Genomic DNA, 72,089 nt, shown 5'->3' on the forward strand with positions numbered 1-72,089 from the left:
TTCTTATGCTCATCCAGTCACAATTAACATGACTTGAGACTCTTACTTCTCTGGGTTGAGTACATCCAAAATTCATTGGATGTTCATTGGATTCATTGGAGATTATCCGCTCCCTGACTCTAGGTTGACCTTCCAAAGTGTCTGTGTGGATGAGTGGATGCCGAATCAAACTAGCCTGGGAACTGGCCCATGTCAGATTACACCAAGCAGTTCAGTGTCACATCCACATCTACAACTCAGACATCAAGCATCAAGAATTATATCTTGACCGTATAGTGTAGCAATATAGTATTGTTCACCAGTGGCCTCAGAGTGAAACTGCATTCTGGAAAGTTAATTCATCTTTATACTGTTGTCTTTCAAATACAGAAGCATACTAATCCAGTTTCCACAGTGGCCCATAAGTGCAAAACTCATGAACAATCCAAAAACGCAACAGCAAATTCCGAAAAACATCAACATGATCGCAAAACAGAAAAGGGTGCTCCTTATTGCGCAGCACACACTCACTTAGATTTACACTAACAATTACACTTTATCTCAAAAACAATTTAATGTGAAGTTAGTAATTCATTATTCTGAATAATGCAGCTTCCTTTAGGAGTGTTTTAAGCGTTCTCTTAGTGTTAGCATCCTCTGTGTGTTTTGCACTTACAGGCCAGCATAAGTCTTTATGTTATTATTATTGTTATGGATTGATGCTTTGGTTCTGCTCCAGTCCAGGTACTGAGTGTGATGTCTGTATTACTTGTAAAACAGATTCATGATTGTTTCTGATTATACCTCATGAGAGAACCCAGACTGCCTGACTCCTATATCCAGTGAGAAAACCTAATAGCCAGGTGGTTCAGAGTAACACAGTGTAATCCCTTACCTGTCCACCAGACGTCTCAGTCTCTTCTAATTACACACAGGTGTAGCTCATCAGAAACTATTCTCAATGCTAACAATCACATGCAGCGTCTTAAACCGTGTACTATGACAGTATCTATTGCATTCGATTCAGTACCTACTGCTTGTCCATTGATACAGTACGTACTGATCCGTATATGTGTGTAGTATGTACTATGTTGGTATTGTCATGTGACCTAAAGCTTAAAAAACGCTGACATGCTACTCCTTTGGCATTCTGCTTTTCACCTACTGTTCCTCTAAACCGTTTTATGTTTGTTTACTCTTGTTTGCATTTTATGATTCCTCTTCTATTGTTTTCTGTTTGTTTTTTGTTTATCATTAGCACTGGACGGAATTTTGCAGTCAGCATTCTGGGGTTTTGATATCGATCTTTATGTATTGAAATTCACCTTTGACTGTGTTTTGCTAATGGACCCTCACCCGATTGTTCAGCTGCACTTAAATATATTTATTCTTTCTGTCATGAGTACATTCCAACATGGAATCATAGCAGCACATGGCAGCAACTAAGATAAACAAAACTAAATAAGATGTTTATGCAGTCTTTGATTAATGAATACTAAGCAGCTTACTCATTTCAGTATCAGTATCAGTGAGTACAAAAAAAACTGTGTAGTCATACTCATTCACGTACAACGATGTGTCCCTCATCAGGAGACATGATTTTGAGCTGTAATGAAAGCCAGGCAGTAGTCAGTGTTTCGGAACTGAAATTATTTTACTTTTTTTTTTATATATATATATATATATGTGTGTACTGGTGTCAGCTATGGATTTAAACTGGAACACAGTAGATGCATTGGTTATTTTTAACAAAAAAATACCCAACAACAACAACAACATATAAACAAATAAGTTACGGAATATCCTGACTGATCTCTTTACAGGAACACTAAACAAAAGTGCCATGTTTGGCTTTTATTCAGTAAAAATCGAAGGTTTTCTGATGAAGAGATGTACATTTCTGCAGAGAAAAACCACAGAAACGATTCAGCCTCCGGGGCAGCACATGGTGAGATGTTTATCTCACAGAGTCAGCCTTGTACTGAAACGCACACGCACACACCCACCCATCTCATTTCACCTTCAACCTGTGAACTCTCAAACCTGTGCTAAGTTTCACGTCGGCGCACAGATGCTTTTTACAACAGAAGAAATGTGAAGCTGTGCGTCTCCTGAGGTCTCACTTTCCCGTCTGAGCCTCGGTTTCCTCTGTTAAACACACTAAACATTTCCTGAGTGTGAATCAAAGCCTTCATCGCTCCCTCTTTTTTCAGGTATGTTGTTCTCCGCTGTGATTAAATCAGCCAGAATTTAGTGACGTTTAGAACAAGCTAGGCCACAAACCTGCAGCTCAGAACCTAGTCTTGCAGAGGGAAAATATTAGTTAGATGAAATTTCAAGTGCTTTGATCTACCTTTGGAGAATAATCTACTGGAACGTACTGAATCACTTTGATCTATGAGAAACAAGATCAGGAGGTTCTTGATTTTGTGGACTAGACAAACAGATATCATATAAAAACCATAATGAACTTTCTTTTACTTTCACACTATCCGTTTTTACCTAGATGAGGATGGGTTACCTTCTGAGTCTGGTTCCTCTCAAGGTTTCTTCGTCATATCATCTTAGGGAGTTTTTCCTCGCCACCGTCGCCACCGGCTTGCTCAATAGGGATAAATTCACACACTTAAAATCTGTATCCTGTGTTTATATGTTTCTGTAAAGCTTCTTTGAGACAATGTCCATTGTTAAAAGCGCTATACAAATAAAATTTAATTTAACTGGAGGAGAGAGTAAACAGCAAACAGGAAGTAGACACGTGTTCTTTTGGTCAATTTTGACAGAGAAAAATCCTACAGTCGCAATCTAATAATTCCATCTCTTACCATTATAAACACCTTCTCTCAAACACCTCACCACAGCAGCAGTGCTGAAGCTGCCACCAACTGCTTGCCTTCATCCATAAGAATGAACACTATGACTCATACCAATGATTCACTGATTCAAAGGTATCAAATAATACTTTACTGTCTTTGATTCATTTGGCTCAATGACTGCAGAAGTCCTTTAGTGGAATTATTGTTAAAATGTTAAAAAAATTCAGACTGAGGGGTGGGGTTAGTGTGATACAGTAAGTGGGGTCAAGATCTGGGCAGGTTTGGGATTTGTCACTACTATCTGTCACAAATGGGAGAATAGACTTGGATGCAAATGCAGTTCAAAGCTTTAATGAAGATAGAGGCAGGGGTATCCAAAATGGCAAGTCAAAACACAAGCGTGGGTCAGGCGATGAGCAAACTACATGGACTAGGCAAAACAAACTCTTGAAACCAGAAACAATAATATAATTAAGAGCAATAATGCAAAATCCAGAATGACAATGAACACAGGCAAATAGGCTTGGTATTATCAGATGTTGAATAAACTGAGCATTTACTTCCAAGAGATCTTTTGAGTGAAAGTCTCTTTTATAGTGTGTTGTGTGTGATTAGAATCAGGTGTGCATGATTAGAACTCAGGTGAGAGTGAACGTGAGGTGGGGTATGCTGCTGGGTATTGTAGTCCGTGGCAGCCATGTCTATAGGCCGCGGTGTGTTCTGGGAAAGAGAGTTCGTGGCATGCATGAACCTGACACTATCATTGTTACTGCAAAGAAAGAACTGCATGATAAACTTGATATTTTTGCCTAGCATGAGCTAGGGACACTTATGAATAATTAACGAGTGCATGCAGTTTTCGTCCAATTACCGTGCAACTAAACACGTGACAATGCAGGCGCTGCATCTCAAACCACATACAATGCAGAAAAAAGGATCTTAAAAACGTAATGACGTCATTGATTGAATATTTAGCAAAGCTTTTAGCATTGTCAAGTTAAGTAGCTAGCAATCTATATTCACAACATTTTTGTAAAATAAACAACTGAGACTAAAATGGTCAGAATTGTTATTAATACACAGTCATGCTCAGATTATTCATTTAACGTCACGTAACATTCGCGCATATTACAGTAGCTAGAGATAACTTGTTCACTTTGTGTTTTGATAAAAATGTGTGAAAATTTAGGAATGACATTAGTTTAGAGAACTCAGAAGAGAGAGTAGCTCAACGTTGAGACCAAACTTCATATATTTGAACAATACTGATGGAAACATGTTCACAATCCCATTAGTGGCATGCTTATATTTACATTATGAAAGTCTGCTGTTAAAAGAATGCTGAAGAGGCAGACACTTGGTACTCTGTAAGATAAAGACATGCATGCTCATTAATTATTCATGAAATTCCTCTGATTTATGCACAGAAAAAATTGTCGCACCCCAGCTATGGGAACTTAAATACACAGAATAAATAGTTCCATCTTGACATCTGTGGTGTTCCGGAAAGACATGAAGACACACACACACACACACACACACCCTCAGTGGACTTGTTAACTAATGTTTCCACCTTCAAGGTCAATCTGTTGTTTACCCAGAATCCCCTGCTCACACCGGGCAAGGACACTTCCTGTTTCAGAACACTTCCTGTTTCCTGAAAGAAATTCTCACACACACTGATGAAGTGTTTTTACCTCATTACAGTTTAAATCACTTCTTTATTTCAATCAATTTTGTGAAACTCAGTCACTTCATATTAATGACCTAAAAGAAAGCAATTCCAAACCGAATCCATTAATAAACAGAAATAAGATTTAGCATACACCATGCTTTGTAGATGCTCTTTGGCTTTTATGGAGTTTTACGGGTGTCGCTAAATGTAAATCAGCTGTGTGCTTGGAAATTTATGTCTGATTGGCGTTTATCACTATGAAGAAAATCTGTAACTCTGGTGGGAATTTTTAACTAAACATAATCCCTAATTCCCAAATCCTTAACGCTAAGCATAAACCCTAATACCCAACTTCATAGTTTCCCTAACGCTAACGTCCACAGTGCTTCAGTACCCCAACAGAACACAGTGTTTGTAGCGTGTGAATGTTAAACTTGTATGTGGTGTAGTTTTTACACACATGTGCTCCTTTGAGACCTTGTGTATTTGTGATGTTGCTTTGCTTATGTGTTTTAAACATAACTGCATCTGTGTTAAATACGAAATAAATAAAATGTGCTAATAATCAAGCTAGTTTTACTGCAGAGCCTGCACACACACACACACACACACACACACACACACACACACGTCGCTCAAAGATGTTTATTTTCCTCTTTAATAAGGGCTTTATTAACGGCGGGTGAAAACAATTACGTGTGTGTATATGTAAGCGATTTGGCTTTAATAAGACTGAATAAGTGTGCTCAAATCCAGTTGGCTTCAAGAGTTAACTACAGACAAAACCAAAGTGTGTGTGTCTGTGTGTGTGTGTGTGTGTGTGTGTGTAACTGGGGTTTTCTGACTCATTTGATTAGCTCTAATACACTCTCACTCTCAGTGTTTCAAACAGAGCAGCAGTTATGGGCTGCATCCCAAACATACATACTGCAGCACCATGGTTACCATGGCAACACATGATGTGTGTGGCTACACATGTACAAAATGACATACTACTGTCAAGAAAGCAGGTTACTGTAGTACACATATAATATAATGTGTAGCACATATATAATGTGCATTTCATTGGTATACAATTTGGCACAATGCCTTTATTCACATCAACTTTTACCTCTCATACAAATGGTAAATGGTCTGCACTTATATAGCGCTTTACACTGTTTTTCATTCACCCATTCACACACACACCAATGCCAGCAGAGCAAGGTGCTAGCCTGCCATTGGGAGTAACTTTGAGTTCAGTGTCTTGCCCAAGGACACTTTGACATTTGGAGACATGTGGGCCGGGAATCAAACCACCAACTCTACGATTAGTGGACAACCCGCTCTACTACCTGAGCTACAGCCGCCCAATACAGTACCACAAGGGTCATATTATTATGTTCCATCTATCCATCCGTTTTCTCTACTGCTTATCCTTACAGAGTCATGGGGAGCCTGGAGCCTATTCCAGGGGGCATGGGGCACAAGACGGGTGGAATCCTGGACAGGATGTCAATCCATCACAGGGCACATTCATACATACACTACAGACACTTCTGGACATGCCAGCAGTGCATGTCTTTGGACTCGGGGAGGAAACCGGAGTACTCGGTGGAAACCCCCGAAACACAGGGAGCATGCAAACTCCGCACACACAGGACCATGGTGAGAATCAAACCCTCAACCCTGGAGGTGTGAGGCAAACACGCTAACCACATAACCCATATTATTATTTTGTAATTATATTTAGTTTAGTAGTATAGAGGTTTCGCAAATTAAACTACAGCACCATCCAATGATTTTCCCAAATTCATAATTTACATTGATCTTTTTTTTTTATCAACGTAGAAAGACTCACTAATTCAAAACACTAATAATTTCATCTCAGCACCATCCAGTGATGTTTGTGCACACAGCTGCATAGGGTAAATTGCATAAATAGTTCCAAATTATGCACAGTTACAGTAATTTATATTCTTTCTTATAGATCATGTTTGATTTAGTTTACCCCTATACAAAAATTAAATCATGAACTAACCAACATGTACTAACATGTACTTAAGGTGGCCTTTATTCACGCATGAATTCATAAGACTCACTTCATCAGTTCATGGGTAGTACATGCCTTAACTCATCATTAGTTCATGTTTAAGTAAGTATTAATTTGGGTGTTAGTGCATGATTATTCATGTACTGTTATTGTAAAGTGTTAGCATTCGCTGATGTCATTTCGGTCATATCACAGCAAACCAGTGACTACATTTCCCTTCCTGTACTGCGGCCTACAATCATGGCCGCCATGGACTGCAATTCCCAGAACACTCACATTCATTCTAATCACGCACACTTGCATCAAATTCACAGCACTCACAACCACAGTATAAAGAGACTGTTTGAACACAATGACTTAACGAAGTATTGAGTGATATCACCATACCAAGCATTTGTACCCTGTTCCTCATTTTGTTTCATGTTCGTTGATCTTGCTTCTTGTTTCTCGTTCTCGATTCTTGCCTTGCCTTGCCCTGTTTATGCCTATTTTCCAATCGCCTGACCCCTTGCCTGTTTCTTGACCTCGCTATTGTCTCATGTTTTGGATTTGTCTACCTATCTCTCTCTAAATAAACTCTTATCTGCATTTGCATCTTTCCTGACCTTCATTAAGTGGATCTCGTGACAATTCCTTAGCTGTCATCGAGTCTGAGAATACACAGCTTATAAACACTACAAATAATCTCCATCAAGGATAGTGTGTACACCGTAAAATTTAAAAGATGTAAAAGATTGCTGTAAATTTACAGTATTTTTTTTAGAGCAAAAATACTGTTTCATTATTTTATAGGCTTGTACTGTAAATAATTTGTGGCGTGCATTCGTTTACAGTAAAATACCAGAAAATGCCTTGCATAGTGGGATATCTAACATTTTTTGGCAGGGGTGAGCATGGTAAAAATGGCTAGTTATGCTAGTTGCAATGGCTCTAAGGCTTTGAGATACAGATCAGAAGATCATGTGTTCAAATCCCATCAATACCACGGTTGGGTACTTGAGCAAGACTTTGTACCCACTACTCAGGTGTATCTTGCCTCAGTTATAAGTCTCTTTTTTTTTTTTTTTTTTTTTTTTTTTTTTAATGCATCAGCCAAATGAGTGAATGTAGTGGATTATGCGTTATTTTACACTCTATAAGATATTACAGTACTTAAGTGTAAATATGTTTTGCAATTATTTATTGTACATTTTACATATGCATTGTAACTGATGTACTGTAAATTCTACAGTACTTTACTGGCTGCAGGTTTGGCAGTAAAGTACTGTAGCATGTGTGTTCAGTGTTCAGGACTGAAGCTGTAAAATGACCAGGGTCCCACTAAGGACCCTAACTAGTGCCGTAGTGAGGTTTGGGATTGAGCTGTTGATAAACAGAGCTTTGAGTGATGAAGACGATTCGCTTGACTTCCGATCTAATATTTCATGCTCCTGAGGCTCATTAGTAATAATGCGGTGTAAAACAATCCCCAGTGTGATGGTGGGAGGATGCGACAAGACAACACAAGAACCAAAAAACCAAAATCCCTCCACAACAGATCATTATGGGATATTTAAGGAGGAATAAAGCAGAAAAAGTATGTCTCTGGTTCGCATTAAAGGATTTGGGGAAGATTCTGTAAAATGGAAAATTTTATCCTGTGTGTATGTGTGTGTGTGTGTGTGTGTGTGTGTGTGTGTGTGAGAGAGAGAGAGAGAGAGAGAGAGAGAGAGAGAGAGAGAGAGAGAGAGAGAATTAAGCACATTAATCTGCAAGCATTTGTCCAGAATGTGGAAATCAAAAATTGTCGCTAGAGCTCTAAGCTCTATAAGAGCAGAATAAGTGTTTCAGTATGAGCGGATTTACATCAAATAACAGGAGAAAGGTTAAAATATAAGACAAATAAAATGTTCTGTCTAAAGATATTTATTAAACCTGAACTAGATTCCCCCATACCATAAAAGTAAAAATAAGCAAATAAATAAAATCTTTAAGAAGTGCAAACAAATAACTATATCAAATATGTAAACAAATATCTATCTATCTATCTATCTATCTATCTATCTATCTATCTATCTCTCAGCATGTCTATCTATCTATCTATCTATCTATCTATCTATCTATCTATCTATCTATCTATCTATCTATCTATCTATCTCTCAGCATATCTATCTATCTATCTATCTATCTATCTATCTATCTATCTATCTATCTATCTATTTCTCAGCATGTCTATCTATCTATCTATCCATCTATCCATCTATCTATCTATCTATCTATCTATTTCTCAGCATGTCTATCTATCTATCTATCTATCTATCTATCCATCTATCCATCTATCTATCTATCTATCTATCTATCTATTTCTCAGCATGTCTATCTACCTATCTATCTATCCATCTATCCATCTATCTATCTATCTATCTATCTATCTATCTATCTATCTATCTATCTATTTCTCAGCATGTCTATCTATCTATCTATCTATCTATCTCTCTCTCTATCTAATTTGGCACACTGGGCATGCTGGTGCATGTGGCTGCCAATCCTCTCACTGATTGTTTGTTTTTTATTGTCCTAAATAGCAGCGCGGGGATTTGTTGCCCTGCTGTTTATAGTTGAATCTTGTTTTTAAGTCTTGACTTTTGCTCCTATCGGTGTTCTCCTGGAGGACTTCATGGTGCTCTGACGGTTCATGTCTCTTTGGCCATGGCTTTAAGGTACACTTCACGCCAGCTTATATCTTTAAAATGGAATTACTGTCTGACAGAAGACTTACGATCTTTGTAGTAATGCTGGTATTTTGCAGCCTAAGTGGTACATTCACCGGCGCTCTGGATGCAGTCACGTCCTTTCTTCTCCCTCCTCCATCCCTGTCCATAACTGCCGGCGAAAGAAGAAAAGATTGTTTCATACTGGTTTTGTTTTTAGTAACGTTTCCTCGCTTGGAGTTGAAATCCTCTTCTGCGGTATGTAAGAGCCAGTTAATTTAATGGACGCTCCGTGAATAACAAGGGTCTTCTTTTATCACACATCGTCATGAACAAAAAACTGGATTTGTTGCTTCCAATTGAAACATGGCACAAACAAAATGATGGTCTCGTGTTTAGCCAGCTGATCCCAGCAGGCTATGGACTGTTTGATCTTCCTCGGCTTACTGTCAGAGGTGGTTTACATTCAGGTTCACAATCTGCGATACAACATATGCTCTGTGTCTGCACCACAGTTTACAACATTTGAATGCCTCGTTCTGAGTGTGTCTTCTCCTCAAGCGACTATCATCAGAGTTAGATGTAACGCATTACTGTAATCGAATGACTTTTTCTGATAACGCAGTAATGTAACGCAATACATTTTAAATGCATGTAATTTGATCACAGTTACTGATGTCAATAATATTACGTTACCTGCATTACAAATTTATTGTTAAGAAAACAATTTTAAGTAAAATGCATTTTTTAAATAAATCGCCTTTTGCCCCGAAGATTTTTTTTCTTTAGCCACGAATAATTCTCCACCTGGAGCGGTTCGTCATTACCTAACAGTAAAATCATTTTATATCTTTAGTGAACGGAGGCGAGAGCAATCAGACAGGGTTTACAGGAAAATACCTGGAAATACTCATGTCTTATTGGCTGACAGTCTCTCACTTCTGCCAAACACTCACTCCCAGTCAGCATGAGGAAAAATGGATAGAATGGATAGAACCAATAGTTCTGCCTTTTATGCCTTCTTTGAAATGAATAATAATTAATTCCACAATTTTCGGGGGAAAAAAATGCAAATAAAAACTTTACTTTCTCCATTTCAACAAGTTGTTTTTCACAGTAACTGGTCTCATAAACACAAAACACATTACTCACATTAACATTAACACACGAACTACATTCTGAAGATTAAAGTAAGATTTCTTAATTTATTGAACGTTATTAATTCATTATTAGTTCATATTAACAATGACTGAATTCTAAAAAACCTCCTGTTAGTCTCACATTCACTCTCCACAAACAAAAGTATTTCTTCTTCTTCATCATTAACATCAAACTGGTCATATATAATACAGTGTACTGGCGCTTTAATTCAGCGCGAGCAGCGCGGCGAAAACTTAGACTCGACGCCGAAACTCCCGCTTCACTGCTGCAGCGTAAAATTTTAGCAGTGCAGAGATTACAGAGATTACAAACTGCAGTTTAGTCATCATTCCACACAAGAGACAACATCTTTACACACAGCACGACATCCATGTGTTTTCCCGCCCTCTTTTGATTGACAGGATATAATCAGCCCTGATCATCAAATGTTTTTAAACTATCGGCCGATAGCGTGAAAAATCGCCTTTATTGGCCGACACTGATTATTGACCGATACATCGGTGCATCTCTATTTATTATCTCTCTCTCTCTCCCTATCTCTCTATCTATCTATCTACTTCTCAGCATATATATCTATCTATGTATCTATCATGATCACCACACAATCAGTGTGTATTAAAATGAGGTGTGTTTAGTACACATGGCGTTTTTAGTGTGATGATCTCTGTGAATTACTACAGATAGATGTAATAATATTAATAACAATATTAGAACACAGGGGAGTACTGTAATAAAACACAAAAAGAGAACAGTTTAATACCTCGCTCTGCACATTTCATACTGGAGAACAAGCAGAGAATCACAAACACCCCAAAAAAAATCCTTTCTCACTACCAACACACACACACACACACACACACACGCGCGCGCACACACACTAACTGCTCCTTTTCGCTGTCACTGCACACACTAAGTAAACGTTATAAAATAATGTGTCAAACACACAGCTCCCCGAACGCCATAAAAACCTGACCCGATCATCAAAACACAAACCAGCACAGCAACTGTGCTGAACTGATCCCAGCAGCATGACCTTTGACCCCAGTGCAGTCTCACATGGCTTGTGAATGAGGCCAGGTGTGTGTATCAGAGAGGACGAGTGTGTATCAGAGAGGACGAGTGTGTATCAGAGAGGACGAGTGTGTATCAGAGGACACGAGTGTGTATCAGAGAGGACGAGCGTGTATCAGAGAACACGAGTGTGTATCAGAGAGGACGAGTGTGTATCAGAGAGGACGAGTGTGTATCAGAGAGGACGAGTGTGTATCAGAGAACACGAGTGTGTATCAGAGAGGACGAGTGTGTATCAGAGAGGACGAGTGTGTATCAGAGAACACGAGTGTGTATCAGAGAGGACGAGTGTGTATCAGAGAGGACGAGCGCGTATCAGAGAGGACGAGTGCGTATCAGAGGACACGAGTGTGTATCAGAGGACACGAGTGTGTATCAGAGGACACGAGTGTGTATCAGAGAGGACGAGTGTGTATCAGAGAACACGAGTGTGTATCAGAGAGGACGAGTGTGTATAAGAGGACGAGTGTGTGTGTGTTAGATAGGACGAGTGTGAGTGTGTGTTAGAGAGGACGAGTGTGTGTGTGTTAGAGAGGACGAGTGTGTGTGTGTTAGAGAGGACGAGTGTGTGTGTGTTAGAGAGGACGAGTGTGTGTGTGTTAGAGAGGACGAGTGAGTGTGTGTTAGAGAGGACGAGTGTGTGTGTGTTAGAGAGGACGAGTGTGTGTGTGTTAGAGAGGACGAGTGTGTGCTTCTGGGCATTGGGGCAGTGTGAGGAAGTAGTGTGAGTATAAAAGAATGAAAGATTTGCTGGTGTCCGTTTCGCTGTAGAGAGCTGCAGAGCGTCCACACGTCCTGAATCCTGAATGAATTAGCAGACGAGAGGAAAAATTCCCCTGCTTTATTTTCACCCAAGGGTAAGCGGGGAACAATCCTCACAGCATACATTACAGGGTCAAAGGTCAACTATGCACATAGTTCTGTAGGGCTCAAGTGCTCATTAGCGTCATTCATGGTCTGAAGCAGGCTGACAGCAGCGTTAATACCTGTGAATATGTTTAACTGCTGAAAATTTAAACCGGCTTTAAACGGCAGCACGCACTTCAGCATGCTGTTCACAAGCCGAGCGGGCACACGGGCTACAAACCTAAAGATTTTAATCCAGTTCCTTCACAACTTCCTGTCCTGTCAGCTCACTGTTTCCTTCCTCGAATCACACAACCATGGATTCATGTAGATGTTTCTTGTTTTTCACTAACTACAGAAGCCAGACTTCATCTCATTCTCCAGTTCGTCCACGTGTACCCGCGGATTTTCAGCGTCGTTGAAATATTTTCAGCGTTCAGTCAGTAATATCGGTGCGTGTCAGCTCGGAGAAGATGTGGCTGATGATCAGGATTAACAGATTCATAGGATAAAATAATAAGTATTAACAAAAGAATAAGAATTACATCAGATGTATTGTTTTAAAGAGTACTTTTTAATTTCGCCAACAACTGAAGCATCTCAAATATTTTTAATTAAAATGATTTCACATAATGATTTTTATAGCTAGCAGCAGATCCTTTAAGTCCTGTAAGGGGACTCCGGGGATCGGACTTGTTTGTCCAGCACACCCCACAGACGCCCGATCAGACTGAGATCTGGGGAATTTGGAGGCCACGTCAATACCTTGAACTCTTTGTCATGTTCGTCAAACCATTCCTGAACTATTTTTGCAGTGTTGCAGGGTGTATTATCCTGCTGAAAGAGGCCACTGTCATTAAGGAATACTGTTGCTATGAAGAGGTGCACCTGGTCTGCAACAGTGACTACGTTTACATGGACAGCAGTAATCTAATTATTGACCTTATTCTGATTAAGATAATAATGTGATTAAGGTGTTTACATGAGTCACTTTTAGAATACTCCTTTCTTGTGCCCGTTTTACATGTTATAGTACATAATTAGATTAACAGCCTGCGTCATTACGTCACCGCGCCACGCCGTCCGACGTCCCTCCAGAATTTCACGTATCAACATACAGTTCGTCTTCGTTATGGTACCGTATACAGTTTTGGGTGTTTTTATTTAATTTTTTACGAACGCTTTAAGTGCAGTTAATTATTTGTCATGCTGTACGTGCTAATAGACAACTGCTTGAAGCGGTGGGTGTGTCCCAAACCGCGTACTTACCGTCTATATAGTAGCCGAGATACATGTATTTTTCCCCACTACAGGCCTATAGTAGGACAGTACGCGGTTTGGGACGCGGCCGAAGTCTCTTGTTCGCCGTAAAACGTAAAACTGCCGTGTGTGATCGTGTCCTGTCGCAAAATGCGGTGAAAACTCTCACACAACGTTCATAATGTGATTAAGGTGTTTACATGTCTGAAATACACGTCCATAATGCGACTAAAACAGGAGTACTCCACCTGTCTTAATTCGATTATTGCTTACTTCGATTATGACCTTAATTAGATTAAGGTAAGTAAAAATTGCTGTTTACATGGTAGTTTCTTAATTAGAGTACGGTCTTAATCGGATTAAGAGTGGATTACTGTTGTCCATGTAAACGCAGCTAATGTTTAGGTAGGTGGTAGGTGTCAAAGTAACATCCACATGAATGCCAGGACCCAAGGTTTACCAACAGAACATTCCCCAGAGCATCACACTTCCTCCACCAGCTTGTCTTCTTCCCATAGTGCATCCTGGTGCCATCTCTTCCCCATGTAAGTGACACACACACACACACACACACACACACACACACACACACACACACACACACACACACACACACCCTGCCGTCTACATGATGTAAAAGAAAATGTGATTTATCAGACCAGTCCACCTTCTTCCGTTGCTCCATGGTCCAGTTCTGATGCTCACATGCCTGTTGTAGGTGCTTTCGGAAGTGGACAGGGGTCAGCATGGGCACTCTGACCGGTCTGTGGCTACGCAGCCCCATACGCAGCAAGCTGTGATGCACTGTGTGTTCTGACACCTTTCCATCATTAATCTGTGATTGCTTTGAAATATTACTCCTATCTCTATACAGTCAGTGTACTCTGTACAGGATCTCATGGAGTTTTTTTTTTTTTGTGATCCTTGCAGTCGAAAATGTTTGATTTTGCTGCGGCTGTTTTCGAAATTTGTGATGCAATTTGCAGAAATTTTTGTGCGTTTTTTTTTTTTTTTTTGTGGAAAACTACTTGACTCGGTGAAATTGTTTTGCGTGGTCTTTCACAGTGATGTTTGTTGGTAAATGAGACCTTTTAGCTGTACTCATGATCGACGCACATGAATCGAAAAGGACTTTTAACTGAACGCAAGTTGTGATGACGTCACATGGCGCATCTTGGCCCAAATCCGTGGAAAATCTGCGGTAATTTTGAAAAACTGCAAACTCCTCTGAATATTGCAGTTTGCTTGATTTTGTGTTCATTTCTGAGTTCCTGGAGGGGCTGTACGGTGTACTGTATGTAGTAATATCATAATATACATATGATATATCTCTATCATATGTAATAACACAGTGAATGCCTACATTAGATTAGATTGGATTCAACTTTACTGTCATTGAGCAGAGTACAGAGCCAATGAAATGCAGTTAGCGTCTAACTAGAAGTGCAAAACAGTAAGTAGCATACATGACTATAAAAAATAGTCTGGCTCTAAAATCTAATGTTTTTTACTAAATAAACTCCGATTGGTGTCATAGAAACACTGTCATTTCCAGTGAGGCTGTATTCCAAACCTATAATCACCTTCTGATTTGTGGTGTTGAGTGAAAATTACACAAAGTGAAAGGCAGAAAATAATCAAACCAAAAAGACGACGTCAAAAAGCAAATCAGGATTAGAGAAGAGCTTCAGAGTTTATCTAACGTTCAGACGAGTGTGTAATAAAATACAGTTAAAACTCTGTTTTCTGAAACACAGTGCTGGAGGTCATATGGGTATAGTGTGTGTGTGTGTGTGTGTGTGTGTGTGTGTGTGTGTGTGTGTGTGTGTGTGTGTGTGTGTGTGTGTGTGTTATATGTTCATTAGCTGATCTGCAAAAACCACTAGTGTGTAATAGCATGAACAGTTCTAATAAGAGTGCTTTGTAATATACAGCACACTAGTGTTAGGAACACAGCTGATACTGCTGTACTGTAGTGAAATAAAAAATATTTTATAAAAATAAAACTGTGTGTGTGTGTTTAGGAACTTCACATTCTAAAGTCACATTTCAGGATGAGATTTGCTCAGCTTTGATTAATCTACGCTGTCACGGGAAGTTCCTCTGTTTTACTGATCCACATCTGGAACCTCTCTTCATATCTCTCACTCTCTCTCTCTCTCTCACACACACACACACACACACACACACACACACACACACACACACACACACACACACAAACACCAGTTCCCAGCATTGGACAGAAATTAACCACAGGAAGATGATGTAATAAATGTAAATACGTTGATTTTTACGTTTATTAAATTAAAGTGAATTCCAGCAGCGAAACTGTGAGAAGAACTGACATGAGATAAAAACTTTATTAGAAACAGAATCAGAATGGACTAAATGGACAGCTGAAGGCTTCAACACTTTTATATACATTATATATATATATATATATATATATAACCTATTAATATATTTTTATTGTTTGTTGTGTGATATATTACATTATTATTGATTATGTTATAATTTTATTATTGTATATCTTGTATTAATATACATATATTAACACACACACACACACACACACACACACACACACACACACACTATACAAATTATTATTATTTCAGCTGCACCCTTTAACACCCTTCAGCTGCTGTGTTTACAGATGTGATGGTGTTTAATGTGGGGTGTTTTTCTATTCTCTTTCATTTCTATAGTACCTTTAACAACACTCTCTCTCACAAAGCAGCTTTACACAAATTCTTTTCACAGCATGAACACAGAATACATTTTTCTTTTCTTTTTTTTATCTCTATTTTATATCTATACCAGAAACCAGATTTAGGAGCTGCTTTGAGTTATTGAAAAATCATACAATTAGATCAACAGCGCTCTCTAGTGACCAATCACACACCAAATTTTGCTTCCGCTATGTTTTGACTGTTCGTCCCAGTAAAAATGGCGTTTTTGCCGCTGGTTTAATGTGCTAGCACAATGGCACTAGTTATCAAGTTGTGTAGGAGGCATCTGGAACCAAAACACACTGAATAATTCACAAAGCTGGACTGTTTATAAGAATGTACTTACGATTGTGATGGTAACATTGGCTGTCTGACGATTCTTCGATTAAATGAAAGAGAGTCAGAGATTATTATATTTGGTCCACCAGTACTCTCAGAGAAGATAACCAGTATTCCTGCTCCTTTAGCGATTACTGTGAAAGGCGGTGTGTGTGAAATCTCGGTGTCGTAATCGATTCAAACCTTTGATAAACAGATCAATTCTGTTGGTAAAGGTAGCGTCCATCAGCTTCGGATGATTTCCAGGCTAAAACATTTTCTTAGTTTTAAAAATGTAGAGATAATTATTCATGCTTTTATTACATCTTAGATTGGACTTAGACTCTCTTTATGCAGGACTCTGTAAGCAGAAACTGTCCCGACTACAGCGTGTGCTGAATGCTGCAGCCAGGCTAGTGACTGGCAAAAACAAGATGGAGCATGTCACTCCTGTGTGATCATCTCTTCTCTGGCTGCCGGTTCAATTCAGGATTGATTTTGAAGATTTTATTACTTATTTTATTACTTAAAGCAGTACATACCTTGGCTCCATATTATCTCACAGATCTACTAAGCCATTACAGTTCGTCAAGGCCTTTGAGGTCTACAAATGAAATGTTGTTGGCTGTACCTCAGTCTAAGCAAAAGTCAGGGTGGTCGGGCATTCTCTGTACTTGCTCCTAAATTATGGAACGATCTCCCCCTTTATATTCGCTTGGCCACATCAGTGGAGAGTTTTAAGTCTCCGCTGAAGACAGTTTTATCATTTGGCATTTGAATTGGGGAACCCTGAGTATTTGAGATGTGTTTTCTGACACTGATCGCATTTTGTATATGTAGTTTCTGTTGGAGTTTGTAGTGCTGTTGATGTGTGTGAGTGTGTGTGTGTGTGTGTGTTTTACTGTTCTTTGATTTTCTGGTTGTGAAGCACTTTGGTCAAAGCTGTTGTTTTTATACGTGCTATATAAATAAACTTGAGTTGAGTTGAATTAGCATTAAGAAAAACAAAAAAATAAAGATAATATTTCACAAAATGAGAAGAAGTGGCGTTTTTTTTTCTAATTGATTTAGTTCATGTATAGTAAGGTTTGGTTTTATGTTAATTGCTAATCATTAAACTAACTGTTCATGTTTATAGTGAAGTTCTGCAAAGAAATGCAAATGCAAACAACAGCGCTACACCTAGATGATGATTTATGAAAGAGATTTTCCATAAGACGTTAAACCCGAGTCGTACGGTGGAAAAACAACACTGATGCAGCGACATCCTTTCTCACTCACAGTCACTTACAGGGGAAAATAAACCGAGTGAGCAGAAAAGAAGTTACTAAAGTTTTTGTACTGTTGGCTAATGATTTAGTGAGCTAGCACAGAGCTGTAAACTCTTTTATACAGATCGTTTAATAAGAGTGGAAATGAGCGCGGACCTTCAGGAACCTTCATCTCCCTCAAATGTTGATAGATTACTGAGAAAATGCTAATCAGTCTATACAGAATTTTGCAGATTTTTTTTTAATGATTGTTGCGGCCAAAAATGCTTGATTTTATTGCACGTTTTTAAAATGTTTTTTAAACGTGTCTTCCACTGTGATGTTTGTCGGTAAATGAGACATTTAGCTGTACTCATGTTCAACGCATGTGAATCGAAGAGCTCTGGCTGAATGTACATTAATGATGATGTCACATGACACGTCTTGGCCCAAAAATCTGTGGTTATTTTGAAAAATTGCAAGGTCCTTAGGATGTTGCGGCGATTGCTTGATTTTGATTTTACGCGATCTTTGCGCACAATTGCTAAATCCTTGAGGGACTCACTGACATTACACTGAAATCACATGTAGCGACCGCTAAAATGAAGTAAACATCAGAGTAGGTTGTGTGGAACGAGTGTTTGTATGACAGCTAATATCAAGAAATGGCTAAAAAATAAATAAACTCATCAAGATGAGTATTCCTGATTAATCCAGCAAAACACTGACTGTGTTAGTAAAAGCCTCGAGGCGAGGCAGAATGCTGGAGGAGAAACAGGAAAAGAAAAAGAGGGGAAGTCCAGCGTCTTCCTCTGATTCAGTGCTGGAACAAAAAGCTGTCCAGTGTTCTGTCAGCACGCAGAACCCTGAGGGAGTGGAGCTAGAACCCACACACAAATACACCATTGTCTCAAAAACTCACACGCAGCCATGCCTCAGAAACACTGACGACGAGACGAACACCGACCCTGCAAGCAACACACACTTCACACACGCATGACTTTATTACAGTGTGTGGTTTTGCTGATATTCCTCATACTCCTCCATCATCGTATTCATTTTCTTCTTTCTCTTTCTCATTTTACTCGCTCCAACCTTTCTTCAATCACTTTCTGTTTTTTCTACATTTTTTTTTTTTACTTCTTCTCTCTGTCCTGTTTCATTTCTTTTCTTCAACTTTTCTATTTTTTTCCCTTTCTCCGGCTTTCCTTTTTTCTTCCCTGTGTAATTAATTTCATCTTTATTAAATGAAATACTCTTTACCTCATGCATGAAGGAAACACTCTACATAGTGAACATACGTACGTGTGTGTGTGTGTGTGTGTGTGTGTGTGTGTGTGTGAGAGAGAGAGAGAGAGAGAGAGAGAGAGAGAGAGATTTATAGTGGAATGAAATCCCAGCCAAACACACAGGAAACACTTTTGACTGTAAATTTAACATTTTAAAAATCCCTTTTGACATAAATTGTCAAAGTAAAATTGGCTTACGGTCATATTACATAAACTCAAGGTCAAAGGTCATTTCAGTGGTGGTCTGTCTGTCTGTCATCCATGATAACTGTTATGATGTAATAGAGTGGACGAGGTTTGATTTGTCAGATGTGTGTCAGAGACAGATGTTATTCTCACTTGTAAAAGAAGTGGATAAATGGGACTCGGAGCTCCTCGGGTGGTTTAAGCGATACAACATGAAACAATCATCATTTTACATTTTTCTTGGATGAATTCCACCTGCATGTTTATGCGGATCATCCTGAAATTCAACCAGGTGTAAAGTTTTCTTTTCCAGATTCAGAATACCAACTCGGTGAACAGCAGCGCTAATCTCAAACTCTGAAGGAAGATCCGAGACGGCTGACTGAGCCTGATTTTGGCAGAATAGACCGCAAACTGTGACTTCATCCAATTTATTAAATCGTCACTCACAAAACACTTCAGCACATCTGTCCTCATAAGTGTGGGTTTTCCAGCCATGCAAATTTTAAATAATTCAAAATGCCAAAATACATTAAAAAATGATATCGAAGTGAGTATGATCCAGTTTCTGCTTGGCTTTGTCCCAAACCGCCATTCCACTGCAGTACACAGGAGTGTGTTTCATTCTGATTTGGGATCAGCTGATTTAGTCGTCAACACTGAGCAGCAGTTTAACCTAAACAGATCTGTTCTAGACATCATGTTCAGCATCTTCACATCACACTTTGGTGCTGCAGAGGTGACATTTATCTTTCATTACTTTATCACAACGCTGAAACCTGATGACACTCAAAATATTCAACTTTTATTTGTTTTTTTCAATTAAATGTGTAAATAAAAAAAATTTTGATTTATTTAAATGTTTTTAAACATGTAATTTTATATTTCAATGTAACATTTTGTCATATCACCCAGTGCTGATCACTATCACTTGCTAATCAACCACTGAGTCAATTAATTCATTTACATTTGAATGACTCCTTGGCTCACTTAGATTAATAAATGACTCCTGGACTGATTCACTTACATCTGTACTGTAAATGACTCCTCCACTGACTCATTTACATTAATAAATGACTCCTCGACTAGTTCACTTACATTTGCTGCTCTGTTATGTTTGTAGACTTTTATCTTCACTCAGGTGCGATGAAGAGAACTCTGGGATTGTTGGTCACATGATGCTGACATTCAATGTGGCCTAAATAAGGCGCTCAGAGTGGACAGGCAGTGGAGTGTAAGTGTGTAACTGCGGTCTACACAGACTACCTAGTTTGGGATCGGTCCCCTGATTGGACCACGACACACATATTGGATATTTTACACACTTTATAGATGCTGGAAGAGAAACCGCTCAGCACAGTGCAGAATGAAAAGTGAATAATGAAATATATTGCACAATTCCTGCTAAAATAAAACTCCATCTGCTGTTCATTAATCTCTCTCTCGCTCACACACACACACACACATACACACACTTTCCACACTCACAGTGCAGTTATACAAATTTATGCAACATGAGCACAGAAATGTCTTCCTGTAGCACTTCCTGTTTCATAGTGATCATTAGTAGTTGATCTGAAGATCATGTGATCTCACACACACACACACAGAGTTCACATCATAACTCACTCCGCTACAGTGGGTGTGCTCACTTCCCCAATTCCTCATGTGAACTGAAGCCAGTCTGTCAGCTGTGTGTGTGTGTGTGTGTGTGTGTGTGTGTGTGTAAAAGTTTTCCTCCACCTCACTGAACTTTTGAGTATTAAATCAAATCTCCTGAAATGATCTTGCTGACATTCCTCCACTCATCCGTTCCTCACGGTGTATGTGTAGTGTGGCAGACTGAGACACAGTCACATGATTTAGTCTTGGTTTCAGCACATAAACAACACACAGTAAGAAATCACGTCTCTTCCACTTTTACACACACACACACACACATTTAAGGCTAGTGTAAATGCATTCACATGTTCAAAAAAGAGAAGATAAACAAGTAGTGTTGTGTTCTCGTCCCTGCTCAAGTGTTGATTTGCTGTTCATTTGGTTTATGGAGTTTGCTGTATTTCTGACCAACAGAATAAATACTGTTAGAAGCCGTCAAACTGAACACGTAAAAGTGTGCATAATTTATAGAATTATTTCACTAAGTTTTATCCTCTTTTTATTGAATGTGCTATTGTTCTATTTGATGCTAAACAGCTTGATTGACTTCTGTTTGGATGTGATTCGGAGCTGAAACATGCCATCATTTTAAATCAGCCTGAAGCTTTCAATTCGTCTCTAATGTGGAAATTTCTGACTCTGGTATTTCAGTATTTTACACTGATTTATTCAACGAAATATTAAAAACGATGTGTTCATATTCAAAAAATTCTTGCATGATTGTTTCTAACAAAGCTTTTTGGCATCATTCACTTTAATTTGATGTTTCAGACAGGTTTTTTTCCACTGCAGGGCGAGATGTCTTCCAGAGGATCAGCAATGATCCTGTTTTGGGCTTTATAAAGGAATTTATTTCAGAGCAGATTTTTTTTGGTCATAAATCTGACTCAGGAAGTGAGACACTCTCTGGTTAGCCACAAATAAAAGACTTATGACCCAACACGCTCTCTCTCTCTCACACACACACACACACACACACACACACACACACACACACACACACACACTTTACCTGCTATGTTTAATCCTATTATAATTAATATAAATAGAATCCTGAAGATTTGTGATTTTAAAAATCTGTTCAAAATGAGTAATAATCATGATGTTCCACTTTAAAAGGAAGTGCACAGGGTTTGGGAAAGGGTTTAGTTTTTTGTTTGTCCTTTTAAAAAAAAAAAAAAAAAAAAAAAAAAAAAAAATTCATTCACACCGTTGTGTGATGTTGAGGATGGAGTGCTTCTGCAATCATAGTTCCTTGTATGCATCCTTACCCTGGATTCAAATAGGTCTAAGAGGGAACTAGAAAGAGACTACAGCCAGACAACTACTCATGCAGATGTTCAGAAAAGGAGCTCCTGAACAAAGCAACAAAAGAGAGAGAGATGTAAGATTTTATATTGGACTGACTGGTTTAGCTGTTACAAGTACAACATCTACTGAGTTTTACTGATCAGAAATTCATGCTTTCATCTCACTTAAAGACAAGACAGCATGACATGACTTTTCAGTTATTTCATTAAAAGGATGTGTGGAAAGTGTGGGTGGAGGTTTTATTTTGTCTACAATCATCTTGTTAATTTAGAATCTGTTTACTGTTGCAGCACCAGCATGCCAGATGCTGTTGAATAAAAGTTATTAGGATTCCTCCATTAGGAGGAAACCAATTGTTATTGTTAGAATTCTTCTTCTTCTTCTTCTTCTTCTTCTTCTTCTTATTATTATTATTATTATTATTATTATTATTATTATTATTATTCTCTTTATCTCTCAATAGTGCCCAATAACTCGATATGAATGGTAAAAAGTTTTTAAATTTGGCATATTGATACTACAGGCCACGAGTAACACCCACACGACAAATGGCTCACATGAGCCCATAGGTAGCGCTACAGGCCATGCCCAAATACTACATGAATTTCCCTCTGCCTCATATGTCCAAAATGTATAAAAATTGGTATGCAAGCCTTATTTCTCATGGGGAACAAAAAAGTCATTGGGTGATAAGCAATAAGGAATCAAACTGGCTGAACTGTTTAAATATTGCTGAATTAACAACTGTTGCACATATTTCTTATGTCCATAAATCATTGAAACATTATATAAACTATGTACTTGAACTTTGCCACACACAAATAGGACACTACAGTATGTTATGTGCGATGGCAACCTCATATCTCCAAAAACAATGACATTTAAAGGAATAATAATTTATCACTAACTGTCACGTTATCCTTGATAATATGTTATATTATGTTCAACAATATCTTTATCGTCTGCTAGATGGTGCTGTTTGTCTTGGATCAAGCCAAAGTACACTTTGAAAGAAAAGAACTCTGTCAGGCGGACATTCTGTGGCTGATTTGGCCACATTTAATGCTAAAAGAAATAGTAAGTCTATTTCTCCAGAACCATGAAGCTTGGTCAATTTTGTTCTACTGTGGCACACTGAAATTATAGACTCGACTTACACTTCTCAGAAAGCATGGGTCTTATCAGAGTATAGGTGGCGATACAGGCCATGCATCAAAATTGACACATTCAAAATGATGGCATTTCTACTCAGTCAGTCAAAAATGTCAGAATGTTGGTATGCATGCCTTGTCGCCCATGGGGAACAAAAAGGTCTCAAGAACCCATAAATGTCCGCATGATGGATTTTTCTCTACATTGATCATTTGCGGAAAACTACAAAAATGAACTTAAAATCTGCCATTAATCCAAAACCGTTGAAATGTATTTGTGGGATGTGTTTCTCTACCATGTCAATTTTGAAATGGTCTGCAATCTTGAGGAGGAATCCGCCATTGCTTTTGACAGAGTTTGACAGAGAGAATACTGAAGTTGTAGTTGTTTGTGGACAGAAAGAAACACGAGAGAGCACAAAGCCCTGAGGTACACCTGTGCTGAGGGGTTAGGGTGTCCCAATCACACATGTTTCACTGTTGTTCGAAATTCTAGGAGTTACCAGCAAATGTAGTAGAGTGGATTAAATTAGGTATGTTAATTGCCCAGGACCTCTGGATCTCTGGTCCTATTAACAGGATTCCCAGGCTATCAAGATGCTGACAGTCAAAGTTTAGCCTCACTTTTATTGGGTCATCCACTGATCCAATCATTTTGTAGACTGCAGAGGGTCATGGGAGTGATTGCTAAATTTTGAGTAACCCAGAATTAACACATTAACTCGAAACAGACCGGAACAGTGCAGTAATCCACAGATGTGTTAAATATATCTGCAAACAGAGGACTTTCTTTGACTATCAGATGATGATTCTCCTCACTATTTCTGATAACACATTGTAACACAAGTTTGTTCCTGGGTAGTAAGTGTTTCTAAGGTCATTTTCTAATATTAAGTCCCTCAAATTTTGTTTATGTAACCAGGACGCTGGTATTTTGAATTTTACCTCTTTTCATTGAGAAAACAGGTGAATTTAGCTCATTTTAATGTATTTTTTCCTGCCACAATGTAGCCAGTCTGTTCAAGGCACTGGGAATCACCTATAGCCCGAACGAGTGGTGCCTTTTCACAGACAGCTCATCCGGGAGCCTCAAAGTCATGCAGCTCCATAAAGGGAACAAGTAGAACCAGTCTCTTCCCATGGCTCACTCTGTATTCCTCAGGGATTACAACAATGTCAAGACATTGATTGAAGTATGATGGCTGGGAGGTCATCAGAGGCTTCAAAATGTTGGTATTCCTGATGAATCTCAAAGGGGGTTTTACCAAGTTTCCCTGCTACCTTTGTCTTTGGAACAGCAGGAACACCTAGCACCACTACCAAAGAACATCATTAAGTGGGAGCCATTGGTGGACCTCCGAAGGTGTTGATGCCACCACTGCACATCATACTGGGCCTTATGAAAGAATTTGTCACAGCACTAGATAAGGAGTCAGCAGCCTTCAAGTACCTTCAAGACTTCTTTCCTAAATTGTTGGTGTCTTTGTTGGAACACAGATTAAGAAGATCCTTGAGTGCAAGGAATTCCCCAAGAAGATAACAAGTAAGGAGAAAGAAGCTTGGAACTGCTTTGTTGCAGTGCATTGGGGCTTCCTGGGCAATCACAAAGCCAAAAACTATGTGGAGCTGGTTGAGACTCTGGTGGAGAACTATGACACAATGGGCTACAGGGTGACTCTCAAAGTTCATATACTTAATGCTCATTTTGATAAATTCAAGGAGAGCATGGGAGCGTAATCAGAGTAGAAAGGTGAGCACTTCCAAAAGGATACACTGGACTTTGAACGCGCTAATAATGACAATATAGTGAGAACGTGAAGGGAGACTACATTTGGGGGCTGCTTTGTGAAAGTGATTCACAATATAATTGTAAATCTCAAAAAAAAAAAAAAAAACTATTCACTTCTAAATCTTTCGTGGTCAATTTGTATAACTTTGCTATAAATACGTGTTCATTTAGATTCATACAGTCATGGGAAAAAATAAGTACACCCCATGGAAATTGGTGACTTTTTTTTTTTTTACATATTTGGACAATCAAACATTTGATCATCTTTATTATGATTATTCATCATCACAATAATCATCATTATTATTTATCTCTCATAAACAATACAAGTCTGAGCCTCACAAATATAAGGATGCTAGTCAGATGATAGTGTGCCTAAAATTAAATAGTACTTTCAGAATTTCAAGTTAATCTCAAGTTAATTTAATACAAAAAAGGCAGATCAGTGAGTCAACCTGAGATTCAAACTTGCAAAATCTTCTTTTTGTAGTAAGGCAATACATTGTAAGGAAGAGCATAAAGGTAGTGGGAGGAAGGACTGGGGTTGGGATTTCAGGAAAAGCTATATGAAAAATATGTTAAGGAACTAGAAAAGGAAGGGGATTATGCAGTGTAGGAATAGGGGAAGGAGGGAAAATTTCTTCCCTCCCATACACCCAATATATTTTTCATCATTATTTCATCACAGAAGCTGCCCTTATGGCTGTTACTGAGAGGTTTTATGCCAAAAGGTCAGTCAAACAGTAATCAGTCTTATGCGTTTTAACCTGTCAGCAGCCTATAACACAATCACAAGCATCTAATGTCCATTCTCAAGAGACTTGGAATTTGTTGCACAGAATGCCGTTGGTTTGCGTCCTACCTGGAGGAACGGTCATATCAGGTAACATGGAGGAGATGGTGTCCCACAAGGTAAAGTGCAGGGTCCTCTTCTGTTCTCCCTCTATACTCGTTATCTTGGCGATGTCATGTCCTCTATACTTGCTCTCTCTGCGAGTTTCATCTGCATGCGTTTTCACATCACTGCAATGCTGATGGAAAACAATGGACAGCAGCTACCTGAAGAAACTTCTCCCTTCCAGCCTCTAGCACTGCTCCACTGGACCCACCATCCCTCAAGGCACAAGGAAGACATGCATCAAACCTCATCAAACCTGCACCCAGGTGGTGAATGAACTTCCCCTGGCAGTCTGAACAGCTTTCTGTCTTCAATCAAAGACTAAAGACCTACTTTTTCACCAAGACTGACTTTTTTTTGTGCACTGTTTTTGCTAAACAAACTCGTTGTACTAACTCCTCTCTAAGAGGATTCTAGCTTTATTGTATTTTTAGACTTCGACCTACTTGTACTAGCATCAGGATACCTTTTAGTGGACACTACAAAGCACTTTTGTAACTCACCCTATATAAGGGTGCCTGCAAAATGCTAAAAATATAAATATTTTAAAAAAATACATTTAAAAAATAAAATGTTTACACCAATCCTGTCAACCCAACAACAACTTGTCTGTGTTCGTGCACTTGTGTGTTCTGAAAGAGCTTGTGAAAGTAAAGTTCCGTCCACACTTCAAGCAGGAATACGGTTTCTCTCCAGTGTGAATGCGCTGGTGTTTTTTAAGCGCACCATTCTCAGAAAAACACTTGCCACACTCCGAGCAGTGATACGGCTTCTCTCCTGTGTGGACACGTTTGTGTTTCTCAAGATCACTTCTTTCAATAAAACCCTTATCACACTGTAGACAGCGATACCGTTTTTCTCCTGTGTGGATTAGCTGATGACGTCGAAGATTGCCAGAGTTAGCAAATCTCTCTTCACACCAGAAGCACTGATATGGTTTCTCTCCTGTGTGGATGCGTTGGTGTCGCTGGAGAGCACCTTGTTGTGTAAAACTCTTTCCACACAGTGAGCAGTGATACGGCTTCTCTCCGGTGTGAATGCGCTGATGCGTTTGGAGATTACACTGGTGAGTAAAATTCTTCCCACATTCTGAGCAGTGATACGGTTTCTCTCCCATGTGAACGGACTGGTGCAGTTCAAGATCCTGCTGTAGAGTAAAACTCTTCCCACACTGTAAACAGAAATACGGTTTCTCTCCTGTGTGAATACGGCTGTGTCGCTGGAGACTACTTTGATGGGTAAAGCTCTTCCCACACTGGGAGCAATTATATGGCTTCTCTCCTGTATGAATGCGTTGATGTCTTTGGAGAGTACTATGTTGGGCAAAGCTCTTCCCACACTGGGAGCAGAGATACGGCTTCTCTCCTGTGTGAATGCGTTGGTGACTTTGGAAATTACATTGTTCAGTGAAACTCTTTCCACACTGTGAGCAGTGAAACGGTTTCTCTCCTGTGTGAATATGTTGGTGTGTTTGGAGAGTACTTTCTCGATTAAATCTCTTCCCACATTGTAAGCACTGATACGGCTTTTCCCCCGTATGAATGCGCTGGTGTATTTGGAAATGACCTAGTTGTGTAAAACTCTTTCCACACTGCGAGCAGAGAAATGGTTTCTCTCCTGTGTGAATACGTTGGTGTGTTTGGAGAGTACTTTCTCGATTAAATCTCTTCCCACATTGTAAGCACTGAAATGGCTTTTCTCCCGTATGAATGCGCTGGTGAATTTGGAAATGACTTAGTTGTGTAAAACTCTTTCCACACAGTGAGCAGTGATACGGCTTCTCTCCGGTGTGAATGCGCTGATGCGTTTGGAGATTACACTGGTGAGTAAAATTCTTCCCACATTCTGAGCAGTGATACGGTTTCTCTCCCATGTGAACGGACCTGTGCAGTTCAAGATCTAGCTGTAGTTTAAAACTCTTCCCACACTGTAAACAGAAATATGGTTTCTCTCTTGTGTGAATACGGTAGTGTCTTTGGAGACTACGTTGATGGGTAAAGCTCTTCCCACACTGGGAGCAGAGATACGGCTTCTCTCCTGTGTGAATGCGTTGGTGACTTTGGAAATGACATTGTTCAGTAAAACTCTTTCCACACTGCGAGCAGTGAAACGGTTTCTCTCCTGTGTGAATACGTTGATGTGTTTGGAGAGTACTTTCTCGATTAAATCTCTTCCCACAATGTAGGCACTGATAGGGCTTTTCTCCTGTACGGCTTTTCTCTTGTACGAATGGAAATCCTTTTTGCATTTGGCTATGAGAGATGTTGGTATGGAAGGTATCAGATTCAGTTTTCTGACTCCTGGAGCTTCCTGATTTCAAAGTATTCCAAGTAATCTCTTCTGAGTCCAGCGTTCCCACATACTCCTCATTATGGCATCTCTTGATGTCTTTGTGAAGGTCAATTTTAGACGTATAGGAGAGTGGACACAAAGCATTGTTCGTTTCTAGAACAGAAAAAGGAAGCTTATAGAGAGAGACAAAATAGCAACATTGAATGTAATAAAACCAAACCTACACAAAGTAATTATAGCTGTGTGTGTGCTAGGTGACCAGAGGTGGGAGGTGAGCACACACTAAGATTTTATGCCAAGAAAATAATATAGTTTGACACAGCCAGTAATATAAACACCCTTCTCACATGAAAAGCATCTTGCAGATTCGGAGTAATCTGCAAATCTGGAAACAGTGCTACTATGAACCCTACAAATGCGAGAATCATCTGCAAAGTCACAAAGTGACGTATGGCTTGAATGAGTATGCAACGAATCTTGCTGTTATATATCTATCATTTTGTGGACATTTGTGGGCAAGTTCTTACCAGGTCATCAATGGTTCTGACTGACAAGGATGCTTAGTAGTTATCACAGTTACATCTGTAAATAACATTAGACTTCATTATATATATTTATATATACTACCCCAAAGAAAGAGCACAGTGATTCCTGGTGCTGTGAGGTTCCACATACACCTTTAGTGTAGATGGGGACTTGCAGTCCATGAATAAAAGTATTTTGATAACCTGGCAGTGCACCAGATCTAGCTCTTGTATTCATGAGTGTTTCCTCAACTACAAGATCGCAATACTCACACCACACTTTCATCCAAGCACTGAACCCACAAGCACAGGTGACCTGGCTGGGGTGCCAAAAGCTTTGTGTTCATTTGGGACAGGAGATCTGCTTGGAAATTAATCAGCCAGGGTGTTCAGACTGCTACCATAGTAGCTGCGGAAACCAAGAGCTGACCAGCAATATTAAGGACATATTGAATTCTGTGTGACATGGGCAGAATCGGCACTTGAGGCAGAAATACAAAAGGCATACAGTAGTTGATGAGGTCCATGTGGGCCTGTGCATCCTCCTGCTAGAGAGGATCACAATTGGCAAGGAGCTGACTGGCAAAAAGGTCCACCATCACCTTAGCAAAATTTTACCAAATTTCTGAATGCGGCCATCTGCTGCCCATCCCACCATCCCTCTAAGAAAGTCACTCTCAGTGAGACTAACTGCATAATGGGCCCATTGGAGGAACTACCAGGCAAAGCAAAGAGAGGTGTCTGACCTCATGTGGCCTTCATGATTGATGTATCTGCTGATCTGTTTGCACAAGAGACAAGCCAAATAACAGAACTAGGTCTACTAAGTCAAAGAAAATAAGTTGCCTCACTGTTAAGAGACAACTGGTACTTGAAAACTAGAGCTTGAGGAAGGAATACCACCTCCGGCTGATAAAGGGCACCCATCCATAAAGTTCTTAACATAACACCAGGGTGAACCTCAGGTCACTGTCATCATAGAGAAACCTTAATTACTGATCACCAGACTCTCTGTATACAGTAACATCAGGAACGTCTGATGATACCTTTAAGGTTATGACATTATGTGACTATTTCTTCAATGCCACTGCTGACACTTTGGTGCAAAGTAACTTACAACCAAAAGGTTGGAGGTTATGGGCCTTGATCAATGGCCCAACAATGGCAGCTTGGCAGTGGTGCTGATTTTAATCTTCTAATCAGTAGCCTTAACCAGTGAGCCAATTTTAGGCTCCTAGAAATGTAAGGACACGGGAAAAAAACAAACTACAAGTCCACAAGGTAAGATTACATGTAGCAATTATTACTAACTAAGACACATGAGGTAGTTTATTTTTTGCTTGAGCTTTTTTACCCAGACAATGTCATGGCTGTCTCGAAGCCCCTAGAGATTAGCAGCTACCTCAGGTATAACACCTTTGATAGGGTCAATTTAGGAGCTTACAAATAGAATACTCGGGCTGCAAGTGAAAAATCGAAATCACAGCAGGAACAGGAAAGAGGTTGTCATCAGTATGAGATGTGACTGGCTATGCTACAAGTCACTGTAAAACTGTTTTGTAAAATATTAACCTGTTTGTAGGGTTTTGAGGAGTATCCACAGGACTCAAGTACCTTTTGCACCATGCAATGTTTAGTTCTCACACTCCTCACTCAGCTAATAAAGTGATTACTATTTGGCTGATGTGCTGAATCAAGTCCGTGAGGATATGGAAATCCTTACATGGCATAATTCATTTCAGCTTTATATCCAGAAATCAATTTTAAGACCAAACAAGCATAATGAAATGACAATTTTTGGACATTACCATCTGTAGAGCACTTTTTCCTCCAGATTTGTTCGAATGTAATGTCGAGATGTTTTTTGTACTCCTCTGCGTACCACACCAAGAGCTCCTGTCCTGGTTCGATGTGTCGACAGCAACGGTACAGAATCTCCCCTCGATACTGGAATGCCACAAGATTGCACTCTTCATTATTTCGAGCGCAATTCACATACCTGAGAGAATGACAAAGAAATATAAAAAAAGAGAGAAATAAAGGACACAAAGAGAGAAAGCAAGTGGAAAAGTTCCATTATCAGCAGGGGAAGAGTCCAAATAAACAACTCTAAAGAAAGGTCCAAGACCCAGCAGGTTTCCTCACCTCAACCAGTTAGCACGCATCTCGCTGCTGGCATCTATGCATCTCTCAGACTGTCTGCCGTTGTATATCTGCAAAAATGTTTATATAGATGACAATTAAAGACTTAATGATAATAACAAATTTCTAATAAATGAATAATTAAGAAAATGACTAACCACCCAGGAGTAGCCACTATTCATAGCTTCCTCACAGTCTACCAAGTCTCCCTGATAAGGGCCAAAGTGTGCACCAACTGGAACAGCCTCTCCCATATTAAACACTCCCAGGCCTGCATCAGGAATACTGGACTCCTGAACCACTAGACCAGGTGGAAGTGTTTGCCTGGCTCGGTCAGGGACTCCCAGGGGAACAGAGGTATCAGGGATAAAGAGAGCTGGGCCGTGAACCTCACACTTGTTGATAAAGAAGGATTTACATTCCTCACAGTCTGTTATGAGAGCAGGCAACAAAGGAAAGGCATTATGTCCAAGCTAATAAAACCTTCACTCAAAAAAGGTGCAAAAGTGTGTGGCTTGATAATGGAGACGTACAAAACACTCACACTGAATCCAATAACATTTCTAACTTACTATGGAGTTACTATGCTAGGCTTTCCAGAGTGGCTTGCAGTAGTGCAAAACATCGCATTTTTAGAGTTTATTGCTCTACTGACTCAGTAACCGTGCAACTTAGGAGTAAAAACACAACGTACAAAATTCTTAGTTAGACTCTTAGATGGCATATTGTCTTACAGAGGTAGTCGTCATCTTCAGCTTCCTCCTTTTTTAAAGGCTTCATCTGAAATTCTCCATCCTGCTGCTCAAAAGGGGTGATGCAGCTCACAGAACTCGATGAACCTCCACCTCCATCTAAAAATGTGAAATATAAAACAAAAAAATAATATTGGGGGTGGAAAATGGTGTTTAGCCCAGATTGGACTGCAGTGCATGGTCTTACAGATGTAGTCTTCATCTCCAGACTCTTCCTCTTTTATAGGTTTCTTCAGAAACATTACATTCTGCATATGGAGGGGGGTGATGTTTTCCATAGTGCATCTCCCTCCACCAGTGGTACAAGTATCTGTATGTACATCTTCAGAATGCTAATGATCAAAGAGCAAAAATATTTTAGTTAGCCAAGAAAAACAATATATAATCTGTATACAGAATCTAGTTTTAAGTTCATACATCTATTATGCCTAAGCTAGTTACAATAGCTATGGAAAACACTTCCACCTTGCAGCAGGATGAACAGCGTATAAAATAGCCTGAAATAGTAACTACATCCAGTACAGGCTCCAGTACAAGGGTGGTCTCTCTCCTACTCTAGGAATCCCACAAAATATGGGGATGCTCAGTAGTCCCAGGTTGGGGAACATCAGTACTCATACAGATACTTGGTGAGATTGGGAGGAACAGCCTCCCAGATTGGGAACTCAAGTAGTGAAATGTTAATGGACTGTTATTGGATTGTCAACTTAAAAAAAAAAAAAAAAAAAAAAAAAAAAAAAAACAACTAGGTTGCTCTTTTACTTGTCTTGTGTTTTCCTTTCATACTGTCCCAACCTCCCAAACAGGGTTTTAGACTGATGGTACTCTTAGTCCCTGATCTACAGTAGCTACTAGGGATGTAACGATACCAAAAATCTAGTAGGCGGTACCGATACCACCAAAAGTACACGATGCTCGATACCAAAGTCGATATCACGGTGTGGTATAAAAATAAAATAAAAATTTAAAAAATCAATTAAAAAAACTCTCCTGGAGGACATCCTCCTCTGGCTGATATTGGCAAAGAGAGGGAGAGGGGGAGGGGGGGGAGAGGGTATTTTAGTTATCAAACACTGTCTGACAGTGAGTCTCCGGAGGTGCACTCCTAAACGCACGCACACACACACCTTATACTCTGAATGCAAGCATTAGTTTAAATTCACTGATATGGTGGCAGGCCAAAATGATTTATTAAAAGCATGAACATTTGAATAATTATTAGAGACATTAGGCTACATTTAGCAGACAGGACACGGGCTGAATGGTGATGCATGGAGGCCCACTCAGAGGTAGTTTACAACACTGCAATGCGTTAGGGTCATTAACAAATAACTGGCTATCGCAAACATTACATGGAGCATAACGTTAGCTGGTTTCACGGCCACAATGCCAGCTGCCTCAAACAAACATAATATAGGACCGTCTTTCAGGTGCTTCGCCAAATTCCAGGCATTTCCTCGCTTTGTTTGAAGTAAACGATAGCATCGGTTGCACACTGGAAACCGATACTAGCTTTCCTCTCAACAAGTTGGGGCGGAGCTAAACTTGTTAAGCTAAGCTAAACTTCTGTAGTTTTTCCCATGTGCTTGTAGGCGTTCCTCTTCTTCTTCACCACTTGTGGACCGACTAAAACACTTGCTTGTATTTGCTGTCCCCATCAGGTCCGGAAGAATTGCAACCTCGGTACTTCTGTTACAAACGGTACTAAGGTTACTGCAGAAAAACAAGTACCGTCACGTTTTAAGAATGTTGGTACCGACTTGGTACCGAAGTATTGGTTATCGTGACATCCCTAGTAGCTACCTAGATTGATGGTGACTTTCTGATAGAAACTACAAAGCAGTTATGCAAGTTGTTCTGGATAAAGACGTCTCCAAAATGCCGCAACTGTAATGCTGGGGAAACCAAGTCTGAACAGATTATGTTCAAGTTTTCAATCTTAAAGGCAGACATCAGTGGTAAGGCCTTCCACGTTCACAGACGATCATGCTCTGCTGATTCAGTCAAGAGGCATAGGAGAGGCAGAAAGGCTGCAGCAAAAGCAGTTGGAGTGGGAAAATCTCAAAGCATCGTGGTTTCAATTGCAATATGGCTTCAAAGACTCTTTGGCATCTCAGAAGGAGAAAGCAATCCCATAAACAAGGTCTGTTGAGCAAGTGCTCCAGAGTGTTGGGGATATTGTTGCGCAATGGAAACACCACTTTGATGAACTCAGGAGGCCATGCTGGGGTTTTTTTTATTATTCTTTTGGCACTATACCAACCAGATTGACACACAATCAAACTTTTCACTGCGGAGTGTGAAGCTGCTGGGATGAAAATCAGCCTCTCCAAGTCCAAGGTTGTCTCCCTAAAATAGTGGGACGCTCAGGTGAGGGGAAAGACGTTATCCCTGGTGGAGAAGTGTATGTAAGTGTTGTTAATCACAAATGTTGGAAAAAGAGAGTGTGAGATTGGTAAAGGGATTTGGTCAGCAGGAGTGTTAGAGTTGCTGTATCGGACTGAGGTGGTGAAAGAGGAGCTCAGTTTTTTACATTTAGCAGCAGAAAAGTTACATTTGTAACTCATTTATAACTCAATGGTCATCAGTCCTCATGCCTGAAAGTCCTGTGCTTTTGTTTTAAGACATTATTGTGCTATAATTATGGCTGTGAAAGTGGTAGCTTTTTACCACCGTAGTGGTTAATGACTAAACCAAAGTGAAATTTATATCACTATATAATATAATATAATATAATATAATATAATATAATATAATATAATATTAAATAATTTTATAGGCTTAAATTAAATAAAAACCTAAATATAAAAAAATTAAATGAGGCTCAGACATCTGTTTTGTAACTAAATGTGCGCGTTTATTTTAGCACTTCCGTCAGTGAAACAACTCAATACACACATACACACACACACACACACACACACACACACAGATTGAGAGACGGAGAAGGAGAGGAGGAGAAGAAGTGGATAATAAAGAGATGAAACATGGCCGCACATTTCTCTGAGGAATACTTTATTTATTTTACAAGTGTAATATACCACAAGCCTATCAAACTTGAAAAAAATACCAGCAGGACGGTAACCTAAATAATATGTTAGAAATCTAAACATTAAATAAAATATCAAACGCAGCTGGGTAACATGCCTGGAAAGGGCTCCTGAGATTTATATTGTTTGCCCGTTTAACACTCCCCCCTGTCTCGTTAGGCATGAATCCAAAATGTTCCCAGATTACCGATGTAACATTTGGTTTCCCAACGAGATCCATCGCAGCTGCAGACCCCGAAGTGAAATCACAGAATTCGCTTGACCAAATTTTGCAGCGCTCAAACGCGCGCCAAACTAACAGGCAATGAATATGTAATCTGTGTATTAACATAAAATCTCCCACTATGTGGTAGGCCATAAATACAAATTAATATTGCAACTGTTTTTATTATTACACTAGTATACAAAACATTGTACTTGTCATAGTGCTCACTCAAGCAGAAACATTAACGTGGCGTGGGGTGTGACACCACCGCAGTGGCAAACTACCACCGCGGTGGTGCGGTTGTCATGGCCACCGTCACAGCCCTAGCTAAAACTTACAGATGTTCAGTTTTAAAGCTTTAAAAGTAAAAAATAGACAGTTATTTAAAAAAATTTAAATAAATAAATCATTGTTACCTGTAAATGTGGCACAGCAGGAGTGTGTGGAGATTCTTTTACAGACCACAGTTCAGCCTCTGCAGAGTCCATTACAAAAATGTCTATAGGGGTGTGATAGTGGAGAACCTTTAATGTGGCATAGTCAAGTATCATTTGTCCACTGCAATTAAACTTTCTTCCTGTGCATGCGATTGTGTTTAAGAGACACAATACAAATAATAATTATTAAAAATATTAAACACACAAAAAAGCTCTAATGATAATGAGCTCAGTGTTTCAGCCTAGAGCATTACTTAGTGAAACTTCTAACTGTTCTAGGAGTGAAAAGCTCAGTTGATTAATGAAGTTTGTGATCCTAGCAGCAAACCATGTTTGCAATCTTTTCCTGTTCCTGAATTTATCAGCATTATTTAAAACAATGGCACTGTGCATCTCAGTTCTCTGACTAACTCAGTTCAATTCAGGACCACCATCTGATTATTTGTTGCAAAGACAATAGTTAATGTTTAGGGTAAAAAACAAACAAACTACGGAATAGCTTTTGAGCCCCAAATTAAATATGTACGTATTATAAATACGTGTTGCTGTCTTCTGTTTGTTCATTGAACATCTGTCATCATGTGAACTATTTATTTTTCTTGTGTCCATAACAACAACAACAACAACAACTATTAATAATAATAATAATAATAATAATAATAATAATAATAATATCATCTCCTTTAAACAGATACATGTTCAGACATGGCAAATTAACAACCATATCATGACTAAAAATATTTATGTCTACTAAACTGGATATTCTCAATATATCTGCAGTACTATTTCATGTTTATTCTATTTTTTTCTTTTTGCTTTATTATTATTAGGAATGCTCAGATCAGGATCTTTGCAGCCGATACCGGTCCCGATCGCTCAAGCTTTATATAAGTGATATGTAAGCTCTCTGTTGACCGTCACTGTTAACCTTTTTTTCCCCCCCGGATAAAAGTAATACCACAGATGTTGCCTCGGTTATATTATTTACAGTAATGTTGTAGATTGTTGTTTTAATTGAGAATCACATAAATAAGCACAACATTCATTTTACAATGCACATTTCAATAGGTCTTCCAAAATATGTGGCAAATGGCGTGTAACAACTATACACTGGTGATCACATGACTGCAGCGCTAAAGTTTGATGTCATCATGTGTTTTCCGTCATCAAATTGTGATCGGTTCGTGAGATTGGTCAAATTTACAGACTACCAGTCGAGTCATAAGGTGCTTCATCCTTTTTTAACAGGGAACAAAATGGGGGGGGGGGGGGGGGGGGGGGGATCATATTTCACCTACGCTGGCATCTCTTCCCTGACTTTCCGTCAAGTTTAGAATTGATTTTATAATTCGAATTTATGTATACAAAGCTCTTTGCGGTTCTGCTCCACAGTACATCATTGACCTTCTTCACCTTTACTCTCCTACTAAAGTGTTGAGGTCATGTAATCAACTTCTTTTATCTGTCCCCTGTTGTCGTACTAAGAAAGGGTGTTCAAGCCTTTTCTGTGCTTGGTCCCAAACTTTGGAACAATCTCCTTTTTCACATGAGGTCCGCTCCATCTTTAGCTATTTTTAAATCTTCTCTTAAAACTTATTTTTCTTCTTGGTGTTATAATTTTATTTAACGTGATGAATTGTAATGTTTTGTACAGAACTTTGGATCAACAGCTTTTGTCTTTAAATGTGCTTTATAAATACATTTGACTTGCTTCCTTTCCTTGCATCGTAGCTCCAGCCCCTTAGGATACAAGGGGGATACAAGGTGAGAGGAATCGAAACAGGTCGAACGGAATATCCTCGCGCTCTCAAACGTCACTCCAAAGCGACGTCAATTAATGATGACTGTGCTCAGGAGTTTGGTTAATAACAACATTCTTAATAAAGCAAAATGCACTGATACTATTTGAAATATCTGGGTCATTCCTCGATGAATTAATGTAGCTTCAAACATGTAAGGATCAATTAATTACAATACTTATTTCAATGCAATACTTTTTTCACACAAATTTCCATCACATCATTAAAGGACTTTTTGTTTGAGATTGTGACAGATGTTTGGGGGGGGGGGGGGGGGGGGGGTTGTCGACAATAAACACTTCCTCACAGGATACACCTGTGTGTTCCCACACTCTTACTCACTCCCAGTTCCTCTTGGTGCAATTAGAGAATTGATATGTCCTTCAAGATGGCTGACTTCGATCGATTTCCGGGTCACGGGCTGGGGGGCGGAGGAGCGAGGAAATGAGGAAGCATTAATTTGAATATTGAGAATCACCCATAAAATATAAAATGTGATTATCGGCTGATACCGATCGGAACAACCCTACTTATTATTCATATACTGTTTTACTAACCTTAATATATATATTTAGTTGTTTTTTTGCAGCGCTGTAAATCAAATTATACTGAGCAAATAAACCTTCAATAACATTTCGTTAAGGCTTAATCCTAAACAGCTTTATGTAGCTTAGTTCACTATATAGTGTGCATCCGGTATTATTTCATACCCTATGTAGTGCACTTAAACAGGAATTATAAACCGGTGTGAGACAGCCGAGCAGCTCAGGTAGCAGAGTTAGTGTAACTTACCTCAGGCTTTAAAACAGAACGGTGATAAAACTCCTCAAATCCACACAGCCAGCTTTTCTCTTCAACCCAAACTGGGACTGTAAATCCCTGTCAAAGATATTCTGATGTAGAGATGATCAACTCGCTCACAGACCCGAGATGTTCAAATAAGGAAACCCGTTGCTCGTCTTCTTCTCTTTCTCTCACTGTATGGAGGATGGCCGACTGGGTGCGCGCACTGCCCCCTGCTGGAAGACCGTGGAGCCATCAATCCGTTAGAAACAGTACAGACTTGTACATTATATAGTGAGTATATACTATTTTTCAGTGTAGTATGCAGTATTACGAACGACACGGTCACGTGACTTGTCAGTCGACGTCACTGCCCTCTGAATAATGCGATACTGTTTAATTTAAAGGGAGAGTTCACCCAAAAATGGAAATTCTGTCCTCAGTTGCTCACCCTCAGGTCGGTCCAAACCCATAAGACTTTTGTTCATCTTCTGAACACCAATGAAGACATTTTTTTAATGAAACTTTGGAGATTTATGTCCCTCCATTTACAGTCCAGTAACCAAAACTTTATAGCTCCAAAAAGTTCATAAAGGCATCGTAAAAAGTAATCCATGTGACTCCAGTAGTTTAATCCCAATTTTATGTAGCGATACGAAAGCTTTGTGTGCACTAAAATAAATAAAATGAAGTCTTTATTCACAAAATTTCTTCACTTCCGCATAGATCTCTGATTTTGGGTACTGGACTGTAAATGGACGGAGAGAAATCGCCCAGGTTTCATTAAAAATGTCTTCGATTTGTGTTCCAAAGATGAACGAAAGTCTTAGAACGTAAGGTACCTCTCTAGCATTCACAGAAATTACACAAGCTTTCTATTTCACCCCTCCTGACCACTAGGGACAGTGAGAAGCAGCTGGATCACCCATGTCATATCATGAGGAATTGACACAGCTTTAATTAAGTGGAAAGGTGCTTGGAGATGAGCAGGAACTCAGACCATTGTAAAGAGAAGAAATTCCTTCAACTAACGTCCACAAGGAGGAAATGCTCCTTTCAGAGTGGCATGTCATGGTAGGGGGCAGGTGTCCAGCCCATCTACTGTATACAATGTCATGATGACGTCCACCACCCAGTAGGCCAGTCTCTGCTTAAACAAGGGAGCATTTCTTTCCTTCATGACAGATGAACAGTTGCTCCAAGTAGCAGATGGCCACTATTCAGTAGGTCATGCACTGGACACAACTAAGAACAATCTGCAGGTTCACACTCATGAAATGCTGCAAAGTCAATCCGCTCATTTACAAAATTTGGTAATATGACCTTTGACAGAATTCACAGGTTTAACCACAAGGTCACCCCAGGGTCATATGGCCACCAACACATGCAAAGTGAGCTTATCACCATGGCATGGAGTCCTCTCACACTTTTTGCTTAAGTGATCACTAACAAAAAGACAGGGACCCACTTCAATTCACCATACTGCATCCAGTGTCCATGCAGCACCATACTGCCTTCCAGCCAAGCAGACCCCTTTTGTTAGGTTTACACTAAGACCAAGCACCATAATGTGTGCAAGGAGGATAGACATGTCCCCAATGGCCTGTTTCTTGGTGGGGGCCTCATATAAGCCAGTCCTGTGTTAGACGCTGATCCAGACTCATTTCTGAAGCAAGGCAGACTGTGCTAATCATGGGTCCGGTCATATGCTTATTCAGACTCGTTGTTACTGAGGCTGGAGTTAAGCATGATGGTTCAACTCCTGGGTGATTATGACCGTGGAAAAACCTCCCAGACATAGCATCCAGTCAGTGGGTTATAAGAAAGTGACAGACATAGATGACGGACATTGGCTTCTGCACAGCATGGCCTCAGTTTTAGAATCAACGATTTCAGCTAAGCCACATCTGCCTCCAGATTGCCCATATACTTAGAAACTCAGGTTTCTAGCAGTTAGGTGGGGTGAAATGTAGCTTTGCTTTATCAATAATTATCAACAGTTCTCTCTCAAACGACCATGAAAATGTACCTCAGTTTGCCAGTCAGACCGTGTGGCACCAGTCAGAGAAAACATAAAAAAAGATTCTGAGTTAAAATACATCTCTTTTACTCAGTCCATGCAAGAATGTTCCATGTACAATGTGGTTAAAGGATATACTGTAAAGACAAGTTACAATAACAGACAAATCAAAGGACGTTACACAAACATATGTTGGCTCGAATTTAGCCTATTACCCAAAAACATTTAAAATTCAACTTAGAAGCCAATACTAACATCTACCTCTGAGACCAGTTGGAGATAGAAAAAATACACCAGCCGTGAGTGAGAAGAAGCAAGGGTCCAGCTTTATTGTTTCATTCCACCACACGAGATACACACCGATGAGAATTCTCAGAAGTGATCCCAATACCCTGAGCTTAAGCTCCAGTATTTATACTGTATTTACACACTAGATAACCCATAGGTTTCCAGAAAAGGCCTATTTCACTTACCCATAGAATTGAAACCAGGGGTTTTACTTTACACATAAAATCAGAACCCAGGCATTTCCAACAACCCAGGAAACAAAAACCCAGGGTTTCTAGTTACCTAGGTTGTCAAAAACCAAGATTCCCATTTACCTAGGTTTTCAAAAACCAGGATTCTCTTTTACCTAGGTTTTCAAAAACCAGGATTCTCTTTTACCTAGGTTTTCAAAAACCAGGATTCCTATTTCCCTAGGTTAAAAAAATGACGTAAGCAAGACGACTAAACAACCGGGAGGGACCTTGGTCTTATCGTTATCTTGGGTGGGTGGGGGGGGGGGGGGGGGGGGGGGGGGGGGCAGCCACCCTTATAACTGGCTTTCTTCATGGTTCTCTAAAAATTAAGGCTTTCCTTGCGAGACGAGAATCTTCACCATCTGAATCATGAGTAAGTTATATTTTCCTTTTTTTCCTGTATTTCTCGTTTATAATTTATTTTCATATTTGCACTATGTTTCTTAGTTTATATATATTTATACTACTTGAAAAGCGGTTTACTGTACTTCCAACTTCTTAATATCATTACAGTTCTACTGTCCTGCCTATGCTACTATTCTGTTTTTTATAGAGTTTCTCTATCACTATAAGATATTATTAAAGTTATTCATGTGTGTTGTGTCTACTTGCCCGTCCTTGACTGCACGAGTGTGTGTGTGTGTGTGTGTTTTAGCACTCCTCAGCTCGTACACTTCTTTTTGACTTTTTTTTGACTATTACTGCTCTTAAATTGCTCGTAATTCCAATCTGTCAATGTCCGCCTAATCCCGCTTCTACGTGTCAAGGAGCCCGTTTTTCCTTCTTCTCCCTTATGTTTATTTTATGACATTTTTTATCCACAACACATACAAAATAAAATACACAAAACATCCATTGTGACAAACATCCATAACTTACATAATAAAAAGATGCACTTGTAGCTGTTTTTTAACCACACTTGATTTAGTTAAGAAACACTCTCAGTGAAAAGACAATTGAATTGAAAGGACAGGAATTTCTTCCTGCCTCATTGATTAGTAGGTGAAGATGCTTTGATGCTTTGCAACACAAGTCATTTATGAACTTCTCCTACTGATTTGTCAACAACGTCTGTCTGTTAGAGCTTCACACATACAACTTCACATTTCCCATAGTGGCCTCTTACATTTTCCGTAATAGTGCAGTACACCATAAGGAAAACTACAAACAGGGTAGTGTGAGGAAGGAGTGGGAAATAGCAATGTAAATTGCACAAAACACTTTAAGCCAAAAATATACATTCATGTGAAAAAATCGTACACACCATGGAAATTGTTGGCTTTTTTTGACATATTTGGACCAGCAAACATTTGATCATCTTTGAAACAGTGGTCATAAACTTCTTCAGACTTCTTTTTGCATCAGACAGTCTGCTCTTGGGCTGAATTTGCTGGGACAGCAAGTCCGGGACAAATTGGCAGTCTTTTGAAATCTGCGCCATTTGTAGATTATTTTCCTTAAAGTGGAATGATGTATTCCAAATAATTTGGAGATCTTCTTAAATCCCTTGCCAGACTCCTAGGCATCCACAACCTTTCTTCTGAAGGCATTATAGAACTCTTTAGATCTTGGCATGATGACCCCACTCACCTCAATAACAAAGGGAACACCAGACACTAGATATGAGAGATGTATAAATAAGACAGGTTTCACCTGTACTCCCTAAGCAGGTTCTAATCACTGGCACCCAATCTTCAACACCTGATTCTAATTATTTGAATTTGAAGGTGTAATAAATGTAGGGGTGTACTTACTTTTTCCATGTGACTGATCTGTTTTTTTGTTAATTTAAATAGTGAAGATCACTACAAAATGTCGATTTTATGTGTCATTTGATTTGAGTGTAAGACCTTTATTAATAGGCGCTGTTTCAAAAGAGGATCAAATGTTTGCTTGTCTGAACATGTCAAAAAAAAACATTTCCATCAGGTGTACTTCTTTTTTCACGACTTATGTTTTAATTTGAAAAAAATCTACATGTTGCAAGCTGACAGCTCTGTGTTGGTACACTTGTGTGTACTAAAAGAACTTGAGAAAGTGAAGCTCCGTCCACACTGTGAGCAGTAATATGGTTTCTCCCCTGTGTGAATGCGCTGGTGTTTCTTAAGAGCACTTTTCTCAGTAAAATTCTTCCCACACTCTGGACAGTGATATGGCTTCTCTCCTGTGTGAATGCGTTGGTGTTTCTTAAGAGCACCCCTCTCAGTAAAACTCTTCCCGCACAATGGACAGTGATACGGCTTTTCTCCAGTGTGAAGGCGTTGGTGTGACTGGAGGAGACTCTGGTGAGTAAATCTCTCCCCGCAGTGGGGACACTGATACGGTTTCTCTCCAGTGTGAATGCGCTGGTGTCGTTGGAGAGTACTCAGATGTGTAAAATTCTTCCCACACAGTGAGCAGTGATACGGTTTCTCTCCAGTGTGGACACGTTGGTGTCGTTGGAGATTACTCTGGTTTGAAAATTTGTCTCCACAGTGCGAGCATAGATACGGTTTCTCTCCAGTGTGAATGCGCTGATGTCGTTGGAGAGTGCTCTGCTGTGTAAAACTCCTTCCACACTCGGAGCAGTGATACGGTTTCTCCCCGGTGTGGATACGGTAGTGTTTGTCGAGAGTACCTCGCTCAGTAAATCTCTTACCACACTGTAAGCACTGATGTGGCTTTTCTTGTGTGTTAATCCACTGGTTTGTTTCAATATGCATTTCTGGAGTAAAAAAAGAAAACAATGTTAAAAATCTAATGTGAAATTCAACAAAATAGTTACCCCTCAACAAAACACTCAGAAAGTGGCACAATACAGCAATGCTCTAGGTGGAGTGAAGACTCATATTATTAGAGATATATATATCGATCTCATATAATGGATTGGCATGTGAGGTTTCATACACAACCCAATGAGAAATGCCCCATTTTAATTGAGGTGCCCGGTTATTCCTGTTGTTAATTTACATTGGTGAATTAAATCCCAACAGAAATGGGATGTAGCAAATCTTAGAGCTACAGAGTCAAGGGTGACATGTTCCTGTTTGGGCAAGGATCTACCTCTGAATTTATGCAACGCTGCTTTGTGACCATGTTTATTGTTATAAATGCTATAATTATATTAGTGCATTAAGTCTGATGTGAGCAGCTACAGGAGAGATGTGGGAGATCTTGGAGAGCTTAAAAACAAGTCGTGCAGCTGCATTCTGGATCAGTTGAAGGGGTTAGATGGGACGCAGAGGCAGACATGCCAAAAAGTAAGTTACAAAAGCCTAGTGTGAAGATGACAAGGGACTGAACAAGCACCTGAGTGGCCTGAAAGGAAAAATCAACATAACCCAGTCAAGTTAGCAATAGCAGGGAATGAAAACAGGCTGTCCAGAACCAGCTTGTTTCAGATGGTGTTACGAAATAGATCTCCAAAGAAATGACAAGATCTCAACATGGAGACACATCTCCAGAAATATAAAACAGACTCCTCTCATAGCACTATGTACCTAAATGTTTTAAATGAGAATTTTCAAACCATCCGTCAATATCAAACCTCTTCTTTATTTCTAAGACCAAGAAAAATTGTTAAAGATTTAACAATGAAGACAAGATCCCACAGTGTACTTCAAGACAAGCAATGGTGGTAAAGGAGCCAGTAGCAACAAGGAACTCACTGATCAGACTATTACTGTACGTAGTCTTCACTGATCTGGCTGTCCAAATTTCACAGCTATCCATGTCTGGAGGACACACCCAACTTGATTTCTGTACTGGGCATAATTATTGAGTGGAAGCTACAATGACAAGGCCTACAAAACGATGATGAGATTGTTTGGATATAGTGTTGAAACCTGTCTGGGAGCAGTTGCCACACTGCTGAAGACTTCTCATTTTGGCCTAAGAATATATTATCAGATTCAGCATCCAAAACTCTTTCCCTGATTCCCAAGTCTAGGTCTGAGTGATTAATGTTCAGAAAATAAATGATCAAACTTGACTTCTAGGCACACATGTTCTTATCCTGAATGATGAATGTTGAAACTGAATCATTTTATCCTCCAGCACATGACTGAAACTGGAAATTTGTACAAAATACCAGGGAATGAAAACTGAGCTTGGTCCCAACGGAGTTACATTAATCAAGGAGTGTTTCTCTGGACAGTATAAACAGGTAGTGTTGGTGAAATTGATATTAGCCAAAGACACTCAAAATAACAGTAACTACCTAACTTGGGGGGGACAAAGTAATGAACAGGCCAACTCAGTTGCGCACACATGGCAACATTTAAATAAACCCCAGAAATCCTCTTCATGATTAATGATCTTTTCCGATTTTAAGAGTTGACTAATAAATTAGATTCTTTATGGCTTAGGTTTGTACAGGTGCATCTCAAAAAATCTGAATATCGTGGAAAAGTTTTTTTTCTTCCTGTAATTTAATTCAAAAAGTGGAACTTTCATATATTCTAGATTCATTAAACATAAAGCAAAATATTTCAGGCCTTTTTTTCTTTTAATCTTGATGATTACGGCTTACAGCTCATGGAAATCAAAAATCCAGAATCTCAAAATATTAGAATGCTACCGCTAAGGTTTAGTTAGTCACTGTTTATGCGATTAGTGGTAAAGCTAGACAAAACCACCTACGGTCCTCCAAAGTGAGGCTAGAAAACGGTTAATGGAAAGTTAAATGGCCAACAAAATACAAATCATGTTTAAACATCACCATTTGCAGAGCACTTTTTCTTCCAGATGTAGCCAAATGCGATGCTGAGATTTTTGGCGTACTCCTCTGTGTACCACACCAAGAGCTCCTGTCCTGGTCTAATGGGTCGACAGCAACGGTAGAAAATTCCACCATGATACTGAAACGCCACAAGGTTCTGTTCATTATCACAGGAACAATTCACAAACCTGAGGGAATAGCAAAGGAAGATAAAGCACAGACAGAGAAAGTGAGGAAAAGAGATTGAGTGTCAGGTGAAAGTTTTTTCACCCTGTAAAGCAGAGTAAAGAATGAATTCTCACCTCATCCAGTTAGCATGCATCTCTCTCCTGCCATCGATGTACTGTTCACACTGCCCCTCCCTGTAGATCTGTAAAATACATTATTACACATTTACATTTGATCATTTTTAATACAACATAACCAATGCCGCCCAACTGAAATATGAGATTTCAATGAAAATATTGTTCTAGCAAACATAACAGAGTCAAAATCTGTCTGTCTCTTTAGAATTTTGTTTTAATTAAAATATGTTCCAAATCTTGTCTTAGGATCAGTTCACCTTGTTCCTACTGCATAGATCAAACTTAAAGCAGCTTTTTGTTTTTATGCCCAAACAATGTTAAACATACCATGAAGAATTCATGCTTTACCCATCTTAAACATTTAACTAGCTTTTTGCCTTACTTATACTGCCAAGTTACATTTATTATACACTGATCAGCCATTTACACCTGCCTAATATTGCTTAGGTCTCCCTTGTGCCTACAAAACAGCTCTGACCTGTCAAGGCAAGACCTCTGAAGCAGATCCTTAGAAGCAGATCCTTAAAATCCTGTAAGTTGTGAGCTGGGACCTCCATGGATTCTCCATGGTCCTGTTTGTCCAGCACATCCCACAGACACCCGATCAGATTGAGATCCATCCGTTGAGAAACCATTCCTGAGCAATTTTTGCAGCAATTTGTGTTACAGTTTTGCAGGATCGGACCAGATGAGCCAGCCTTCGCTCCACATGTACATCAGTGAGCCTTGGCAACCGTCGCAGGTTCATGGGTTGTCCTTCCTTGGACAATTTTGGAATACCCCACAAGACCTGCCATTTTGTACATGCTCTGACCCAGTGGTCTAGCCATCACAATTTGGCCCTTTGGTCACTCAAATCCTTACATTTGCTAATTTTTCCTGCTTTTAACTCATGAACTTTGAGGACTATTCACTTGCTGCCTAATATAACCCACCCCTTGACAGTTGCCATTCTAACGAGATAATGTTATGCACACTAATGTTATGGCTGATCGATGTATATTTTTGTTTTGTTTTAATTATAAGACTTTTAATCTATTTTATAGCACATTGTATTGTGTATATATACATTATACTTCTATATTTTATATTGGTATTTTCATTCTTTTTTCTATGTTTTATACTTCATAATAATAATAATAATAATAATAATAATAATAATAGAAGATGTGTGTCTTGTTACATTTGGACACTCAGGTGAAAGCATTTCTAGCATGTTACAGGCTGAGAGAGAAGGATTTAACCGTAAGGTAACATTTAGAATTTCTAATAAATATAATTAGGAAAATAACTAACCACCCAGGAGTAGCCACTGATCATAGCTTCCTCACAGTCTACCAAGTCTCCCTGATAAGGGCCAAAGTGCATACCAACTGGAACAGCCTCTCCCATATTAAACACTCCCAGGCCTGCATCAGGAATACTGGACTCCTGAACCACTAGACCAGGTGGAAGTGTTTGCCTGGCTCGGTCAGGGACTCCCAGGGGAACAGGGGTGTCAGGGATGAAGCGAGCTGGGCCGTGAACCTCACACTTGTTAATGAAGAACAATCTGCAATCCTCACAGTCTGGAAGGAGAGCAGGCAACAAAAGGAAAGAATTTATAGTTTAGCTTTTAGAGAAGGCAATGTAACTTCAGCATGATAAAAAGGAAGAAAATGTTTCTAAGAACAGATAGCCGGCTGGATTTTCAAACAATAATAACTTTTTATATCTACATCTGTACATTGTCTTTCTCACTATTAAGATCACTGAATTATTTAAAGCTGCAAAGCTGGGACACACATGGCACCAAGTGAACACGGGTAGAGTGCAGCAGGGGGGACCCTGCTTGGAGTAACATACACAGGCTAAACTGACTACATACTACAATCAGCTCAAACCTGGGACACATGACACATGATGTTGGAAGACTAAAGCCAGCCAAACAGATGAAACAGAAAGAAAAAAAATGGCTAAGTATAATATGTTTCTCATTTGTTTAATTGGATTCTCCATGTCGACTTCTCGGAGTTGTGTGAAAATCTGATGTTTTACGTCATATTTATACAGAGGCACCACTGTAGTTCATCCTCATTTTTGCTCATGTTGTGTCACTCTAACTTTGTCTTTCTACAATTATAGATGTTTGCTTTATTAATGGAGACAGTGAAAATGTAATCAGGGATTCATAGGCTGAGAAGTAGGACTTGGATTTGTCCTTGTAAGGGTTGCAATGGTGTCAATTTGGTTATATTATGGGAAACAGAACTGACAAGAAACATTAAAAGACATCACGAGTGGGTACAAACAAAAATAACTGTGGAAACGGGCAGAATTGGGATTTTAAAAAACGGTTCTGCGGGCCTCTCTGTTTTGGGGTATTGTCCATATCCACCTTTGTCTTATGAGGTCTGGTTCATCACAAAACTGTCACTGACAGACAAGTTGGAAATATCTGCACTGAATCCGAAATCATCATCATTATTATTATTATTATTATTATTATTATTATTATTATTATTATTATTATCATCATCATCATCATCATTGTTATGGACAGTCACAGCAGCTCAAGAGTTCTGTGTATTATAGAGTTTTACCCCCAAACCCTACAGACTCAGGAATTACACATCTTTAATGTTTAAGTTATTAGATTAATGAGTGATATTTAGTCACAGACTGGAGTCGAAATCAGCAGTTCTCTGTAGTCTGAGATTTTTATATAGTTACAGCAGACTCACAACCCACCTTTATCAAAGTTATTATGATTAGTATTGGGTTCTTTATAGTTTAACTTTTTTAATTTTATAGTTATTCTCGTGTTTGATTGGTCCTTTGAATTGAATGCTTTAATCCAAACCTCAATAACTGAAAAGCAAATCATTTATAAGTAACTTTGAATTCTGTTTATTTAAAATTCAGAAATAAAAAGCTTTATGGTTCAATTAAATAGCCAAAATATTATTGTAGACAATAATTCTCATAAAATAAATCTGTAAAGTGGGGGTCTGTAACATTTATTTTACAGTTAAAGGGGTACCTGGGTGCAAAAAAGTCTAAACACTTGGTCTAAAGCTCCATGTTGTCTTACAGAGGTATTCGTCATCTTCGGGTTCTTCTTTCTTTAGATGCTTCACGTGGAATCCTCTATCCGTCTGATCAACAGGGGTGATGCAGCTCACGGAGCTCGATGTACCTTCATCTGAAATTCCATAATTTACACTTAAAAATGGTCATTTGGACAAAAGCTCATTGCAATACACAAAAAATGTGTGAGAAAATTAACCCATCCTTTTAGGGTTGTTGCGGTGTCATAGTTACTCAAAGTATACTGTATGATTAGCTCTGCTCACTCACTAGTGACTTTTTCAAAATACATTTCCGTTATTTATTTATTTATTTTAAAACACAGCACCTTTCCTCTTTGCCAGTCTCTCATTCATGATCATTCTCAAAACCCTTATTCAGACTGGATTCCATGGAGAGGTGTGTAATTATTTCCAGAGTATCTCTGGGATTTTAGTCCAAATCCATCATCATGTTAGTATACATATTTTTTTTACGTACTGTGTGTGAAGGTTCTAGAAACATTACTCTGTATATTCCCTCCTATGAAATGAGCAGTAGAAATAAATCTATGCACAAACACATATACACACATATACACATGTATACACTCCTGGGCAAAAAAGGCAATTAACTTTAAGCAATTAATATTAGCTTTTAATGGTCTTAACAACAAAACATTGGTCAGAATATGAGTGACAATTAAACAAATGCACTCCTGAGACCTCCAGTGCCACCACTTGCTCGTTTACTTTTGTTTGGAAAAGCTAGAAACTGGGAAATTCACTTATATAGTCTTCTTGTACACAAAGGTAAAATAATGATAATGATGAAAATGTTTGTTGTAAAATTCAAACTAACACATGGCTGGGTGTAAATTCAAACTAATACATGGCTGGGTGTAAAAATTTAAATATAGTATGAATAAAATAAGATAAAAATGTCCACAAGTTTACAAACATTTAAAGAAATCAAAGGAAAAAGCTATATAATTCAAAATTACTTTATTTAATAGTTTAATTCTTGCTAATTTCCTGATTAATGACTTCTTGTTAAGACCATTAAAATGCCCAGGAGTGTATATATCCTGTCTGACCTGACATGTTGGTAAAGATTATGGTATAACCTGTGGGAAAAGAGGTTTTGCACTTTTTTCCAGCATAAAGACAAGTGCTTGCCCAACTCTATCATCTCCAAAAACAAAAGTTTACGAACCACAACAATATAACATAGACGATGTCTAAAAGGATGTGTCAGAGTAGCGATGTTGATAGGGGTTTTAGGTAAACTGCCTTCCTAGCACACATACGGTCATGCTCATGTGATATGCTAATGGATACACCCCCTACAACAAGCATATATAATACAGATCAAAACAATCAGACAGGGCTCTACGGTAACAATTTCTTTAGGAATTTAGGAACATAGTCTGAGCCATAACTTTAATTTACCTTCTGCTAAACTAAAAGTAATATTTTCAGTTAATTTTACAGGCTGTATGCAAAAAAACAACAGTTAACCTGTTCCACCTTGTAAACAAATACAATAAACCTCAAAGTTCAGTGTTTGAAGTATGCTCCTCTTAAATATATTTAACGCTACACTAATAGACATTTCCCACTGTCATGGTTCTGGGCTGGAGTCAGTTCTCAAACCGCTCTGTGTATATTCAATTATATTCAATTCAATCTGAATAATCTCATATAGGATGATATTGGGCGAGTTCGTTTACCCATCAGATGCAAAACGCTTTAGTTTAATGGTGTTCATTACTGATGCGCCGATCAGGATTTTTACGACCGAAACCGATCCAGATACCAATCTTTTTTTGTTTAAACTTTAATCAGGAGGTCTATCATAAACAGGTAAATGTAAGCTCTCTGCTCATGGTCACTGTTGGTTAATTGATAAATAAACAAGCATAAAATATTTATTTTTAAATATCTTAAACAATAAAGAGTCCTAATTAAAAGTAGACCACAAACACAAACATGATCCATATTAGGAAAAAGTTTAATAGCCTTCTAAGGCGATAGCGAACTAAGCTTAATGTCAAATTGATATTAAATGCAACCCACAGTAATTAAACATCATTTCATTTCTCATTTTATTAAGTTATTATAATGCCTATTTTTTATATTAAATTATTTATTTATAACTAGCACATTTTCTGTCTTTACATTTTATTATTTTTTTGCTTGTTTGTTTATCAGTTGTTCCTTTTGGATCGGTTCCCCCAGTACAGTGTTGCCATGTTTGCTGATAATATTGAGTTATTTTGGAGGATAAAATCAAAACATGGAAACTGGAGTTGACTTTTCTAGTGATATTTGGCAACCGTGAGTTTAAATTAATGAATGAGCTGTACATGTGAGCCGGGACAGGTTAGTGAAGAGAATGAAGGATAACAGTTGCTACTCTTGATTATGATTGGTGAGGAATTATTTAGTAAAGAAGTTTAAATTAAAAACCCACGTTGTAGCATTACCATTAATATTAATTTACTGGCGTCGCCCGATGCCGCGGTGTCTACACAAGCAGGTACAGGTCATTTTGCAGGATCAATAAAAGATGGCAGATTGTGAGATCGGGAAGTTGAAGCAGTGTTACTCGTCATCAAAATGGCTTCTCTGCAGTATTTACACACTTGTTCAGTTGACTGAGGAGATGAAAAGCAGTGTGAAAGTAACTATTGCGCGGTGTAGATGCATTTTGGACTTTCAGTTTTTATTCTGATTGTATTATACAACTGGAACAGGTCACTTGCACTGGTGCAAATAAATATTTTTTCACAGTCGCACAAAGTACTTTGCAGTCGCAAATGCGAGTGAAATGGTTGCACTGTGGAGCCCTGTCAGACTGTATTAAAATGAGGTTTGTAGTAGTATGGAGCTTGCACACATCATGAAGCCATGTCCGACTAAATCACTGAACACACACATGTCCTGAAATCTTAAAGAAGAACCAGTGTTTCCTTTTGGTTCTTATTTTATATTGTCAGCATCAGCTTGGGTTTCTAAATGGTTAATTAATATCATACTGTGAAAGTGTAATATTTGTAGACTAATTTATCATACCTGGACACTTCAAACCATAACACCTAGTTCCACATTAAGCCTAGTATAAATAAAAAGTGTTATTTAGGCCACATGGTCTTACAGAGAAAGTCTTCGTCTTCAGATTCTTCCTGTTTTAAAGGATTTCTCAGGAAACATCCGTCCTCATGGTCTACAGTGATGATGGACATTCCTTCACCAGAAGTTATAAAAGCCTCAGTGTGCACATCTTCAGAAAGCTGATGATCAAAGAATAGAAATGCAATTCAATTCAATTTCATATACACTACCGGTCAAAAGTTTAGAAACACTCATTCTTTATTATTTTTTTCCACATTTTACAATAATAAAAATAAAGTCATCAATACTCTGGAAAAACACAAATAGAACTATGGGAATTATGTTGTGGTGATAAATCCAAAATAAATCAAAATAATTTAGTATTTTAGCATCTTCAAAGTAGACACCCTTTTTGCCTAGAATTTCCAGAAATATATTCTTGGCATCTTCTCAACCGATTTCTTGAGGAATCTCCCTGAGATGCTTTTTAATCAGTATTAAAGGAGTTCCCACCTATACTGGACACTTACTGTCTGCTATTCGGAATATTTTGCTCAAAGTCATCCATTTAAAAATATATATTATTTTGTAAATAAAATGTTCGTTTTTGAATGAAAGAAATTATGTTGGTACAATTATATTTTTGTCTACAATACTGATTTCAAACATTTAATCATCCACCTTCAGATCAAAAGACTTTTAAGATCATGAGAAACATTTCAGTCAAGTGTCTCCAAACTTTTGACCGGTATTGTATAATTTTTTTTTTTCTTTAACTTTAACAATAGACAGCTTCACAGAAATCCAGATGCAGATTTAGATCTAGATTTAGATCATGAACAAGCCAGAGGCTACAGTGTCAAGGAAAAACTTCCTAAGACAACACTAAAAGGAAGAGACCTTGAGAGGAATCCATCCTCTCTGAAAAGAAAATCAGCATTATTCATGTAAATCACTGTGTGTTTAAGAACTAATAGCAATACCAGCACTTTCTTCCATTTTATTGCACTCTCTCCAAACACTGATCTAGTTCACTGACGAGACTATGACTACGTTTACATGGACAGCAGTAATCTAATTATTGACCTTACTCTGATTAAGATAATATTGTGATTAAGGTGTTTACATGAGTCGCTTTTAGAATACTCCTGTCATGTACTCGTTTTACATGTTTTAGAACATAATTAGATTAACAGCCTGCGTCATTACGTCACCGCGCCACGCCGTCCGACGTCCCTCCAGAATTTCACGTATCAACATGCAGTTCGTCTTCGTTATGATACCGTATACAGTTTTGGGTGTTTTTATTAAATTTTTTTACGAACGCTTTAAGTGCAGTTAATTATTTGTCATGCTGTACGTGCTAATAGACAACTGCTTGAAGCAGTGGGCTGCGTCTCAAACCGCATAATTACCGTCTATATAGTAACCAAGATACATGTACAGGCCTATAGTAGGAAAGTATGCGGTTTGGGACGCAGCCGTGTTCTCTTGTTCGCTGTAAAATGTTGAGAACTGCCGTGTGTGATCGTGTCCTGTCGCAAAATGCGGTGAAAACTCTCACACGACGTTCATAATGTGATTAAGGTGTTTACATGTCTGTAATACACATCCATAATGCGACTAAAACAGGAGTACTCCACCTGTCTTAATTCGATTACAGCTTAATTCGAGTATGACCTTAATTAGATTAAGGTAAGTAAAAATTGCTGTTTACATGGTAGTTTCTTAATCAAAGTATGGTCTTAATCGGATTAAGAGTGGATTATTGTTGTCCATGTAAACGCAGCTAGTGATAGTAACAGTACTTTTGAGTACCCTCAGTACCCAGAACCTGACCGTGACCACCATAAACACCTTTGTGCTGCTGTCGAGGATGCTCAGACTGATCACAGTATTAGCTTTTACCGTGACGTTTCTTATTCATAATATTTATAAGGATTTAGACAAAGATAAAGTCCCATCGTAGTGCTGCTTTGTTATTCGGTTATATGACAGATAAGATGAAGTGATGAGGGTGTACAAGTGTGTATAGAAGAGGTGAATATACAAATGCATTCCTGTAGAATTCAGACAAAGTGGAAGGATATGCTATTTGGTTACGTAGGTGGTCTGGCTGACCTCGGCCAGGTGTATTATCCATCTACACGAAGTCTTTATAAATACCTTAAAATAAAAACAAGTGTAACATTATAGAAGGCTTAGTTACATAATCTGAGATGTGTCGGACAGAAAGTTATTCAAACATCGACTGAATGATTGATTGAGTTTACACATCACTAATTGTTACCTGTAAGTGTTGAGCAGGAGGAGTGTGTGGAGTTTCTCTCACAGCGCACAGTCCAGCCTCCATTACAAACCGTCTACAGAGTCGTGAGAGTGGGGGGAAAAAAAGACCAAATAATCACAAAAATAAATCTAGAACCTTATTTAAAATGATTAAAAAGATACAAAACCATAAGAATTCAGAAAGAGAACCACAACGCCACAACTATCAGTACATGTCAGCAGAACACACACTCAGTGTGAACATCTCTGTAAATAATCTGAACTTTTAGACTCAGCGTGATCCTCCTGTCTCAGGATTAAAATAACAGTAACTAAAGAAATTTTTGTAATAATTTTGTGTCTAATTCCAGGTAAATAAATTAATTTGCTAGCTAAAATGATAGAACTGATTTGCATTGATTTTAAATAACCACTGTGTAATAAATTTATTTACTACCTCAGTAATAAAGTTCAGCACACGACAACGATGTTAATTAGCTAACTTGCTGATTTAAATTTCTTTTTTTTCCGATCACGTCAAGACTGTGAACGAAGTTATGATGCCAAAATCACTGAGATCTAAAAACAAGAGCAGAGCAAGCGTCATTTACAGGAGAAACTCTGACCACGTGCGTGTTTTTCTCATGGACCTTATGCAGAGTTAATCAGGGTTATAAACACTGTATGAGCAATGTTTATTCATTTTCTGCTTATTTTAAACACTCGTGTTAAACTTTTACTGTGATCATTTTTTTGTGATAATTATGTAAAGAGACAAAGTATATAAATAGCTTTATTTTATGGCCACTGTTATTGTGATTTATTTACACGAGACTATTACAACAGTTATTATAAGAAATGTGAAGTAGGTTAAATATAGTTTAATATAAATATAACAGTAAAACACATCAGACAGACATGTCTCAGTTTATGATCATTTATAAAGAAATCTCATAACTGGAAAAGCCAACCTGATACAATACACAATGAACAGCCCGATTTCATTAAGCAATGTTACTGCGAGCAGTTATTCTGTTTCAGTATTGGAGGAACTCTGATAAACACTTTAACATGCACATTCTGGAATTTGAATATTTTTGTTGTATTAGAGCCCATACAGTATAATATTTAATATTCACTCTTAAGGCTGGGTGATATATCGATATAATATCGATATAGATCAATGATTATGTGATACACTTTTCTGAGATATCGTTAGTATGGTGGTGCACTTTTTACGTTTTTAATAAATACAAATTAAACGACACTGACTGGATGCTGTTGTTTTGACATTTAAAAAAATATATAGCTTAATCTTCTCTGTATTTGTAGGCATTAAAAAAAGTATCGTCAAACTCAGTTTAAACTTTAAGACTAAAGTTTAAAACTGATTTTACTACTGTTTGTTAGCTAAATTATATATCGTGATACGCATCGTGTATCGTAGAAATGTCCTCAAGTATCGTGATATGTTTTTGTCCTATCACCCAGCCCTATTCACTCTTTATAAATAATATTTACAAATAATATTTACTCTTTATATTGAAGAAAATAATGCTGTCCTTCTTCCTGTTGCATTTACTTATTTAAAAAATAAATAAATAAAAAGTGATTCTGTGTGTGTGTGTGTGTGTGTGTGTGTGTGTGTGTGTGTACAAGCACAATAGTGTTTTGACAGCGTGTAAATCGAATAGGCCACGCCCCTACATCATTTTGCCACGTGACTTAGGTCTAAAACTGTTTTGGGAGGAAAATTAGTTTTGTCTAAACTCGGGCATGATCAGAATAAAATGTAATAAAATCATGTTTTTATGTTTTACAAAGTATAAAATAATGTTTAAACTTCACTCATGTTGTGGTTGTTGTTTAATGACTAAAAAATGATGTGTGGTTTAAAATGTATTTTAAAGGAATGAACTATGAAGGAAAGGAACACATTATGAGTGAGACAGATCTTAAATATTAACACCAGGAATATGAGACCTAGGCTCTAACAGTTAGCCGAGCAGCTGAGTTAGCAGAGTTAGTGTAATTTACCTCAGGCTTTAAAACAGAACGGTGATAAAGCTCCTCAAATCCACACAGCCAGCTTTTCTCTTCAACCCGATCAGCACAGAACTGAGACTGTAAATCCCTGTCACAAATATTCTGGTGTAGATATGATTAGGTCGTTCACAGGATTCTGTCCAATCAGGAAACCTGCAGCTCGTCTTCTTCTCTTTCTTTCACTGTGTGGAGGATGGCTGACTGCCCCCTGCTGGAAGACCGTGGAAACACAAGCTAAACTCCAGAGACCTTCATACAACGAGTTGAACAAACTCAGAGTTGCAGAGTAAATTTTGAGTTGACAATGACGCTGGTTATCAACTTTCCCAGTCAACCCAGGTTTTAACCTGCAGATATCAGCACTTCAAATTTAATACTTTTTAATACCATACTCAAGACATATCCAATAAATATTAAGACTTGCATGTCACTTCGATCATGGTACATGACACATTAGCTATAATGGATTGTGTTCATGCATATACATCCATTTTTGGGTTTAAGTAAACTATAGCAGAGTAAACTTCTATAGAGGTATATAGGAGACCGTAGCAAACCTGCACTACCTTTTCCTCCAACAGTTAAGGAAACAAAAAATCCAGTATTTCCTTTCCATGACTTTACAAGGGAGGAAAAAAAATATATAGAGAGATGGATTACAGCAGTCAGAATAGAAAAAGGTGTCAAATTTGCCATCACTCCCTCAACAGCTTATATATATATATAACCTTTGCTGTTTTGTTATATCATTATTTCACTGATTAATAATAATAATAATAATAATAATAATAATAATAATAATAATAATAATAATATTATTATTATTATTATTATTATTATTATAATAAATTAATTGTTTTATTTGGGGGTACAAATAGTAATATAACAATAGTAATATATTTCTGACTTAATTCACTTTTTATGGGTTTTATGTGGCACAATTCTGTTTATTATTAACGTTAGATATCCTGTGAAGTAGATGACAATAATCTTGGCAGAATCTTACACAGCTGCCCCGGGGCCTGTACAATGAAGGTAGTTGAACAAACTCAGGGTTACAAGATTAGTTTTGACTTGACAAAACCAAACCAATCCAATCAGGCTTTACTGATACCATGATGATGCTTAGCAACTACAGCAAAATGCTGTATTAAAAAAGTGTTTTTTAATGCTCAATTTTTTATTTTTTGCAAACAAATAGAAATTAAACTCAACAAATGTTATGATTTGCACTATATTATATTCCATTGATCCTATCAGAGACAACTTGAGTTTGAAAATAATATTTTGTTTTGTTAAAAAAATAATAATAATGAAACTTATACCTTTAATGAAACAATACCTTTAGGCTATATAATAATAATTGTTTATATGTGTAATCACACTTAAAAATGTATATCATTAATAGGCCTAATTATATATGTGTGTGTGTGTGTGTGTGTGTGTGTGTGTGTGTGTGTGTGTGTGTGTGTGTGTGTGTGTGTGTTATATCCATACTGTATCATAACACTACAATACGTTAGATATCCTGTGAAGTAGACGACGGAAATCTTGGTAGAATCTTACACAGTTGCCCAGGTCATGAAATTTTTAGACGGTCCCTTACTGACTCATTATAAAGCAGTGGTTAGCTGAATTTCTGAGAGGTTGGCTTCAGGGGGATTTAACGGGAGAAAAAAATTAAAATAGCCTATATTCAGTTGTACTTGGTTCTCGATTCACTCCAGACTAAGACAATAGACATTTTGTAATTTATGTGTGTTTATTTTATTTTATTTTATTTTATTTTATTTGAGAAATAGAAGAGGGAATCTTGAATGTACAGAGACCGCGAGGCAGTCTAGGGAAGGGGTGTCCAAACTACGGCCCGCGGGCCACAGTTTTTATTGGCCCGCGGCAAATTCTGAAAATATAATTGAATATGGCCCACACAAAAAGCTTGAGCTCGACTCTGTTGCACTTCTCAGTTTCAACACTAGATGGAGCCAGCCACGGAAACGGTGCTTCTCAACCGTTACCGCTACTAAACAAAATTAAGCAAAGAAAAACTTTTACCGCGAGTCACCATAAATGGCAGCACCCAAAAAAAACGAAAAATAGCAAGTGAGTGTAGAAGATTTCAAACACGGTGGGAAAATGAATATTTTTTCAAAGAAATCAATGGAAAGTGTGTCTGTTTGATTTGCAATGAAGATGTTGCTGTGACGAAAGACGATAATGTCCGTCAGCACTATGAAACCAAACATCAGAGCTACACATCGTACACCGGTGCTGAACGAACACAGAAAGTCAAGCAAATGGCAGCTAGCCTGCAAGCTCAACAACATTTTTTTTTTTTTCGTGCTAACAAAATACAGGAAAACGCCACAACAGCAAGCTATGAAGTCGCTAAACTTATTGCCTAGCACGGCAAACCGTTCACAGACGGTGGTTTCATAAAGCAGTGCCTCATCAAAGTCACAGAAATAATGTGCCCAGAGAAAGTGCAGGATTTCAACAACGTGAGCTTATCCAGAAATACAGTGGTGCGAAGAATCGAGTACTTGTCAGCTAACTTGAAACTTCAGCTGAGAGACAAAGCTTGTGCTTTGGATTTTTACTCGATAGCATGTGATGAGAGCACAGATGCTACAGACACTGCGCAGCTATTGATTTTTTTTGCTGGGAGTAGATGATAATTTTTGCTGTACTGAGGAGCTGCTTGATATGATAAGCCTAAAAGGCACAACGACGGGTAGAGATATTTTTGAAGCTGTGTCAGAGGCAGTTGAAAAGATGGGGCTTAAATGGGACAAGCTCTGTGGAGTAACAATGGATGGAGCTCCGGCCATGATGGGCGATCGTAAAGGAATGGCATCGATATTGTGCGCCAAGGTAAAAGGGCCGACCTCTTCATGAACTGAGTGACCCTCTGTGGCTAGCCGACCTGGCATTTTTAGTTGATCTTACTCATCATCTGAATACACTGAACAAGAACCTACAAGGCAAAGAACAGCCTTCTGTGTAAAACTCCGCCTGTTTGAGACGCAACTACGAAGCTTTAATGCTGCACACTTCCCTGCGCTGTCTGAAATCAAGTCTGCTTTTCCAAAGGCCGACCTTTCTGCTAAAAAGGAGAAATATGTGTCTGTGATTGCATCTCTCGTGACAGAATTCAACCAGCGTTTCCAAGATTTTTGCAATGCGATGATTCTCTGAAGTGTCAACATCAGCTTCTCTCCCTCTTTGACTTCTATCAGAGTTTGGATAGTGCCAAGTTTCCTCTGATGAGACCCCACGCAAAAAGAATAATGAGCCTGTTCGGCTCAACATACATCTGTGAACAAGCATTTCAGCCATCCTTCAATCCAAAGGACAGCATCACTGCTCCCACTGAGTGCAATGTTCTTCACATTATAGGTGAGTTAGAAATAGACACACTGTTACGACCCCCTGTGCCACCTACAGGCCTGTTTGTTCCAGTGCACGGGCAGTGCAGTTCCAGTTATTAACCTGACTCTTTGCAAACACACACAACTGACATTGCATTTAATTCATGCCACACTTTTTACTTTAATAATAAACAGTTCTTTATTCATTTTTAATTTTAAACCCTAAACTGTTTGTTCGTATTCATGTGTCAAAATTTCACCTCTAGTGTGTAGCCCGGCCCTTTGTTTATTTTTCTGTATTTGGCCCTCACTAAAAAAAAAGTTTTGACACCCCTGGTCTAGGGAGCAGTCTTTTGAATGTTTTCCGCAAAATATTTCCATAGAACCTGCGCGTGTTGTGTCTGAATGTATGAGGCGCCAAACTGGACAAAAGTGAAGCGAATGGGGAGAGAGAGAACGACAGGCGAAAGTGCGCGAGAGACGTAGAGTGTGTGCGCGAGAGAGGCCGAGTGTGCGCGCGAGAGGGAGCGCGTGTGTCCGAAAGTGCGCGAGAGAGACCGAGAGAGCTTAAACATATGACCACATATGACCCTGCACATCTGAGCTCTACAATGTGATTATCCTGCCATTTTCAAAGGGCCTATATTTAAGAGGTATTTTATATTAAACTGCATAATTTTGATGCACTGCAATAGTTGCCAGTGCACACACCACTGTCTGTTGATTGGTGTTTGTTAAATATATTATTATTATTATTATTATTATTATTATTATTATTATTGTTGTTGTTGTTGTTGTTGTTGTTGTTGTTATTATTATTATTATTATTATTATTATTATTATTATTATTATTATTATTATTAATGTTTTGGGGGGGAAAACTCCTTGGGGAAATCAGGCTTCGGAAATACATAGTCAAATATGCATCATTCGGAAATTCAGCCTATTGTTATGAAAAAGTGAATTCCGGGGGAAAATACTTTTTATTATGAAAAAAATATTTGATTATGATTTAAATGCAGAAGTACTTTGTTAAAGTGAATATTATGAAATATTGTGAACAGTAAATGTTGTGTTTCCATGGACTATATCAAAATAAATGGATAAATGTAAGCATTGGTTTATTTAATTACTTAATCGTTTCAAAATAAAATGGTAAATTTAATTATTGATTTATTGGATTAATTTAGAGTACATTTAGAGTACTTTGTTCCTCCACACTAGTGGACTTTCTTATAATAGAATAAAATGCAGATCCAAATCAGATCGAAAAAGCATTATTCAACATTAGATGTGCATAAAACACATCATATGCTGCAGTTTAATTTAGATGGATCAGTTATTATTGATGTGCAGCCTTTTTCAGTTTTATGTTTCTATCTGGCTTTTTCTTTTTGTTTCATTGTTCTCTTTCCTCTTCATTTGCTGTAATGAATTGTTATAAGTGTTCTTGGCATCAATTCCTCTCGCGCACTTACGCAGACTTTCTCGTGCACTTTCGCTCTCTCTCGCGGTCGCGGACACACTCGGCCTCTCTCGCGCACACACTCGGCCTCTCTCGCACAAACACTCGGCTCTCTCGCGCACACACTCGGCCTCTCTCGCGCACACACTCGGCCTCTCTCGCGCACACACTCGGCTCTCTCTCGCACACACTCGGCCTCTCTCGCGCACACACTCGGCCTCTCTCGCGCACACACTCGGCTCTCTCTCGCACACACTCGGCCTCTCTCGCGCACACACTCGGCCTCTCTCGCGCACACACTCGGCTCTCTCTCGCACACACTCGGCTCTCTCGCGCACACACTCGGCTCTGTCGCGCACACACTCGGCTCTCTCTCGCACACACTCGGCCTCCCTCGCGCACCGAGCCGCACACACACTCTGGAGTCTAACACAGTCACACGGTGACCTTCTCAAAAGCAACGAGCCAAAATAAAATCTAAATATTCTTTACCGTGTCAATTCAGTTGCATTTTAAGACATCTGAAACGTGAATTTAAGACATTTTAATGCTAATTAAGACCTTATTTGATCATTAATAAATTGAAGACTTTTAAAGACTTTTTAAGGACGGCGGAAACCCTGTTAACCCTGATTCAAGGTTTAAGCTTGCGTGCGAAAGGCTATGCGTACGACTGTGAAAAAAAAAAAAAAAAAAAAAAAAGTATACAAGAGACTTTAGTCTTTATGTGCACGTGCACATAAAAGCCAGACGTTGCGGCAAACAGCCAGTAGCGTTCAGCATGGAAAAAAGCAGGTTGAAAAGCGAGAAATTATTTTGCGGGAATATGGGGAATTTATGTCTAAATATACTTTTTATATATAAAATATTAAGAAAATAAATATAAATTTATGAAAATATATGAGGACAGTAGGAATAATGCGACCGCATGACGTATCACTCGCAACCCAGCCGGCATTTGAATCACTGTTGAATTTGTTTTGATTTTGCAAATTGAACCAACATTGATGTCCTGATGTTTCAACGTCATACGTATTCATTCACTGTGTACACGATTGTGCATTGAATTATATTCTAACCTATTTTTGTTATAAACTGGTTCGCATTTAGAATATGACAGTACTTGCTGAATCTGATTTACTGTAGGTTACATTTTTCCCCCAACACAGCTGTTCGAATGCACATTATTGCAATACGATCCCTAGATCATACACAAAATAAACGCCTCAAAGTAAGTCAGTGGTAAACCTTGAATGTTATTAAATAAGAAGGTAAACCTTGAATGTTATTAAATAAGATCTCACTGGAACAAGAGGTTATGGCACCTAGAAAAAAAACTAAACAGTCATTCAACTATGAGAAAACAACTAAATGACAACAGGTAGAACTCCTGGAATTTTTATTTCAATATTTTTAAATACAAGCTCTTTAAACAAGAGCTGTGTACACAGATCTTTAGGGTCTTCTTATGGCCACCACCACCCATTCTCTCTGGAACATACTTTAAATATTTGGACATTGTCTCCATTATTTTCATGTGTGTTGGCCCACAGCTATTCATAATGACATCTAAAGAAAAACAAACCACAAATAAGATTGATAAAAAAATGCTGCAAATTTCACACCATCTTTAAAGAATTCTGTGTATTTTTGCCAACCATTTTCCAAAGCTGTATCAAAGTTGTTTACATGGTATCAGTTTTTCACACTTTGCATGTCAATACAGTAAAGTGCATAAACTCTTTGTTGCCACTAGTTAACTACACTCTACTCAAGTATGTCAGATTCAGGAGAACTTCACATTACACATAACTTCAAAGATAATTAATGAAATAAATAAAGACAATAAATTTCCTCCCCTCAATCCACCTCCAAGGTTTGTAAATCATTAAAGTATGTAATAAATCGTTGCCATTTTCAAAAGATTCCCCCTACCTCTGATATTACACAACATTTTTCAATAATTATAAAATACAAGTCTACCTATATATCTATATACACAAACACACACATAGTGGTTGTACCACTGCTGACAAAAAAAGTTTGCGCAAGCAGAGATTTTTCTTCACAGTTCTCCCCAGAGTTGCTGAACGCATCTGAAGAAGAGTTTTAATAATTTCAGTGTTGACCAAAGCATGTTTACAGTTAAAAAAAAAAATCTAAATAGAGGTGAACATAAACTAGTTTATAATCCACGTTATATTGAGGGGAAACACCAAATGGTGCCATGTTTTTATCACCAGCTAGCCAAAATCACTTTACGCGCTATTAAAAGCCCGGCACCATTTTTATGTGCTTAAAAGGGAGCAGAACCTCCAAAAATGCCACCGTTTTTGAAAAATAATTTTTTTATGTGCTTAAAGCAAACACCGTGGGTTCAGGGTCAACGTACGTAATGGTGTTCTGGGACAGCTAACGCTAAACATATTGGTGTCTGGGTCAGCCTGACCCTAAGAAAACCATATAAATTGGAGAGCTTCAGCTCTGGGTTTTTTTAGATCACCCTTGGGAGGTCTCAACTGTGTGGATCTCATGGAACAAATAAACTTGGACCCTTGCTTGTTCTCACTCACTGGCTCTTGGTGTTCTACTTTCTACCTTAATCTGGCTAATATATGTGAGTATCTGTTTCTATGTTAAATATTAATTGTCTTTGGGTAATAGGCAAAAATTGATGCAACGCTGTTGTTGAAAACATTATGTTGATATAACGTACAGATCTTGGCAAAATTTCAATGTTGATTTATAAGTATTTTTTTACCTTTCCGCAACCATTTAGCATCAATTGTCATTTAAACGGTGTTTCAACGTTGACACGACAACTAACATTATTTCAACCATATTTCAAGATTGAAGGTCGGTCGTGTGCCGGCTGGGAAAGAACCGCAAAGCAACACATACAGTTCTCCACTGCTCTTCCTCATCTGAAAAACAAGTATGTGCCCTCATAGTTCAGTTTATTAGTAACAACTACACATCCATGCAGTTATCTAATCAACCAGTCATGTGGCACAAAGCTATGCAAAAATATTATGTAAATAAAGTACAAGTCAAGAGCTTCAGGTAATGTTCACATTGAACATCAGAATGCACAAAAAGTGTGATTTCTGTTACTTTGATTGCGGCATGAGTGTTGGTTGATCCAAAAGGTTTTCATCTGAGGTTTAGCATAAAAACATTATAGTCATTACAGAAAATGTATCAGAATAAAAGCTAGAACGTGTAAATATATCGTTATATGAGATTTCTACTTAAAAACTTTCCTAAACACTACTTTCAGCACTTTCTGGATTAGCAGCTAGCACTAGGGTAATGTTACCAATTAGGACCTGTATTTAGAGTTTAGGATTAGCAGGTATTATTAGTGTATGGCTAGTTAGGTACTAGTTATGTATTGTTAGCTTCAGATACAGGAAAAAAACTAAACATTTTTTACAAATCCTATTTCACAAATAAACTCAGTTCCAGAGAGGGATATACAGTATCTCTTAGGGGCCCAAGAGGGTTAAGGCAGTGCTGGAAAATAATGGTGGCCACACAAAATATTGACACTTTGGGTCCAATTTGGACATTTTCACTTAGGGGTGTATTCACTTTTGTTGCCAGCGGTTTAGACATTAATGGCTGTGTGGAGTTATTTTGAGGGGACAGCAAATTTACACTGTTACACAAGCTGGACACTCACTACTTTACATTATAGCAAAGTGTCATTTCTCCAGTGTTGACACATGAAAAGATATAATCAAATATTTACAAAATCTGAGGGGTGTACTTGTGTGAGATACTGTAAATGGCAAAAATCCAGAATGCAAAGGTCACATTCTGTACTTTTTCCCCATTGCAGTGTTTTACTGCTGCGGTTGTTTTTATGTTCCAGGTATAATTTTATTAGCTGCAACATCAGCAGGTTCAAGTTCATATCAGATGTGTAAATATTTACTAGAGGAAAACTATCAGGTGTAGTTTTATCTGGCGAGCCAAACTGAATGAATAAAATCAACTGCAAGTTCAAAGAGGAAAAATTTTTATTACTGAGGAAACACAGATTCAGTCTGTTACTGAGCCTCAAGTTTATATGGCTGTATTTTCATGCTGGTTAACACATATAGAGAATCTAAAGATGTTAAGAATTCATTTGTTAAGGTTTCAGAAAGCTGAGTCAACACCAAGAAGTGTTTGTATGTCCTCAATTAATAACAGATGACATTATAATAGCAATCAGTATGGTGTGTTATGATTGGCTGAGAGTGGTAGTGACAGTAAAACCCACACAATTCACTGAATCTTTATCAAGACTGAGTCATTAAACTGTGGTAGCAGTGATGGCAGTGGTAGCTCAATGATTAAGACATTGGGGTACTGGTCAGAAGGTCATGAATTCAAACCCCAGCACTACCAAGCTGCCACTGTTGGGCCCTTGAGCAAAGCCCTTAACCCTCAATTGCACAGATATATAAATGAGATAAACGTAAGTCTCTCTGGATAAGGGAATCTGCCAAATGCCATAAATGTAAATAAATGTAAACAGTGAATCAGTTCAGACGTGTTCAGTGTGTAAACATAATGAGGCATAATCTTATTATTCAATTATAGTCTAGTGAAGAAACAAATTTTTATGTTAACTATAAAATAAGAGTTTTAAAGCCAGTCATGACCTTTAATCAGCACATCTTTTTTTAACCGTGTGATTCACTGATTCATTTATGTAAGCAAAAAAAACTCTTAATGATTCATTTCCATCTGTGCTGTTATCAATATTCACATAGTCACAGATAAACTCACCTCACATAAAACACACACACACACACACACACACACACACACACACACACACACACACACACACACACACACCATTAAAGCTTTAGATTATTTCAGTTTATCTGTCAGTTTTGCAGTAGGTGTGTTCGGATTGTTTTAATCAATTTGGCGAGTCAATGCATTATGAAAATTGCATGAAATGTGTGAATTCTCCTAAAGACTGAAGAACATTCCCTTTGACCTTACCCGACCCCCCTCCCTCCCCTCACCTCCACCCACCATCCCCCAGCCCCTGTGACAGAGGTGTCCATGAAGGTTTTCCAATGGACCTTTGCTGCCAAGCTTAGTCATTAGAAAATCTGTAAGTGAGGGTCTAAACTAGATCACATTTCTGCCTGGGGTATTGAAATTTCCATATATATTTACATTCACATTTGCATTTACATTTACAGCATTTAGTAGAAGCCCTTGTGTTTCTATCAAACACATCCTAATGCTAGTTCATAAGGTCAGCGACTAAGGACGTATTCAGACCTGTAGATCTGTGCTTTGTTCGAAACAGGTACTTAAATTGTTAGTGTTGTATTTTCTCCTTGTCTCGATTTGCTTTCACAATGCAACATTTCATTGCATAGCAAAATGTGTTTATGCAACTAACATGTGAGTAAACTGTCCTCTTGATTAAGGATCTCCTTGAGACCCTTGCTAAAATCCTTGTAAACCTCTGTGCTTTTATGTGTTTTTGAAAGTTGTTCCAAAATACAGTATGTTCCTCAGACCAATTTCAATGAGGCAGTTTTTCAAAAAGGCAGTCTTTGGTCCAAGTTAACCACCTGACCACCTGAACAAGGTGGTCTCAGCCCAGTTGTTTTGGTGCTGATCTGAGCGTGATTGCCGTATTCATATATATCTAAACAAAACAAACCAAGGGAGAAAACACACCAGTTTCCAAAACAAACACTCCAAACGAGCCATGTGTGAAGACCCCCTAAGAGTACCATCACTCTAAAACTCTGTTGGAGGAGGTTAGTACGTCATTCCTCTCTACGCGACAAAATGAAGTTCTCGGGTCAGAGCAGCAATATTTTTGTGGTCGGATATTGACAAGTCGCAAAGCTCAGAAAACGCTGGGGACTGATAGTGATACTGGAGTTTGTGTTCTTCTCACATTTCATCAGGATCCACAGATTAACCATGTTTTCAGTTGCAACCCCCCCCCCAAAAAAAAAACAAAAAAAAAAACAACTCCACTCTGTCATCAGCGTGCTCCTTGAGAAAGTTTACTGTTGGGGTTACTGTATTGGATTGTGTAACATAATGGAGAGCCAGCCCATATACTGACCTATTATTATTGTTGTTGTTGTTGTTCTTCTTCTTCTTCTTCTTCTTCTTCTGCTTCTTTCTTCTCCTTGTTCTTCTTCTTCTCTTCTTCTTCTTCTTTGTCACGAGTTCCCCTTTAAGCAGCGCACTGTGGAGCATGTGAGCGCACGTGCACGAGCAGGTGCGCGAGCACCTGCTTTTCCCTTGTGGACAATCGTGGCATTTCTACACGTGCATTTGTTTATGTTTCTGTTATGTCTCCTCCCCGTTCTGTCATTGGCTATAGTTTCATGTGTGTCTGAATCGTCCTCAGCCGTCAGCCATTACGAGGCTGATTATCTCCGCATATATACCGCGCGCCTCCCAGCACACAACGCGGAATGTTGAATGAGTTAGATAGTCGATTAGTTTAGAGTCCTTATGAGTCACAGTCACAGTCACAGTCACCATAGTCTTACTTCATGTCATGTTTCATGTTTAGTTTCGTTTGTTAAGTTCATGCTGGTTTCTCTGCTACCAGTCCCTCGCTGTTGTTTGTTTCATGTTTGGTATATCAACCCTGTATCCCGAGACCACGACTTCGATTCCTGCCTTGCCTCGTTTATGCCTGTTTGCCGATCGCCTGAACCTTGCATGTTACTGGATTACGTTTTTGGGTCACGTTTTGGATTTGTCTGCCTGGCTCTCTTTAAATAAAACTGTTGTTCAACCTGCGCTTGCATCCTACATTATCTCTGCTGCAACCTCGATACGTGACAGAACATTGCGCAGATCATGGATGCAGCACGAGAACGCAGAACCCGGAGGTCCACGTCAATCATCCCCACCTTGGATTCTATGCAGTTCTCGCAATGGACTTTCATGGACCTTCCCGATCGGTATGATGGCTTCTTTGGTTATCCGGACTATTTTTGATAGACTGCCAGAGTTACTTCTCAAGCCTGTTTGACCCGAAGCCAAGGGAGAGACAATGGATTAAGTTCATGATGTCCCGATTTTTTGGCCCAGCTCGCAAGTGGGCACAGCGAGTAGCAGCCATGAGACCCCGGGTACTGGAGGACAGTAGGCAGTTTTCGGACTTGTTTCTGAGGGAGTTTGGAGAACCAGGGCAGAGCTACAACTTGGATGAGCTGTTGAAGGGAGTTGATGTGGCGAACAGTGCTGATCTTCCATTCCATATGCATTTTGAGCGGATGAGCCACCAAGTTGATGTTAACACGGACAACCCAGTCCCTGAGGTCCAAGTCCAAGTCGAGTCTCAAGCTTCTGAAATCCAAGTAAAGTCTCAAGTCCCTGAGGTCCAAGTCAAGGCTCCAGTCTCAGAAGTCCAAATCAAGTCTCAAGTTCCTGATGTCACGCCCAAGTCTACCGACCCGTAGCCCCAGTTCAGCCCACGCCCAAGTCTGCCGACACGCACAGCCAAGTTCAGCCCACGCCCAAGTCTGCCGACACGCACAGCCAAGTTGTGCCCGCGCCCGAATCTGCCGACACGCACAGCCAAGTTGTGCCCGCGCCCGAATCTGCCGACACGCACAGCCAAGTTGTGCCCACGCCCGAATCTGCCGACACGCACAGCCAAGTTGTGCCCGCGCCCGAATCTGCCGACACGCACAGCCAAGTTGTGCCCGCGCCCGAGTCTGTCGACACGCACAGCCTAGTTCTGCCCGCGCCCGAGTCTACCGACTCGGCCGCCCAAGTTCTGCTCAGCCGCCCAAGTTCTGCCCAAGTTCTGCCCATGCCCAGGGTTCACCTGGTGACCTCAGAGCCCCAGCCTGAGATCTACAAGATGATCTCAACTCCAGAGCTGCAGCCTCCCCGCTCGGCTGTGGACGTCGCTCAGCCTCCCCGCTCGGCTGTGGACGTAGCTCAGCCTCCCCGCTCGACTGAGGTCATCGCTCAGCCTCCCCGCTCGGCTGTGGACGTCGCTCAGCCTCCCCGCTCGGCTGAGGTCGTCGCTCAGCCTTCCTGCTCCATGGCGAACATCGTTCCCCCTCCTGCTTTGAGGAGACCCACGCTCCTCTCCAGGGCCTCAGGGAGACCCACGCTCCTCTCCCGGGCCTCACGGAGACCCATGCTCTGCCTTCATGCTCCGCCGAGGACGTCACTCAGCCTGCCTGCCCGGCTGTGGTTGTCGCTCTGCCCTCATGCTCTGCTGAGGATTTCGCTCAACCTGTCTGCCCGGCTGTGGTCGTCGCTCTGTTTCACTGTTCAGCCGAGGACGTCGCTCTGCCTTCATGCTCCGCCGAGGACTTCGCTCAGCCTGTCTGCCCGGCTGTGGTCATTGCTCCACTTTCATGCTCCGCCGAGGACGTCGCTCCGCTTTCATGCTCCGCCGAGGACGTCGCTCCGCTTTCATGCTCCGCCGAGGACGTCGTTCCGCCTTCATGCTCCGCCGAGGACGTAGCTCAGCCTGTCTGCCCGGCTGTGGTCATTGCTCCGCTTTCATGCTCCGCCGAGGACGTCGCTCCGCTTTCATGCTCCGCCGAGGACGTCGCTCCGCCTTTCATGCTCCGCCGAGGACGTAGCTCAGCCTGTCTGCCTGGCTGTGGTCGTCGCTCTGCCTACCTGTTCAGCTGAGGACGTCGCTCTGCTTCCCTGCTCTGCCATGTACGTCGCTCTGCCTTGTTGTTTCGCCAAAAACGCCGTGCGGTTTCCAGGCTCTGCTTGGGACATTCTGTCCAGGGTTCCGGGGCTGCCAATGGAGATGGATGTTTCATGGCACTCGGGGAGGAGTGCCCTTGGGGGGGGTTCTGTCATGAGTTCCCCTTTAAGCAGCGCGCTGTGGAGCATGTGAGCGCGCGTGCACGAGCAGGTGCGCGAGCACCTTGTGGACAATCGTGGCATTTCTAGTGCATTTGTTTATGTTTCTGTTATGTCTCCTCCCCGTCATTGGCTATAGTTTCACGTGTGTCTGAATCGTCCTCAGCCGTCAGCCATTACGAGGCTCATCATCTCCGCATATATACCGCGCGCCTCCCAGCACACAACGCGGAATGTTGAATGAGTTAGATAGTTGATTAGTTTAGAGTCCTTACGATAGATAACCACAGGCCATAGTTTCATGTTTCCTGTTTAGATTCATAGTATTAGTTCATGTCAAGTTTCATGTTTAGTTTCGTTTGTTAAGCTCACGCTGGTTTCTCCGCTACCAGTCCCTCGCTGCTGTTTATGTTTTATGTTTGGTATATCAACCCTGTAACCCGAGACCACGACTTCGATTCCTGCCTTGCCTCGTTTATGCCTGTTCGCCGATCGCCTGAACCTTGCATGTTACTGGATTACGTTTTTGAATCACGTTACGGATTTGTCTGCCTGGCTCTCTTTAAATAAAACTGTTGTTCAACCTGCGCTTGCATCCTACCTTATCTCCGTTGCGTCACAAAACGTGACATTCTTCTTACTATATTGTTTAATATATTATTCTATACTCTGAAAAGTCCGTTTACAATAATATATCTCGAGTTGTTCCAGCCAGTGCGTGTATGCAGTGCTGTATACACGTGTCACAAGACCAATAAACGGCAAAGCACTTACGTTTCCTTGGTAACCTCTCACACTCCGATTCAACTACCTAGCTAGTTCATGGAGATGGCGAAAAAGAAAGAATTCAAAGGAGCTTCTAAAATTTTAAAGTGAGTGGACTGAAACATATAGATGCATCTGAAAAAATGTTAATATCATGGAAAATTATTTTTTTCCTTAATCATTAAGATTAAAAGAAAAAAAGGCTTGAAATATTTCACTTTAAGTGTAATGAATCTAGAATACATGAAAATTCCACTTTTTGAATTAAATTACGGAAAAAAAAAATTTTTCCACAATATTCTATTTTTTTTTTAGATGCACCTTTATGCTTTTATTGAAAGCTCTGGTGCTCTGCTGTCTGATTTGCACAGAACATATTGCCTCATTTAAGAAATCAATTGTTAAGAGACATTTTGCTTTTGTAGCAAAATACGCAGTGGGCGAAAGCCAAAGGGAGGAAACTCCAACAGAAGCTGTAAGCCGGACAGCAGCAGCTGCAAGCATGGGCATGGGCAACTGGAAACCTGAATGCTGCCAGTAGAGATTGTAAGGAAAACCTTTTACTGGTGGAGGATATGTAAAGTCGTGTATGTTGAGTATGGCAACTGGACCGGTTTCGGATTTCCCGAACGAGGTGAAAATCAATCAGAAAATAAAACACGTGCTCCTCTCAGCCCGAAAACGTGACATAGAGAGGGTAAAGAGCACGGATATAACTACGGCAGATTTGTTTATCTTGCACCGGATGAGTCTACAGACATTCACTCACTCACTCACTCTCACAGACACACACACACACACACACACGGGAGGTTATATGCTCCTCAGGTGGAAACGCAACCTCAAAGTGAAAGCTCTGCACAATTAATTCCATATTGCAATGTTACCTAGGTCTATTGTTTGTTGCATATTTGTTTGTTTTTGAGTAGCCTATGATCCTACCTATTGTTATTGTTATTGAAATGTTATTGAAAAAGCATGTTTTTTTTTTTATAATAGTAAAATATTAGTTTTTGCAATGGCTTTTTGGGGAAAAGGGGGGCATTAACCAAAAAATTTGAAATGTCTCTTTGGTGAAAAAAAGGTCCCGGACCCTTGATCTATACTATACATTTGTTTTAACGTTCAATCAAATTCACTTATCCTTTTTAGAGAAAAGGGGTTTCACATTTACTGTGATGCAAAACATGTACAGTTCACTGTTTAAAGCCAAAAATGACACAGTGAGGAAGTGAAGAGCCAGAACAATAATAAATTAAATAAACCACAAATTTCTGTTTAATATCTCGTATTGATAGATAGCTAGATAGATTAGATATTAATATTCTGTAGCCTGTAAGTAGCCTATATCCATCAATCCATCCATCCATTTTTTGTACCGCTTACACGGTCACGGGCAGCCTAGAGCCTATCCTATTGGACAAGGTGGAGGACACCCTGGACACACTGTCAATGTGTGCCAATCCATCGCAAGGCACAGTCGCACACACACTCACACACCCATGCACACACTACGGACAC

General features: G+C 39.2%; 1 protein-coding gene across 5 annotated transcripts; it reads right to left on the bottom strand.

Annotated features, from left to right (window-relative positions):
- Window positions 1-25,472: 25,472 nt before the first annotated feature.
- On the bottom strand, window positions 25,473-56,312 carry LOC108271256 (zinc finger protein 585A). Of its 5 annotated transcripts, none has more exons than XM_053683220.1 (9): window positions 56,118-56,312; window positions 54,103-54,175; window positions 51,856-51,991; window positions 48,722-48,832; window positions 46,945-47,216; window positions 45,646-45,713; window positions 45,344-45,531; window positions 42,674-43,348; window positions 25,473-28,276 (listed from the first exon to the last, which is right to left on the bottom strand). In XM_053683220.1, exons 2-9 carry the CDS (start codon window positions 54,163-54,165, stop codon window positions 26,709-26,711), a joined length of 3,081 nt encoding a protein of 1,026 aa, XP_053539195.1. In that variant the 5' UTR covers window positions 54,166-54,175; window positions 56,118-56,312; the 3' UTR covers window positions 25,473-26,708. The 5 variants fall into 5 exon arrangements, with proteins under 5 accessions (XP_053539195.1, XP_053539193.1, XP_053539191.1 ...); XM_053683218.1 differs by lacking the exons at window positions 42,674-43,348; window positions 45,344-45,531; window positions 45,646-45,713; ... (2 more) ...; window positions 51,856-51,991; window positions 54,103-54,175 and adding exons at window positions 30,744-30,934; window positions 31,081-31,148; window positions 31,236-31,507; ... (2 more) ...; window positions 35,501-35,583; window positions 37,663-37,741 and having other exon boundaries at window positions 25,473-28,564; window positions 56,118-56,306; XM_053683216.1 differs by lacking the exons at window positions 42,674-43,348; window positions 45,344-45,531; window positions 45,646-45,713; ... (3 more) ...; window positions 54,103-54,175; window positions 56,118-56,312 and adding exons at window positions 30,744-30,934; window positions 31,081-31,148; window positions 31,236-31,507; ... (3 more) ...; window positions 37,663-37,741; window positions 38,113-38,317 and having other exon boundaries at window positions 25,473-28,564.
- Window positions 56,313-72,089: the final 15,777 nt, after the last annotated feature.

The sequence above is a fragment of the Ictalurus punctatus genome, chromosome 10 (assembly GCF_001660625.3).
Source record: "Ictalurus punctatus breed USDA103 chromosome 10, Coco_2.0, whole genome shotgun sequence".
In the NCBI taxonomy this organism is placed as follows: domain Eukaryota; kingdom Metazoa; phylum Chordata; class Actinopteri; order Siluriformes; family Ictaluridae; genus Ictalurus; species Ictalurus punctatus.

Bases quoted from the DNA above. Each gene is read 5' to 3' on its own strand.
- LOC108271256 (XM_053683220.1), bottom strand. From the start codon at position 54,165: ATGGAGGCTGGACTGTGCGCTGTGAGAGAAACTCCACACACTCCTCCT. The intron at 48,833-51,855 runs GTAAGACCATGT...ATGGAATTTCAG, and splicing joins TGAAGACGAAGACTTTCTCT to ATGAAGGTACATCGAGCTCC. The intron at 47,217-48,721 runs GTAAGACAACAT...CTCTCCTTCCAG, and splicing joins CGAAGATGACGAATACCTCT to ACTGTGAGGATTGCAGATTG.